This window comes from Hirundo rustica, unplaced genomic scaffold (genome assembly GCF_015227805.2).
Source record: "Hirundo rustica isolate bHirRus1 unplaced genomic scaffold, bHirRus1.pri.v3 scaffold_61_arrow_ctg1_1, whole genome shotgun sequence".
Lineage (NCBI taxonomy): Eukaryota > Metazoa > Chordata > Aves > Passeriformes > Hirundinidae > Hirundo > Hirundo rustica.
Genome location: NW_026690661.1, coordinates 122286 through 189801, shown reverse-complemented (window position 1 = coordinate 189801; position 67516 = coordinate 122286). Strand labels below are relative to the sequence as shown.

Sequence of the window (67516 nt, the reverse complement as noted above, 5' to 3'; positions counted from 1 at the left end):
GCCTACAGCTCTTGCCACTGCCTTGAGCAAAAAGAAGGGCTAGACCTCAGGGGAAAGATGGAATCATCTCCCTTTGCAATACAGGCTTGCCATTCCCTACCCATACAATCGCCAGGCAAATGGGGGGCCGGGGGGAGAGATAAGTGACATCTCTTTCACTTCCTCACGGGCACAGAGGGTTTCTCCTCTGCATCTCTGTTCAAGCATCTCATAAGACAAACAGCACATAGTCAACCACAAATAGCCTCAACTCAAATGCACACACAAATAGAAACCATCATGTCCCCAAATGCACATCTTGCCCAGGACTGAAAGGAATCATGAAAACAGGCAGTGTGTTTGGAGCTCAAAAAAAGAAGGAAACAACCCACTCTTTAACAAATCCTCTGCCTTTATTAATACTCTCCTGACTCCATGGTGTTTCTTCGGGAGGGTCACTTTGTCCTTTTCTCTCTCAGAGAAAGACTAAAGTGGAAAACTTTCATACCACCAACACCATGGGAAAGCTGCCTAAAGTCTTCCCAGAGCAGCTCACAGGATTAGAGGTTCAAGGCAGCACAAAGAAAAGTCAGGCAGAAATAGCGCACGTCACACCAACCAAGCGGTCAAAACTCACAAAAGCAAGATCATCAAGGCCTCTTTGGCCCACACCTCCATGGCCATCACACAAGTTCAGCCTAAATAGTACCCTGAGCTGTTAGCAGGGGCCGAGCAAAAAAATCTCAAGCTCTTTGGAGCAGGGTGAGAAAATAGGTGCTGCAAAGCAGCCACCTCTCCTTACCATGCCCCCCACCCGAGAGCAGATAGAATCCAGCCCGGCCTCAGGGCAGCATCCCCCCTAGAAGGGGAGGCAGAGACCAGCAGGCCCAGCTCAAACTACCTATGCGTCTCTGCGGCCAAAGGAAAAAAAAAAGGCCACCTACAAGAAAGGAAAAACTGTTATAGGCAGAGCTTAAATTGCAACAAATGGGGATTTTTAGAAAAGTGAACAGAATAAGTGCTTGAAATAGCTGAAAGTAGATAGGGAAGCTTTGTGCACGCTCAACACAAGCCACGTACGAGATAGCTCAGATTCACTAACTCCTTGCTTGTCAGCTTTATGTTGATGGAGCTAGGCCTGTCACGAAAACCAAAATGGGATCAAGAGCACAGAACATAGATGCAGACTTCCTGCTCAAAGGACCCCCTCAATACACAAAACTCTTAAGTGCTGACATGGGTCACAAATGCATTGAAAAGGCAGAAAGGTCAGGACAAGGAAGATTCATCTTCCTCATTTTGGGGGACACCTTCCCCAAAGAGACCCACTACTCATTTTAGGAAACAAAGTACACATGCTTCGGAACCTTTTTTTCAAAGGAAAATACAAAATGAATAATGGAAGGGACGGGGAGGAAGATGCATTTGCATCTGGGGTGTTCAACAGGTCTGTAAGTACAAGGCTTTGATATAACCTGTGAATGTCAATGTGCATAGGATGGGAATAGTCTGTGTACTGCCTGCCTGGCCATCATAAACGTACACTTGCTAACTTTTCTATAAGGAAAAACTAAAGGAGAGTAACCCCTAACAACTGTCTTGCAAAGCCAGTTAGGGATGGAGGCTTCATAGCCCAAAAACAAAACCAAAAAGCAGTGACAAAAACCCCACACCAGGAGGGAGACAGAGAGTGTGGAGGCCTTTTCAAAACAAAAGAGTGGATTGCACAGAAATGCCTCCGGTGCAAAAGTACAGGCACCTACTGGTGAAAAGTGGATCACTGCACCCATGGGCTACAAACTTTCCCTACAACAAAAGGAACAGCACAAGTAGCAATAAGGAATAGGATGACAACACATCACCCCCCAGTACAGGTTCGTAAAAAAGAGGGGTTCACACTGTGGCCCCCATGGCATCACAGAACGACAGCATCTTAGCATAAAAGCTTTAGGGATCCCCTGGCAGTGACGTGCACCCTGGCACACTTAAAGTTCAGGGGGACAGCAGAGGATGAATAAAAACACTCAAATGTATGAAAAAAAGGAAGGACAAAAAGAGCAAGGAATGGGCTTCAGGGTCTGCCCCCCAACCCTATTGACAATCAAGGTGTGACAGAGGTCCAACATAGAGGGCTTCACCATAGGAAATGATGTTGGGACTCCCCTCTTTACGAAACCCACACAGCACTGGGAATGGAGTGCAAGCACAGGCAGGGACACAACATCAATACACAAATGCAAAAACAAGAGCAGACCTTAAGACGTTCTCTGACTCAAACCTCACCCTTAGATACACACATCCACCTCAGCCAACCAGGAGACAGCGTTGGACTTCAGGCTTGACGGGTTACCCTATCAACATCTACATTCACAAGTCCGTCCAAGGTCTTGCAAACAACTCACACCACAGTGCGAACTCCACAACAGGGCTGGAGACACAGGACCACACTCAGAGGGCCATGACCACCCCCAGGTCACCTGTCAGGCTCACACACTGCCGCACCCACACACACTTACTCCAAACACATGACCACTCAGGATACAGACACCCTTCAAGGAACTGTCAAAAAGCAACCAAACACACCTCAAGGACACGGAAAAAAAAATACAAAGGGAGGACCACTTTGCTGCTGGGAGGTGAAATACAGATTCATAACAAGTTAAAACCATTTTCAGGAGTTGGACTAGAAGGAAAAGGCACATGGATTGGGTAAAAAGAATGGTCAAGTCGTTGGCACACTTTTGGAATGGGGGGGTTCACTGTATACAAGTGGAGGGAACACAAGGGAGTTGACAAGGACCATGACCTAAAGCAAGAAAGGAGTTGCAGCACTTGTTTGGGCTGGGTGGGTGGGGTACTAGACACTAGACACCTTGGACTGAATATTGTTTTAAGACCAGACAGTGGTCATGTCGTGGTAGGGACAGCAGGGGGCAGCAAAGCTTTAAAAAAGGAAAGGACAAATGCGGGAATGGCCCATGCTTACCCCTTCTGGACACAGAAAACGAATTTCAACTCCATGCACGTGTTAATCAGAGTCCTTGCCAAGGAATTTTAGTACAACAGCAGGAGGGGAACAAAAAAGGCCTGCTGCTTGTTTTTACAAAGCCTTAGACCCCCATGGGCAGGGGTTGGACCCATGCTCTGCAAAACTCCAGCTGCACCTCTGAAGGAGGCTGAGGCTCAAAAGCCGACAACACAGGGTGAGCTGACAAACTTTCATGACACCTGAATACGTTCTGAATAGAAAGAGCCTCTCAATGCCTGACCAGCGCTCCGTTCTTACAAAAGGAACGTGGAACAGGAGCATTTAGAATTAAAAATTTGAAATGGGGAGAGAGTTCAACCTGTTCAAAGTGCCCTGACGAGGAAGGGGGGCAGGCAGGGAGAAACCCAGGCCTGCATTCAGCAACTGCATCTCCACACCTGGGCTGGAAAAGAGGCAACACATACACCAGGGCCTGAGGGAGAAAAGCTGGGCATGGATGGCGCTTCAAAGGTGCTAGAAGGGAAACGATGGACAGCATCCTGTATCAGGAATGGAACGCAACAAAAGGAAGGCAGGGAGAAGGGGGAAGGGGACCATCTACCTTGTCAGCTCAGAGGGCACAAGGAGAGGCATTCCTCACAGCCTGTCTAGGACACCACAATCAGACAGGGAAATTTTTTTTTACTGACTCAAAGGAGGCAGATGGGGTGATCCAGGCATTCCGTAACTCTGGATCTCTCACCTACTGGACGTGCTGATGGATCTTAGCAAAAAGGCGAGCCATGACATATGGGAAATAAAAAGACACATACCCATCAGGAGACTCAGAAGAGGAAGCCGTAGGAAACCGACGGGCTGACAAGCTCCAAAAGACGCACGGTGGCCCAGAAGCTCTAACATTCATTCCCCCCTTCCTTCAAGGAATGGCATCACGGGCAGACAAACTCTCTTTTGCACCACAACAACTTGACACAATGAAAAAAAAAGTGGGGTTAGACACAGGAAAAACAACAGTCTTTGCTTTAAAAGGATGGTAAGCAGTAGATGCAGAAAGCTCTGGCCTTACACTTCCTAAAACAACCCCATCCAGGGACTCACTGGAGCTCCCCACAACACCCACAAGCCTCCCTCCAAATGCCTGCTGCTCTGCCTCTTTTCACCCTGCCAAAGCAAACGATGGAAGGGGGTTACACAGCTGCTAAAACCAAGAACACAGGGACAGGAACACTTGCCAGGAAACTAGAGGGAGGCCTTGGCCTACATGTGCCTTCTGGACGTGCTGGGTGCATTGTACCAAAAGGCTACCAGTGACAAAGTTAAAACACCTTCTGGTCCTAGCATGTCGGGCAACAGGGTGGCTGGAGGCAAGGCCAGACCTTTCAGCACCAAACAGATGAGGGATCAAAGTAGTTCTGCAACAAACAAGGCCTAGCTAGGGCATCATACAAGCCATACACAGAGATACGGGTACTCGTGGAAAGAGAAAAATGCTTCAAGGTCTTAGGACAGCTCTAGGGAAAAGACACAACCTGCCTAGCCCCTGACATCCCCAGAGTTCCAGCCAGGGGCACAGGAGGAATGGAGAAATCAAGAAACACCTTTGCAAGGGGGTTCTAGAAAGTAAGGGGCCATGCGTACGGCTCTTGCCCCTGGCTTCAGCAAGGATAAGGGCTACACCCAGGGGACAGATGGAATCATCTCCCTTGCAACAGAGGCTTGAAATTCCTTACCCTTACAATGGCCAGCCTAGGGGGGGAGAGACATGGGATGTCTCTTTCAAACCACAGCTAACCACCATACTGTCTCTTCTCAAATCTCTTCCACAGCAACCTCAGCTGCCACACGTGCTACCTTGGCACCTTGCTCTTCACCACCTCTGACCGCAACGTGGGGTCCTACTCAAGGAGCTGCAAAGAACCACCGCTCCTGTTCAAGTGCCCTGCACCTGTCCGAGTGTGGCGGACCGCGGAAATAGGCGTCGCCACGTCTGCACCCAGCACCCTCGGCGCCAGGCCTCAGAAGCCCCGCAGATTGGGACGCCTCTGCTGAAAGGACAAGGGTGGTAAGCTGTGACTGCCGCTCCGCAGGAGTGGGCGGCATGACAAAACCTTCAAAAACGTAGCCTTGAAAATCACAACACACCAACACCAATACTCCATTTAAAACCACCTCATCAACAGACAAACAAACACAAAAGAAAGAAAAAAATAAACTTTATCCCTTTTCACGCACCCCTTACAAACAAAGATAGGCAACACAAGGATTAAAAACCACCTCCAAACCACTCCACATAAAATACATAGAAAACATGAAAAAACCTGCAACAAACAGAACGGGCAAACCTCCAGCAGCCACCCAGGCTGGCCCCAATTCAAACATAAACACCTCCCAAAGGATGCACAAGGGTGAAAGACATACGGCCGTCCAACAAACCAAACAAAGAAAACCCTAGCGTATCATAGACAACAATCCAAGGACAAAGAGGGCAAAACCCGAACAAATGAAACGCATCCTACCTCAAACACCACATGCTCACCAGAATAAAAAAAATAAAACAATAAAAACTCTCATGCACCTCAAGCGACAGCCCATTGCACCTTGCTAAACCTTAGAAAACACTCTTTAAAACACAACACATCACCAAAAAATAAAAATTATATGTATATAATAATTTTTAAAAAATCACCAGCAAAACTCAATTCAGTAACAACCTGATCAACATGCAAACTAAGAAACATAACAATGAAGTAAATGAATAAATAAACCTTATCCCTTCTCACACACCACTTACAGTCAAAATAAAGAGACACAGCGACAACAAATGAACGACATCACACCACCTCAAACAAAAGAAAACAACACAATGTACCAAACTGAATAAAAGGGACCGCTCCATGAATAAAAACCTCTCACACCTCAAGTGACAGCCCTTTACGCTGTCATAAACCTTAGAAAACAGCCTTGACCAACACATGACACCACCAAAAAAAATTCAACACCAAAAACTCAAAACCAACCTGACCGACATGGAACTTAAGAAAGGCAACGGGACGTACGCAAATAAACCCTATCCTTTCTCACACGCTGCTTGCAAACAAAATAAAGCAACACCCTTACTAAAGAACACAAAAAAGAGAAAACTTCCCATTTAAAAAACATCACACTCCAGCAGCCAACAGGGATAGCCTCCCCCATGCAGCCCTAAAAAAGAGCTCCTAAAGCATCCATGCCAATAAAATACACACTGCAATCCAACAAAACAAAGAAATAAACCCATCTCCTATCACAAACAAGAATACTATTCTAAATATTAGAAAACACGGCCAAATAAATGACAGGACACAACCTCAAACCCAATAAAACAAACGCGACAGACTCAGCACAATAAAAGGGATCACCGAATAAAGAACCACCTCTCCTAGACATCAACACGTAGACCGTGCCACAGCAGTAAACCTTAGAAAATACGGCCCTTAAAAACAGAATACGCCACCAAAAAAAAAAATCCAACACCAAAACAACCACAAAACCCCGCCAAACAAAAATTCAACACCAAAAAACACAAAACCGACCTCATTCACATGGAACACAAGAAACATGACACGAAATAAATAAATAAATCCCATCTCACACAACATCTGAAACCACCTTAAAACCACTCGAGGGAAAAATTTAAACCTTTAGAAAAAAGCCATCTAACACAACACACAAGCCTCCACCAGCCAGCAACGCTGGCCCCACTAGAAACAAACAGCTAGCCAACAAATTCTCCACAAGGATAAAATTGACACTGCAATCCAACAAGCCAAAGAAACCCCTATCACATGATAAACAATACAATGACAAATAGGAGAAAACCCAAACAAATGAACAAACATCACGCTACCCCAAACCCAATAACACAAATGCTACATACTCACCACAAGAAAAATGATCCACGAACACCTCTCCCACACCTCAAGCGACAGCCTTCTGCAGCATAGTAAACCTCAGAAAACACATCCTCTAAAAAGAGAACACCCCACCAAAAAACCAGAAAGATACACCACCAAAACTCAACTCAAAACCAACCGGATCAACAGGAAACATAAGAAATGCAATATGAAATAAAGAAATAAATGAATAAGCCATCCCTTATCACACACCATCCACACAACATCATTTCAAAACCACCCTAACACCCCTCAACAAAACAAAAAAACAATTAAAAAAAAAAAAAAAACAAAAAACACCACCACACAAACACCCACAACACACTGCATCTAACAAAACACCCTAGCTTCCACCAGACAGCCACACTGGGGCCCTACCCCATCTCAATGCTCACATCCAAGAAACAAAAACAAAATCACAACAACACGTGCCAGACACCTATTCAAAATAAAACTGAAATACACTCCACCTCCAATACAAACACACCCACCCATCAAGTGATCCTCACTTTAGAAAAAAAAGAAAAAAAATTGGACACAAGAAACAACATCAAAACACAACATACACCACCAAACAAGATCCTAGGGAATAGAAACCTTTCCCATGCTGGACAAGCTGGCCTTTCCTGCCATTTCAGCCCTGCAAGGAAAGGAAGCAGCAACAATGGGCATGAGCCCCACCTGAAACCCATCCCATGGCAAAGGTAGGTACTCTCCTCTTCTATTTACTCCCTGAGAACAACAAAAAATAAACCAAAGCTCTCAAATGATGAAAAAAGACAGCCTGACATCTTTTTATACAGACAATAACACAAGAGGTCTTCCTTCTCTCCAGTGAAGCCACTTGGATCCTCAAAACCTCATGTTTCTTTCCAGGGGCATGGGGGAGGGAGGAATGACACAAAAATGCAAAGGAAAACACTCCCAAAAACCCACCCTTGCTGCTGCTGCCTGGCACAAAGGTTTGCTGCTTAGCACCTCCTGGAAGCCATGCTAGGTGTGCGTGCAAGTGCATCCAGGGGCTCCCCCAGAACACTGGATATCGTCTCACAGCTGTTCTGTGACACGTGCCGTGGACACCCAAAAAGCCCCTCTCCTCCGGCAGCTCCACGCCAAAGGGAGCGGCCCTGGCACCAGCCACCCCCTCATCACCCACACGCTTCTCACCTGCCTCTGCTCCGGACCACGGCTCTGACACCTCATCGTGCTGAGGCCTCACACCAGGCAGCTGGGAGGGCAGGGGCACAGGGGGCCTTGCTGCTCATGCCAGGGAAGCTCATTGCCTACATCTGACACACTGGGCCACCAGCCTTCCCTTGCTAGCCACAAGAACCCCGCTTCCCCTGCATGTGCCCGAGGCTGAAATGGGGAGGCCACCTCCAAAAGGACACGGGCCTCCGGTTTACAACCCCTAACATAACTCCTAACATTCCCCAAACGTCATTTCCCTTCAATTACAATTCTGCCTTTGCCATCATGAAGACCTTGTCTTTCTCTGCAAGTATTTCAAACATCCCTTCACCGTTCACGAGCTGGGTTGGTGTGCCTAGGGCTTAGTGGACAAGCCCAGGCTAAATCCAAACCCCTCCACAAGTCATGGGAAATACACAGACGCTTTACAAATACTCCCCTTCCTTAAACATCCCTGCAACACATGCGCACCCTCCTTTCTTGCCCACACCGTCTCCCTGCCACAATCCCACATCTCACACACCAACCAAACACAAATCCAATACAAGTGTTCGCTTCCAAAGGCAAATTCTTGACGCGTCAGCCAACATCTTTAGGGACTCGGGGACCCTGCCGCTTGTGAGCCCAAAGTGGATTTGAAAAGGGACTGCAAGGAGCAGCTGCTTGAGGGGCTCCCTGGGAAGCTCTCCTGATCGGGGGTGTGCAGCTTCTCTAGCCTGTTTCACTGCAGGGACAACGTGCTCATGGATGGCTGGGAGCTGTGGCATGTGGGACTATGGAGGTGTCTACAACGTGGGAAATGGAGACAGCGGAAGTTCTGCTGCAGCTGCACGGCACCTGTTCTGGGACGCTCACCATGGATCTCACAATGCCAAAGCCTTTTCCTAGCTGGGGTGGCGTGGGGGAACTTTTGGCTTCACACACTCTTCTACACATCACAGTGATGCTGGGCCTTGGTGCTTTTGGAGGGGGGAGACACCAGGCACTCTCGTGGAAAGCACACAGCCTTTCCTACCTTCATTCTTCCCCCTTTCATCTCTTCTGCTGTAGGTCTGTTTGGGACAGGACTGGAGCACTTGTGCTCCACAGACAGAGGCTGTTGCTAGCCGGGCACCTCTGGCCAGGGGGGATAGGGAGGCACCAGGGGGTTTTGCCATCATTTCAACTCCTGTGGAGGGAGGCCACTTAAAAACCCTTGCAGGGAAAGCTGCCTCGCCTTTCAAACCTGCTTACGTGATGCTAGTGTGGGATAGCGCTGGGGGCCTGGGCTGCATAGGACACGGAAAAGGACAGGTCACCTTCAACATACAAAAACACTGGACGGGAAGAACCGATAGATGCCCTCTGATGGAGGAACAGATTTCAAGAGGAAAATCTCCAGGGAACTGGCCAGCAAGTTGCCAAGACTTACTTATTGCACAAACACACCGTTTTTCACCAAGGTCTATCACTTAGGCAACATCAAGCTCTCCTTTTCAAAGCATGCACAACTCCTAACACCGGGCCACACGCATGCTGCAGAAAGGGAAGGGAAGCAGGCTTACAGGGCTGGCAAAAGCGGGCAGACGCCTCACTACCACATCCAACTGGAACGCCCAAATGCCCCCTACTAAGGGGGGCAGGGGAAGCAGACTTTATTGGCCCACCAGAAAGGGCCGCTCTTCATCTCTAAGACCTCGTGCACCAGGAAACACATTTCTGACAGATGAAATTTAAAACACAAACCATCGGCTGCTGAGACAAGTTCGGCATCTTGGCAGGAGATTGCTTAAAACGCACCGTCCTGGAGGCTTAGACTGGCACCACCGAGTCAGACTTCAGCGACAGCAACGGCTTCTGGCTAGCGCTCACGGCTCACCGGGCACACGTCACCTCCAACGTCGACATCCAGCTTCACCTCCTGAAAGGAAACACAAACAACAAGGCTGTCATAGACAAATCATGCACACCACCCTGGCAAATACATACACCCTACCGTCTCAAATAGTTCTCTCAGTTCTTCCTCCCTCACCAGTGCAGCCTTAGCCTTAAACATCGAACACCACGAACCACAAAAAAAAAAAAAAGCCCAAACCAAAAAAAAAAAAAAAAAAAAAAAAAAAAAAAAAAACAAAAAAAACACAACCAAAAACCCCACCAAACTCCGAGCGAATTGAACTCCCTCTTAGCAACAGGAAGCTTCCAGAGCTTAGCCGTTCTCTAAAAAACTAAAAAAAGACAGAGGAAACATAAAAACCAACAGCATCAAGTCAGGAGCAAAAGTAAAAAGCAGATTAAAACAGAGCTTTAAGAAATGAGTGGTTCTAGTCTTACTTAAGCCATGAAAAGAAACTCTACATTTAGATCATGCCTTTAAATCATAACAAAGAGAGGCATTTAAAAAAAGAATGGTTTTCATGGGTGTGTAGATTGAAGCAAAAGGGTTGGTCATAAACCAAGTCATAGCCTATAAAATGCTGAAACAGAAAAGAAAGAGGAGAAGACCCCTGCGACAGTAAAAAAGGAAAAAGACATCTCTGAACCTTAAAGTAAAAAATCCTTTCCTTTTAAGTGCTACATCTTTAAAAAGGAACACCCCGGCATGCAAGAGTCTAAAACCCATCACCCATAAGCACCTTAAACAACTGCTCCTAACAAAGTCACAAAAGCAAGTTTCTCCAAGCACTTGTTTTGACAACACTTGAAAACCCACAAAAAAACTCTGCTAAGTGAGCCGTAAAATCCACAACCCTAAAAAATACTCTTTCCCTAACAAATGAAGAAAAGACTAGGGTCAAACAATAAAACGGACTAAAAAGGACAAGTTTTGCCTCTTGATGTTAGTTTGGAAAAAAGTAAACGGTTTAGAAAAAAAGAAAAGAGGGGTATGAAAGTTTCATTCTGTTTTAGGGTTTTTTTCCAGCTTTTTTTTTTTTTCTATTTTTTTAGGGTATACTAATAAACTACTTGTTCATTTTAAACTGAAGCCTACTTGGTTTCTTATCCTAATCTCTCTCCCACAAAAAAAGGAAAGACCAAAACCAAAATTGAATACACGTAAAACCACTACATGAATTGCTCTTTCTGCCCGGTTTTAAATTAAAACTAGGACACCAACACAAAGGCCTTGCCACCGGAGGACCCTTGCCAATATGCAATCGACGTACATGCCCGGAGCAACAACCCGCTCTCATCAAACCCTATTCAAATATTCAATGGACCTTCACAGCCATCTCATGGCCTCAAAGACCACAATCGTCCCCCTTTTCAAATGATTCCACGCTGCAATGGACACAACCAGGGACAGGGGTTTGTTCCCCACCATTTACGATCAGCATCTTCCCATGCCCCGTCAAACAAGGTTCAAATTGTTCCTGCTTCTCAAGTAAACCTTCCAAAAAATAAAACTCAATTCAAAAACCAAAAGAAGGCAAAGAGATATTGGCAACGCCAACAGCAACGCCCTCATTTGCAACACAAAACAGACAAAAGACTGCCTTCCAACCGACCGGGGCTGGGCGCCCACCGGGGACCGCTCCGGCACCGCCCCGACCACCAGCACGAGCACCCGATAAGCACTCCAGGACAAAGGGACACGACACAGCCATTTTTATCTCTGACCACAAACTCTTTCCTCAAGTCCACAGAAATCAAAACTGGCTGCGTCAAAAGCCCCAGGGAGCGAAAAACGAGCCTGACAAGGCACAAAAAAAACCCCACTGCTCCATCCCTCACACCAAGCACAATAAAATCAAGCCTCGGCAAGAAAATACCACTAAAAGCCAAGCGCACGGCTTGCTTTCCTGCAGCCCGCCCTGGGAAAAACCTGCCTACCCCTACATCTGAAAGACAACAGGGTGCAACAGCCAACACACAAGGGAATAGGGTCTAAAGAAATCTCAGAGCAAAAAAAAAAAAAAATAGATATATATATACACACACACATTAATAAATTCAACACCAAAACTCAATTCAAAACTGAAAACATCGACCTGGAACCTAAGGAATGCAGGATTAAAAAAGAAATAAACCCGATCCCTTAGCATACAACATCAACAAACAAAACAAAACCACACGTTCCTTCAAAACCACCTGAAAACCGCTCGACACAAAAAAAAATTGGAAAAATTTAAAAAAAAGGCAGCGAACAAACACCCCAGCCTCCGCCACACAGCCAGGCTGCTCCCCGTGAAATCCTAAAGCTCCCAAAAGATTCCACAACGAGAAAATACACACTGCAATCCAACAAACCGAACAAAGAAACCCCCAGCCTACAAGAAATGAGGATACAATTCGAAAGATCACAAAATCCGAACAAATCAATGACATCACGCCACCTCAAACCCACCAAAAACAAACGCCACACACTCACCACCATCAAAGCCGCTACTGAATAAAGAAAAACCTCTCCACGTACCTCAAGCAACAGGCACTTACACGGCGGCAAATCGGACAAAACAACCTTGCCGAAACGGCGCCTCTTTCGAAAAATTCCGAACGCCACTCCTCCACCAGACAGGAGGGACGGGGGAGCCGAGCACTTTACACCCTCGGTCACGACTCGCTCCGCCCTGCCCTTTCAGTCCCGGGGACACCACGCCACCGAACACACGGGCGCTGCCCGGCCGGCCCCGGCTCCCCTGCCCCCCGCAAAGGGACCGCGACTCCCGGGGGCAGAGCCGCCCCCCCCCCCCCCACACACACAGCGCCGGGGAACCGACGAGCCATGAGTACATACTGAGCATTCAGCGCCGGCTTGCCGCACTTCCTACGCACCGCGGCAAAGAGAAAACCACCCCCCACCACCCTTCCCAGCGCCGGGAAACCCGCCCGAAACGAGCCATGGGCACCACGTACCGAAGGCGCCGGCCCTACCCCGCTTCCTTCTCGCCAACACCACGCCAACACGAGCCACGCACCACCACGCCACCAGCCCCCAAAGGCATCCTCACTGCTGGCACCAGACCCGCCCCCCGCCTCTCCCCCTCCTTTTCCCGGTGTGAGAAAACCTGCCCCTGCGCCATGTGGCCGGGGCCACCCGTAGTTCCTGCCGCATATTCACCCCCGCGCCGCCGCGCTTTATCGCTAGAATGGCAACTAGAGAACCACCCCCCCCCCAACCTTTCCCAGCACGGGAAAACCCGCCCGCCTGCCACGCGGTATGGCCAACCCGCACTCCCTACCGCGCTTAACCTCTACCACGGCACCGCCAACACCGGGCCACCGCAAACACCTATGCTCTCCAGAGCAGAGCTCGCCTCCCGCCATACCACGGGGCTCGGCTCCTTCCCCAACACCCGCCCCCCTCCCCCGCCCTGCACCTCCACGCTCGGGGAGCCCTGCCGCTGCCTGGTCTCTGTGCCCGGAACGCACGCGGCTGCCAGGACACGCACGGACCTCTGTACCCTGGCTCGCACCGCCGCGCCTCCAGAATAACGAAACGAAAACACGCCCTCCCCACGAACCCACGCTCACTCACCCGCGATGCTGCTGCTGCCTCACACAAAGCTCTGGACCTTCGGGCCGCGCCTGCTGCCCACTCCAGCCCGGCCGCGGAGCCTCTTCAGGGGCTGAGACCACCCGGGAGCCGCTCGCCTTGAAAAAGGCACCCTGTGCTCCGAAGGCTCAACAACACCCTCAGTGATCGCTCTTTTAAGAGAGTTGCAGGGGCAACTGAGCCACGAGGCTCTCCGGGCGCCTGCAGGCACGGCTGCTCCATCGGCTGGGCGCTGCTGCTTCTCCACGGCGAGGTCTCTTCAGGCGGCGCACACCGCTGCGCGCTCTGGAACCCACACCCGACTGACCTCCCACACTCCCTTTTCACAGCGAACGAGGTGGCGGGCTTTGACTCTCGGACCAATGGGGTGAATGAATTTCAAAACGACCAATCGGAGCAAGGATCCAAAACGGACCAATGGGGAAACGGGAAAACGACCAACCGCGGAATGCCCCGAGCTCACAGCCCGGACTCGGGGACGGGCACAGAACGGAGGCAAAAAAGAACGGGCCCAAAAATACCCGCCCAAAAATCCTCCAAAAGAAATGCCCCAAAAGACCCCCAAGCGCAACTACCACAATCCTGCCACTCGCCACATTCAAACCAAAAAAGCCTCCATGCCAGGCTATATTTTAAATGTTAGTCTTTATTATGTTTATATTTATCATTATCGTTTCTGTTTTATATCTGTACCTATGTATATTATAGATATCATAATACACACAGTATGTCATAATAGAGATTGTATTTATTTATATTGATGATATTATTTTTCATATTTTACAAAGGATCCTGGAAGACCCGCACGCCCAGGGCATCACGGCACACGCAGCACCCCGAGCTCACTCCCGCTCCCGGCGCCGCTGCCGACGTCACACCGCGCCCGTGACAGCACGTGCTGGAATGACGTCATCGCGCGGCGCGGGGAGGCGGCAGCAATGGCGGCGGCGGGAGGAGGAGGAGCGGCGGTGGCGGCCCCGCCGCGGGGTATCCGCGCCTGGCTGCGGAGCGCGTTCCGCTTCGCCACCGACCGCAACGACTTCCGCGGGTCCGAACCAGGACGGGGATCGGGATGGGGTCGGGATCGAGGCCGGGACCGGAATAGCGGTCAGAGTTGGGATTGGCATATGGGAATCGGGATCAGGAGCCCAGTATCTGTCCCCGGCCGGGATCAGGAGCAGCGTGTCCGGCAGGAGCGGCGATTGTCCCTCAGTCCCTTGTGTCCCGTTCGGACTCCTCAGTCCACGGAGCACATTTTGGGGCTGAAGCGTGTCCAGGGAAGGGAGCGGAGCTGGGGAAGGGGCTGGAGAGTCCTGAGGGAGCTGAGAATGGACTGGAGAATACTGAGGGAGCTGGGGAAGGGGCTGGAGAGTCCTGAGGGAGCTGGGAATGGACTGGAGAATACTGAGGGAGCTGGGGAAGGGGCTCAGCCTGGAGAAAAGGAGGCTCAGGGGGAATTCCTGGCTCTGCACAACTCCCTGACAGGAGGGGACAGCCGGGGGATCTCATCCCAGGGCACAGGGACAGGAGCAGAGGGAACGGCCTCAGGCTGTGCCACGGGAGGCTCAGCTTGGACAGCAGCAGGAATTTCCTCATGGAAAGGGCGCTCAGGCCTGGGAAGTGCCCAGGGAGGTTTGGAGTGCCCAGGGCTGGAGGTGTCACCTGGAGGTAGCACTGAGTGCTCAGGGTGGGGAGAAAGTGGGGATCAGGCCCAGCTTGGGCTCGGATGAACTTTCCTAAAGTCTTTTCTGACCTCAATGCTTTTGGGATTTTACGATTGCGGGAACCTGCTGGTGAACCTGGGGCCGTTTGCCGCCAGGGTCTGGGTGTCTCGGAACTTAAGGGACGTCGACCCGATGGCCCCGCAGCCCGTCCCGTAGCAGGTATGGGCTGGGGGCAGTGAGGGCTGGGAGGCTCCCTGGGGGTGGGATCAGGTGGAAGGGACCCCCAGGAATTAAATCCAACCCCTGGCCCTGCACAGACACCCCAGAATCCCACCCTGTGCGTCCCTGGAGCGCTGTCCAAACGCTCCTGAAGCTCTGGGGCTGTGTCCATTCCCTGGGGAGCCTAGGCAGTGTCTGAACCCTCTGGGGGAAAGAGCCTTTCCCAATCTCCATCCGAAATCTCCCAAATGCAGCCCGCCCTTGGCTGCTGTCCCTGCCACCTGAGGCCTCAGGGCTGAACAACCCCCCCCCCAAACTCACCCTGACCCCCTCAGGACAGCACTGTCACCCTGTGAGTGACACAAATCAGGGGCGAGCCCACCCCAAAACCCACAGAAGCCCCTCTTTACACAGATTTTAAAGCAGAACCACCTCCCCTGATTATGCTGAATCCCTGTCCCAGGAAGGAGTCGGAGCCACCAGGAGGAGAGCTCGCCCTCCCACTGGGATCGGACCTGTGGGGCTGCTCAGATCCCCCCTGGAGCTGGTCAGATCACCCCTGTCCTGCCTGGAGCACTGACAGGGACAAAAGGGAGCTTAGTTTCCCATCCATCCGTTCCATCCTTCGGGAATTGTTTCCTCAAGGATGTGCACGGAATTTCCTCCTGTGCCCTCTACCCCCAGATGTTTATTAAAATTTATGGAATAACAACATAGCCCACTGAAATTTTGTTTCTTTCTTTGGTTTGGTGTTTGTTTGGTTTTTATTTTAATAAGAAACTTCGGCTTACAAAAAGCAAGGCATAAAAAGCGTAAAGATATTTTAAAAACCCTCCAAAAACATAAAAACATGATTTCTATTTCACACCTGAGACCCAGAGGGATGAGCTCGACCCTGAGACCCATCAGCTGCTCCTGTGAGGGAAAATCCAGATTGGGATGAAACTCCAGGCACAGAGCTTCCTGGGAAAAGTCTGCAGAAAGCTGCGACAGGTGAAGGAATGATGGCCAAGGTGGGAGGAGAAGCTTTTGGGTGTTGCACAGCATTGAGTGCCCTGGGCTGGGGCCGGCACAGCCCGGGGCTGGGGCCACCGTGGGTGGGCGTTACTCACCGCTTGTGAGTTACTCACAGATTGCATAGGGGCCACTGGGAGCTAGAGGTTGCACCCCGGCTGCTCTGAGGTGCTGCGGAGGAGCAGCAGCAGCTCCCGGTCCCAGGCAGTGCCACTGGGGTTCCTGGGCTTGGGAATTCACATTATTTGGGTCTTTTCCCTGGGGTTGGAGTTGGAGACATTGTGGGAGCAGCTGCCCTCAGGCTTAGGGACACCCTCCCTCAAAAACCCCATAAAAACCTTCCAAAAGGCTCTTTTCCAAAGGTGCTGTTGGAACGTGCTATAAAAAACCTGCAGCTCTGTGTAAAGTGGGGATAATTCCAATTCTGCAGACATGGTTTCTGTGGGAAAAGGGGATTAATTAGGATGTTCCAAGCACTTTGCAGTTCATCTCAGGTTTGATTTGGTCCCACTAATCCCCCCCAGCCCAGGGTCAGCCTGGGGCCAGGCCCTGCAGAGGATCCAGGCGTGATTTGGGGGAGTTGGAACAAACCTGGATGAATGAAAAGCTGCTGAGGAGCCAGGAAAAGTCAGGAATTCCATAATATCCCAAGCTGGAAGGGACCCACAAGGATCGGCCCTGGGTGAATCCCCCCTGGCTCCTCCTCGGACCCTCAAGGTCCTTCCTTTGTAGCCCTTAATTAATTAATTGGATTCTCTAGTCACTTGCTGCTGTCCTTCAGAAGGACACGCTAGGTCTGCACTGGCAGTGACATCAGGAATGAGCTTGGAGCAGAAACTTGATCTCACTTAAAACTGCTGAAAAATCCAGAAAATTCTGGTTTAAAGCTGCTGGGGAAAATCCAGAAAAAGCTGATACAGACCTGCTGAAAGAACTTCAGAAATATCTGATTTAGAACTGCTGAAAAAAAACTCCAGAAAAATGAAGTGGAATCCACCCAAACTCCAGCCTGGCTCCTCTGTCCAAAGGAATCACATCCCTCCTGTCTGCCAGGGGATTCCACAATGAGGGAAAACGCCTTCCCTTCCCTGCCAGGAATCTGGAATTTAGTCTGTGATTTACTTTTTTAAGTGATGGAGAACAGCCTTAACTATGCCCGCAGGAGTGGGAAAATCCTGCCCATCCTGCATGGAAAAGCAGATTTTTAAGCAAGTGTTTTCCTGGGAATTCATCCTCGTTCCCTCCCTGGATGGGAAGCTGGGGAGTCAGTTTGTGAGCAGCCCCCAAAATCAATAATAATCATTAATAGTACATGGAATTCATGTGGAATTCATTCTGACACCCCCCCAAAATCAATTAATAAATCACTCACTGTATATGCAATGAATGCGGATTTTTATGACTTCAACGGATGAATTTAGCAGATTCTAGGATGCTCCACAATCCAGCTGCAATAAATGGAATATTGGTTTGACAAGACACCAAAAATCCATGGAACTGTTGCCCAAGAATCTGCCAGGCTGAGAGAACCCATGCAAACACTGCCAGGATAATGGAAAGTGGGGGGTTGTTCCCCATTTCTAAGCCAGGAATTAACATCAGCTTAGGGACAGAAGGTGCTTCCCATCCCAAAAAAACCCACTGGAATTTTTTCTCCTTGCTCTGACACATTTCCAGGCCAGGCCTGGCATGAGAGGCTTGGATGGCATTAAAAAAAACAAAACAAAACAAAAACAAATAACCAAAAACAAACAAACAAAAAAAACCCCCACAAACAAAAAACCCCCACCACCTTAAAATTCCAATTTTACCTGTCCTGCACCCTGGGAACAGGTGTTGGAATTATTACAAATCCAAGGATTTCAAACATGGACTCGGCTTCTGGAATTGCGGGGGAATTCCATCTACACGGGCAGGGAATGTGACTGCTGCTGGCACTTGGAAACCCACACAAATCAGGGGAATTAATCCCCAATTTCCCAAAATGTCTCTCCCGTGGGAAATATTATTGGATGCCAAGCACCAAACGTAAGGAACTGGGCCAAAGTGGAGCTGTTCGGGCAGGTAAAGCTGATTGCTCTCTTCCTCCTGCCATTGATGGGCTTTGTTTCAGGTGGGGTTTCCCTTTGCCGTTAATAATTTTTCTTTTAGGTGGGGTCTCCCTCTGCCACTGATGGCTTTTGTTTTAGGTCAAGTCTCCTTCTGCCATTGATGATTTTTATTTCAGGTGGGGTCTCCCATTGATATTTTTTGTTTTAGGTGCAGTATTTCTGAGCCAGATTTTTCCTCTTACCACCTTTAAAATCCTCGGTTCCACCAAGAACATCCCCCCCTCCCACACCCAGTCTAACTACTTTAGACACCTGTTCTAAGATTTTGAGCTTATTCAACAGGTAAAGAGCCAATAAGGGCACTGAATTCTCTCCATATCCCATCTTCACCAAATCTTTCATCAGCTTACTGACTTCTCCTTCCAAGCTGCCTGCAAACTTGAGTAAAACCCAATGAAATTAAGGATTAATATGCACAATATATTCAGTTGTGGCAGAAAACCCCTGTTTGAGGGAGTTCCACAAATCTGATGGCTCAAAAGTCACACAGCTGCTTTTAGCAGCAATGGAGGGAAGTTAAAGGCACACTTTTGGCCACTATTTCCCCAAAAAATTCAGGGCCCAGTGCCTCACCTGAAGCGTTTAAGGTGCAGCCGAAGGACCTGAGGTAGTCTGTAGATCAGCAACTGCTTTTTAGCTTCACTCAGAACAAGAGGTTTCGGAGAAGATTTTCACCGTTTGCCTGCCAAAAACAAAAACAAAACAAAACAAAACAAAACAAAACAAAACAAAACAAAACAAAACAAAACAAAAAAAAACAACAAGGCAAAGATTATTAGGATCCCCAAAAAGAAAAACCAGCACAACAGGGTGAACTCTTTGTTTCTTCCCAGCACGGGGATGGCCACAGGAATAAACATTTCTGCATTCCTCCAGAACTTCTGTGGGATCCAAATTCTCCCTTCCCCTCATCACACAAACATCTGTCACCTCTGAGCTGTTCCTTCTGGAAAAAACACCACAAATATTGAGCCAAAGATATCCTGGGCTGCAGCAGTTCTAGCAGGTGAATCCCAGCCCACAAATATTCCGTATTTTATTCTCTCTGCTGCGCTGAAGAGCATTAAAAAAAACGCTCCCAGCAACAGCAAAGCTGGAAAAGAGGAAGAATTCCTCCCTACTCTTCCCAGGGATTCTTCTTCCCAGGAAAGGCTGGAGCAGAAGGGGACAGGTGGCTGTAAGACCTCCCAATTAGGACTGTAGCTGTTAATTACATTTGTGCCCCTCTCCTGCAACAGCTAGGACAGCAGTGCCCTGACTGCTCCTGGCACTTGGGGCCTTTTCCATGACTCTTTCCAGCTGGAAAATGCTTCCTGAGCCATTCAGGATTCCTTAAAAGTCATTTAGAATTCCTCAAAAGCCACTTAAGAATTCCTCGGCCTTTAGAATTCCTTAAAAGCCATTCGGAATTCCTTAAAAGTAGTTTAAAACCCCCGAGCCATCTAGAATTCCTTGAAGGCCATTCAGAACTTCTGAGCCTATCAGTATTCGTTGAAAGCCATTCAGAATTCCTTAGAAGTAATTCAGAATTCCTTAAAAGAAAAGCCACTTAAGAATTCCTGAGCCTTTTACAATCCCATAAAAGCCTTTTAGAATTCCTTGAAAGTCATTTAAAATCCCTGAGCCATGTAAGTGCCCAAACTGACATGGCAGGGCCAAAAAAATGACACGGCAGGCACAGGCAAAAATGGCACATCAGAGACAAACAGTGACCTGTGAGAGCCCAAAAATGGCATGTCAGTGCCCAAAAATGACATTTTAGAGCCCAAAAATGACATGACACAGCCAAGAACTGACACATCAGAGCCCAACCAGAGCCCAAAGGAGAAAAAGCCACCATCAGGACGTGTCCCCTGAGTGTCCACTCCTCTGAGTGCCCGCTCCCCCGAATGCTCTCTACCCCGAGTGCTCTCTCCCCCCCGAGTGCCCACTCCTCGGAGTGCCCACTCCCCCCGAGTGCCCACTCCCCGGAGTGCCCACTCCCCGGAGTGCACACTCCCCGGAGTGCCCACTCCCCGGAGTGCACACTCCCCGGAGTGCACACTCCCCGGAGTGGACACTCCCCGGAGTGGACACTCCCCGGAGTGCACACTCCCCCGAGTGGACACTCCCCCGAGTGGACACTCCCCCGAGTGGACACTCCCCCGAGTGGACACTCCCCGGAGTGCACACTCCCCCGAGTGGACACTCCCCCGAGTGGACACTCCCCCGAGTGGACACTCCCCCGAGTGGACACTCCCCGGAGTGGACACTCCCCGGAGTGCACACTCCCCGGAGTGCACACTCCCCGGAGTGCACACTCCCCGGAGTGCACACTCCCCGGAGTGGACACTCCCCGGAGTGCGCACTCCGGGGAGCGGGGAGTGCGCACTCCCCGGAGTGCGCACTCCCCGGAGTGGGCACTCCCCGGAGTGGACACTCCCCGGAGTGCGCACTGCCCGGAGTGCGCACTGCCCGGAGTGCGCACTCCCCGCCGTGCCCTGGCTCGCACCGCCGCGCCTCTGGAATAACGAAACGAAAACACGCCCTCCCCACGAACCCACGATCACTCACCCGCGGTGCTGCTGCTGCCTCACACAAAGCTCTGGACCTTCGGCCCACACTCCCTTTTCACAGCGAACGAGGTGGCGGGCTTTGACTCTCGGACCAATGGGGTGAATGAATTTCAAAACGACCAATCGGAGCAAGGATCCAAAACGGACCAATGGGGAAACGGGAAAACGACCAACCGCGGAATGCCCCGAGCTCACAGCCCGGACTCGGGGACAGGCACGGAACAAAGGTAAAAAAGAACGGGCCCAAAAATACCCGCCCAAAAATCCTCCAAAAGAAATGCCCCAAAAGATCCCCAAGCGCAACTACCACAACCCTGCCACTCGCCAAATTCAAACCAAAAAAGCCTTCATGCTAGGCTATATTTTAAATTTTAGTATTTATTATGTTTATATTTATCATTATCGTTTCTGTTTTATATCTATACCTATGTATATTATGGATATCATAATACACACAGCATGTCATAATAGAGATTGTATTTATTTATATTGCTGATATTATTTTTCATATTTTACATTGCTATTTTTATTAATTATACTTTCCTATTTTTGTATTGATTTTTAAAATTTTCTGTTTGTTTATATGGTAAACGATGTTTCAAACTATACAAATTCATTAACCTGACACATCAGAACTACAATCAATTAGAATTAAGTCAGCCTGCTTTTCTAAAGGGTAAAGATTTCATTCTCATTAAAATCATATTGGCAGATTTTCTCTTTCTTTGGTTTTTTTCGGGGGGGGTGTTTGTGTGGAGGGGTTTTTTTGTTAGAGTGCTTTTTTTTGTGGTTTGGTTTGGGGTGTTTCGGGGTTTTTTTGTTTGGGTTTTTTTGTTGTTGTTTTTTTGGTGGTTTTTTGGGGTTTGGGGTTTGTTTTTTTGTTGTTTTTTGTTTGTGGTTTTTTTGTTTTTTGGTTTTTTTTGGTTTTTTGCTTGCTTTGTTTTGGATTTCTTTCTTACGAAACAATGAGGTTTGGAGAGTTACAGAATAAAAAATACACTTTCTTTTATTGGTGCCTCTGAAATACACCCAGACATCAAGTGATTGCTGCTAACACTGTACGTGGGTAGAATGAGACCTGTTAGGGGATAAAAAGGAAAAAAACGGCACCGTGGCACTTACAGCTTTCTCCCTTCGGGTTCTTCAATGGAGCAGAAAGTACAGAGGCTTTGCTCTCTCTCGATTATATCCAGGCCTTCGGTGGGTGGCCACGGCTGTCATTTTCCAACTTCTTTGTTGCCAACAGCCAAACTGCCACATACTTGGGGTAAAAAAAGGTAAGGAAAAAGATAAAGAAAAAACGAAAACATGAATAATAAAAAAAAAGAAATAAAATAAAACAATTTAAAATGAAAGTTATTAAACAGTAAAAAAATAATATATTCATATAGATATATAAAATAAAAATTAAAAAAATAAAAAGGAAAATTAAAATTAAATAGTATTTTACAATTAAAAGGAATTAAAAAGAAAAAATAATAAAAACAAAAGTAAATATATAAATAAATAAAATTAAATTATAAAGATTGAAGAAATAAAAGAGAAAACCTTTTTAAAATACAAACAAAGAAATCACATTAATAAATAAAACTCAATAAAATAAAAGAGAATTAAAAAATTGCTAATGTCAAAACATAAAATAAATAATAATATAAAAATACATGCACCTCTCCCCTCCTGCCACTGCCTAACACAGCTGGTGTAGTACCCTGTACTACTCAGGGTCACTGAGCTCCTGCCCCGCCTCAGTCAGTAGCCTGGGGAACACCGAATTGGAGGGAAACACCCAAAAAAACCACCTCAGAACACTCAAATGTTCAGCAAATCCCCCGAACCTCCCCCGGAAACCTCCCCCCGCCTGAAACCCCAAATTTCCATTCTTAGTCCCCCCAATCCCCGCTTTGGAATTGCCCAAACCCCTCTCACGTGCCCAAAAATTTCCACTCTAGCCCCACATTCCCCTCTTAAAGCTCCGAAATTCCCCCCCAAACTCCCCCTCGATTCCCCAAAATCCCCTCGGGAACCCCCAAGTGCTCTCCCGGACCCTCCCAATTCCCTCCTGAACCCCCACATTTCCACCCCCAAAGCCTCCGGACACGTGGATGGCGATGGGCGCTGCTGACCCAGGCGATCACACATGGAAAATCTCCTCGCTGCAACGGCGCTGGAGCCGCTCTGCGTCCAGCAGGTACTTGAGCTTCAAGTGTGGCCCATCTGCGGGACAGCAGCCCCCGAGGCGCCGCACGGATTTGCCGAAGAGGCGGCACAGGCGCTTGCGGGTCACAAAGTCGTGCTGCTGGATCTGCACCCGAAGCGGCCCCGGCAGGCACGACTTGTAGCTGCATGGAGACGGAGATGCGCGTGCCCGGGGGTGGCGGTGTGTCTCTGGGGATGTCAGGCTGTCCCCGGGGGTCCCAAGCCATCGGCAGCAGTGTCAGGCTGTCCCTGGGGTTGTTGGGGTGTTCCCAGGGATGTCAGGGTATCCCCGGGGGTGTCAGGGTGTCCCCAGGGGTGTGATGGCCTGGAGCAAACGGTGACCTCGAGGTGATGACCTGGAGGTGACAGTGCCCTTGTGGTGACGCTGTAGGGGACAGTGACCTTGCAGTGACACCTGGAAGGGGACACTTCCTCCATGGCCACACCTTGGAATGGCCGCTGCCCCCGTGGTGACACCCTGGAGAGGACAGTGACACATCAGAGGCCACATCTCCAACACAGCAGCTCTGTGCCCACCTCAGAACTGTCCCTCTGCTCCAACCTCCCCCACGGGGTTTTGGGGCAAGAGCGCGGAAATCCCCAAACCCTGGCCAGGGCCTGGGCAGGACAAAGTGGCCTCGGTGCCAGGGAATGAGGAAGCGGGGCCAGCCCCACGCCCCGTGCCACGTATCCCACCGGGAGCCACCGGTCTTGCCCCGCTACCGCCGCTCCCACGGCTCGGCGGCCGTGCGGCAGCGAAGGGGTTATGGTCGCGGCCGCCCGCAGCTCCATCCTCCCCACCGAGCCTCCCTCCCTGACACCCTGAGCCCTGAAAGTTCCTCCCAACTGCCCGGAGCAGCTCGGGGCACAGCTGGGCCCCTCAACACCTCCCAAGGACGCGGCGGGGACCGCTCGCAGGGAACCCCCGGGCCCGGCACAGCCGGTCCGTCCCGCTCTGCCAGCTAACAACAGCTTAGCTCATTCTGGGTAAAGGTTTCTTTCCCTCGGGTTTGTTGTTTTTTCCCCTCGGCTGGAGATAAATTTGGCTCCGCCAGAGGCTCTGCCCCTCCTTGTTCGTGCTGCTTTGGGGAGGGGTTGCTCCCTCCCTTCTCCCTCCTGGCCAGGTCTCTTCGGGTGCCGACGCCTCTCTGGAGCTGGTGGCCGGAGCAGTGGGAGCGCGGAGGGATCGGGGCAATCCCTCCTACCAAATTCTGGCAGTTCCCGGTCTGACCCTTCGCTTTGCCCATCACCCCTTGCCCGGGAAGGGCACCGAGGGCACGGGGTGAGGCACAAAACCCCCGCTCCCCACTCCTGCCTTCCCTCGCTGCTCCCATTCCAAGGAATTTTCTCTTCCTCCAGTCTCTCCACCGAGCCCCAGCCTAACCCCTCGCCAAGTCCCCACGTCCCACCCTGCAGCAGGTTCCCGTTTTTGGGAGGGATCTTCCCCACCCTGAAGCCACCATGCCAGCTCCTCAGGGACCCCCGGCCGTGCAGGACCTCACCTTCAGCCTATGGGATTACGGAGTCTTCGCGCTGATGCTGCTGATCTCCACGGGCATCGGGCTCTTCCACGGGCTGGCCAAAGGCGGCCAGAAGACCTCTGAGGATTTTTTCACGGGTGGCCGGCGGATGTCGGCACTGCCCGTGGGGCTGTCGCTGTCGGCCAGCTTCATGTCGGCCATCCAGGTGCTGGGGGTGCCAGCCGAGGCGTTCCGATATGGAGCCAAATTCCTCTGGATGTGCCTGGCGCAGCTCATCAACAGCGCACTCACCGCACAGCTTTTCCTGCCCGTCTTCTACCGCCTGGGGCTCACCAGCACCTACGAGGTGGGCACGGAGGGGACACGGTTGGGACGTGGATGGTGGGGGGGTCTGGTCAGGCCAGTGGAGACCTCCGCTAACGGGTCCGGGGTCAGTATGGTGAGGTGAGAGCCCCCCGAGCCCTGTGGGGTGCGGACCCCGCTCCCCCTGTTCTGAATGTTCTGAGGGTCAGTTAGTGTTCCCCCAACCCCGCCGGGTGTGGACATTGCTCCCTCTGTCCCGGGTGTTGAGGGGGTCAATGATTCCTCATCACCCTGCTCCCCCTGCCCTGGGTGTTGTGGGGGGTCACTGAGTCCCCCTCCAGCCCCATGGGACACCACTAGCCCTGTCCTGGGGTGCTGGGGGGGTCACTGAGTCCCCCCAACCCCGCAAGGTGTGGACCCCTCTCACCCCTGTCCCGGGTGTTGAGGGGGTCACTCCAAGCTCTTCCCATCCCTGTCCTGTGTATTGGGAACACTCCCACCCCTTCTCACCCCCTGCCTTGGGGTTGTGGCGGTTACTCCCATCCCCTCCCACCCACCAGGGTCACCCCGACATGCTCTTTGCCCTTGTCGCAGTACCTGGAGCGGCGCTTCAGCAGGAGTGTGCGGCTGTGCGGGACCGTGCAGTACGTGGTGGCCACGGTGCGTATGCAACGAGCTTGGCAACAGCGCGGGGACAACGGCGGGGAGTCGGAGTGGCCGCGCTGCCCTCAGAGTCCACGGGAAGCGCCCTCAATGTTTTGCCTGGCTCGGAGCGAGCGGAGCGCGGCGGGAACGCTGTTTGCGGGGCAAACTGCGATGTTTTCCCGGCTCCGTCCCCGCGGTGTCACTGCCCAGAGCTTGTGGTGTCACCTGCGATGGGACAGGGCGGTGACCCCCACTCCTATTTCTGCAGATGCTCTACACCGGGATCGTTATCTACGCGCCCTCCCTGATCCTAAACCAAGGTGTGGCGGTGCGGGGGGGCCGCTCCCCTGCCCTGTCCCACCCCCCCAGGTGACAATCCCCCCCACCTCAGCACCTTCCCTTCTCCTCCAGTCACCGGGCTGGATATTTGGGCATCCCTGCTGTCCACGGGGGTCATCTGCACCTTCTACACCACCATCGTGAGTGTGGGAGGACCCCTCCCCTCCTGTCCCGAGGGTCTGAGGTGTCACTGTGTCCCCCTACAGCCCTGCAAGACTATCAGGGTGTCCTGTGGGAGGTCTGGGGGGTCCCCGGTGCTCAGCCCCACTCACTGTGGCACAGGGCAGCATGGGGCTGGGGGTCTCCGGGGGTCCCTGGTGCTCAGCCCCGCTTGCTGTGGCGCAGGGTGGGATGAAGGCTGTCATCTGGACCGACGTGTTCCAGGTGTTTGTGATGCTCTCGGGTTTTGTCGCCATCACCATCCGCGGGGTACTGCTGGTGGGGGGTCCCGCCGAGGTGCTGAGCATCGCCGCCAATGGCTCCAGGCTCAACTTTGCAGAGTGAGGACCACCCCCCAGCCCTGCAGGACCCCTCCCACCAGTCCCGGGCTCCTGGGGGGTCACTGTGTCCCCTCCAAGCTCCGCGGGGTGTGGGCGCTTCTAAGCCCCTGGCCTGGGTGTTCAGGGATCACTCCCATCCCCTCTCCCCCTGTTGTGGGTTCACTCCCATCCCATCTGCCCCTGTGCTGGGTTTTGGGGTCACTCCTATCCTGTGCCCCCCAGTTTCAGCCTGGACCCGCGAAGTCGTTACACGGTGTGGACGTTCGTGATGGGTGGCACGCTGCTGTGGCTCTCCATGTATGGCGTCAACCAGGCCCAGGTGCAGCGCTACGTGGCCTGCAGGAGCGAGCGGGAAGCCAAGATGTGAGTGCTGGATCCCGGGGATTGGCTAGATCCCAGGAATTGGCTAAATCCCACTCTGGATCCTGGGGATTGTCCAGGGCTGCTTGGGATCCCAAGAATCTGCTGGATCCTGGGAACTGGCTGGATCCTGCTCAGGATCCCAGGGATCGGCTGGATCCTGGGGTGGATCCTGGGGTGTCCAGATCCCACTCTGGATCCCAGGAATTGTCTGGATCCTGCTGTGGATCCAGGGCATCAGCTGGATCCCGGGAATTGGCCGAATCCCGCTCTGGGGGCTTACAGGGTGGAGGGGATGCTCTGGGTGCAGCTTTGTCCCCTGCCTGTGCAGCCATAGTGCTCTGCAAGGACCTGGCACAGCCTCTTTTTGGACCCCAAACTGACCTGACAGCACTAAACATACCCTGCAAGGACCTTGAACCCCTTTGTGGAACCCTGTATAACACCTCAGCCCCTGCCAGGACCTGGCCTGGTGTCCGTGCCCCTGCCAGGACCCCTGACGGCACGGCTCCTGCAGGGCTCTACTGGTCAATCAGGCGGGGCTGTTCTGCATTGTGGCCAGTGCCGTGGCCTGCGGGCTCATCATGTTCGCGCTCTATGGCCACTGTGACCCGCTGCTGGCCGGAGCCATTGCCGCACCTGACCAGGTGAGACCCCACAGTGGGGGTTTGGGGTCCCACAGGGTCAGAGGGGGTTTAAGGGTCCTTTTTCTTTCCCTTTTCCCTTTTTTCTGTTTCCTTTCCATCCCTTCCAGGACTCCCTGAAGGCACATAAGGGGTTTTGGGGTCCCATGGGATCTTGATCCCTCCAGGATCCCACAAGGCAGTGGGGTCAGAGAGGGTTTTGGGGTTCTGTTCCCTTCCAGGACCTCCCAGGCAGCAGGGTCACATTGGGGATTGGGGTCTCTTGGGGTCAAGAGGGGGTTTTGGGGTCCCTTGGGGTCCTGCCCCCTTCCAGGACTCTCCGGAGTCACAGTGGGGGTTTTGGGATTCCTCAGGGTCTGGATACCTCCAGGACCCCCCAAGACAGTGGAGTTAGAGGGGGTTTTATGGTCCTCTAGGGTTTTATCCCCTTCTAGCATCTTGGGGGGGGATTTAGGGAATTTGGGGTTTAGGGTGGGAGTTGGGGGGGGTGGTCCCAGGGTGTTTTGGGCTCCCCTGGTATCCTGTCCCCTCCAGGACCCCTGAAGCCATGCGATGGGAGTTCGGGGGGGTTCTCAGGGGGTTTTGGGGTTCCTTGGTGTCCTATCCCCTTCCAAGACCCCTGAGGCAGTGTGATGGGAGTTTGGGGGGTTTCCAGGAGGTTTTGGGGTCCCTGGGTTCTTACCCCCCCCTCCAGGACCCTCGAGGCAATGTGATAGGGTTTTGGGTGGTCCCAGGTGTTTTTGGGGTGTCCCTGGTGGTCCTGCCACCTCACCTGGTGTCCCCGCAGTACATGCCTTACCTAGTGCTGGACATCTTCAAGAGCAGCCCGGGGGTTCCTGGGCTGTTCCTGGCTTGTGCCTACAGCGGCACCCTCAGGTGAGGGGGGCACCCTCGGGGGGGGGGGCCCACACCCACCCCAGGGACCCCTGGTAGGGGGTGACACCCTTGTGACATCACATTGTTGTTCCTATCCCAGTTGGCTATGACATCACACTCCTGTCCTGTCCCTGCTGGCTGTGATGTCACACACCTCGTCCCTGTGTGTTGTGATGTCATACCAATGTCCCCATTCCCTGTGATGTCACACCACTTTCTCTGTCCCTTATGATGTCACACCCCGTCCCCATTCCCCATGATAATCACACCGCTGTCCCCAGACCCTGTCCCCATTCCCCATGCTGTCACACAGCTATCCCCATACCATGGTCCCCCATTCCCTGTGATGTCACACCCCTGTTCCCAGTGCCGTCACTCTGCTGTCCCCATGCCCCGCTGTCCCCCTGGGGCTGAGGGTAGTGTTGTCCCCTGGTCCCCAGCACGGCTTCCACCTCCATCAACGCCATGGCTGCTGTCACCGTTGAGGACTTGGTGAGGCCACAGCTGCCGGCGCTGTCCCCGAAGCGGCTGACGCTGATCTCCAAGGGGCTCTGTGAGTGCCACCGGCCTGTGGCCACCCCATAGGGACATGTTATCTCCAAGGGGATGTGTCACCTCCATGGGGACGTGTCACCCCCACAGGGATGTGTCACCCCAACCTTGGATGTGTCACCTCATCCTCGGATGTGTCACCCCCACAGAGATCTGTCACCCCCACAGGGATGTGTTACCTATATGGGGATGTGTCGCTGTAGGACATGAAAGAAAGTCAAAAGACTCCAAGTATTTCAGAAGGCTTTATTGTCTAATTCTTACTACCTTTTATAAGGTGTTCTGATAGACTTAACATGATCGGTGACTAGGAACAACACCTCTCTAATCCCACTGGTGAAACTAGAGAAACAGCAGAACACCACCTGGAGAAAGATTGTTTTGAAAAAGGATAGTTGTTTTGAGAAGAGGCTTTCTTGAGAACTTTTCCCTCGGGAAACAGTTAGCAGTGCTAGCAGGCTAAAATCTCTTGAGACTCTGAAATATCAGGCCCACAGGGATGTGTCACCCCCAGAGAGATGTGTCACCCCAACCTGGGATGTGCCAGGCTCTCCCATCCCATCCCATCCCATCCCATCCCATCCCATCCCATCCCATCCCATCCCATCCCATCCCATCCCATCCCATCCCATCCCATCCCATCCCATCCCTGCCTTGCCTATCCCATAAATCCCATATTCCCACAGCTCTCACCTACGGCACCTCATGCATCACTGTGGCTGCTCTGTCCTCACTGCTGGGAGGGGGTGTCCTGCAGGTGAGAGATCCCTGAGACCCCCAATCCTCTCCCTCAGCTTCTACTGCCTCCAAAAAACCCCAAAACCACCCCAAACACCGCCCCCCCCCCCCCCCCCCCCGCCCAGTGATGTCAGTGCCCATCCAAGCAGGGACACTGCGGGGACACAGTGGGGACATGGCCACGCTCTGGTGGCACCCAGAGAGGCCTCAAGGATTGAGGAGTTTGGGGCAGAGCCAGGCACCCCCTGGAGCCCTCCCAGACCCCAAAACCTCCCCGAGACATCAAACCCCCCTGATACACCAAATCCCCCCTTAAACCCCGCCCCCCCCCCCCCCCACCCCGTGCTGTCAGAGCCCATCCAAGCAAGGACACAGTGGGGACAGAGTGGGGACACAGCCACGCTCTGGTGACACCTGGAGAGCCGTCAAGAATGGAGGAGTTTGGGGCACTGCCAGGCACCCCCTGGAGCTCTTACAGACCCCAAATCACCTCCTAAAAAGCCCCCAAATCCCCCATGGCTATCAGTGCCCATGTGAGCGGGGAAATAGCCACACTCTGGTGACACCTGGAGAGCGCTCAAGGAGGGGGTTTGGTGCAGTGCCAGGCACCCCCTGGAGCTCTCCCAGACCCCAAATCTGCCGAGACCCCAAATCTCCACAGGGCTCCTTCACAGTGATGGGGGTGATCAGCGGGCCCCTGCTGGGCGCCTTCGTGCTGGGAATGTTCGTGCCCCGCTGCGGGACCGCCGTGAGTGCAGGCTTGGCGTTGGGTTTGGGGGTTTGGAGTTCCAGTTTGGGGGTTGGGGGATTTTGGGGTTTTGGGGAATTGGTGTTTTGGGGGTGGCAGTTGGGGTTTGGGGGATTTGGGGCATTTTTGAATGGGAAGGATTTTGGGGTTGGGGTCTTGGTGGAAGAACATTTTGGGAATGGGAGGATTTTGGGTGGGGGTGTTCTGCCATTCATCGGGGCCACGGGGATATTTGGGATTTTTGGGGGGGGGGGGGGGCTGCAGCCCCCCCAGGGCCTGCTTACCCCCCAGCCCATGTCCCTGTTCCTGTCCCCATCCCCTTCCCTGTCCCCATCCCTATTCCTGTCCATGTTCTCTGTCCCTATCACTGTCCAATCCCTTGTCCCCTGTCCCCGTCTCTGTCCTGTCACAGGGGGTGCTGGGTGGCCTGGCCGTGGGGCTGGCACTGTCCCTGTGGGTGGCCATAGGTGCCACCCTGTACCCACCCAGCGCAGCCACCATGGGGGTGCTGCCCTCCTCGAGCACACTGTGCCCACCCCGCAATGTCACCAACGCCACCAGCGGCACCGCCCTGCCCACGCTGCCACCGGAGCCGCTGCGGTGAGAAGGGCTGGGGACAGCACGGGGGTTGCCCTGTCCCCTGGGGTGGCACAGCCCTGTCACTGTCCCTTGGGGTGGTACAAACCTGTCCCTATCCCCCGGAGTGGCACAGCCCTGTCCCTGACCCCTGGTGTGGAACAGTCCTGTCACTGTCCCCTGGGGTCGCACATCCCTGTCCCCTGAGGTGGCACACCTCTGTCCTTGTTCTCTGTGATGTCACATCGTTGTCCCTGCTGGCTGCAACGTCACACCACTGTCCCTGTCCCCTGTGATGTCACACCCGTGTCCTTGTTCACTGTGACATTATACCACTTTCCCTGCTGGCTGTGACATCACACTGCTGTTCCTGTCCCTTATGATGTCACACTGCTTCCTTTGTCCCTTATGATGTCACACGCCAGTCCCCATTCCCTGTGATGTCACACCCCTGTCCCTGCTGACTGTGACACCATATCAATGTCCCTGTTGCCTGTAATGTCACACGCTGTGCCCTCCCAGCCCATCCATCCTGGGTGAGTTCTACTCTGTGTCCTACCTGTACTACGGCGCCTTGGGGACACTGGGCACCATGGGGACAGGGGCCCTGCTCAGCCTGCTGCCAGGTGAGGCCCTGTCACCTGTCACCCTGCCACTTCCCTCCTGTCACCTGTCACCCTGTCCCTGTCATCCTGCCACCCCCTCCCTGTCACTCCTCCTTGTCACCCTTCTCTGTGACCCCATTCCTGTCACCCCCTCTGCCACCCTTCCTTGTCACCCCTTCCTGTCACCCCCTCCCTATCACCCTGTCACCCTGTACTTGTCACCCTGTCCCTGTCACCCCCTCACTGTCACCCTGTCACCCTGTGCCTGTCACACATCCCTGTCATCCTGTCCCTGCCACTCCTCCTGGTCACCGTGCCCTGTCACCCTGTGCCTGTCACCCTGCCCGTGTCACTCCCTATCACCATGTCCCCTCCCAGCAGGGCCAGCCCAGGAGAGCCACCGTCCCCAGGGTGTGCTGTGGTGGGACATCATCAGGGCCACGACCTTGGATATCCCCAAGGGTGACAACAGCCCCGGGGATGAGGACAAGGCCCGAGTGACCCAGGTGCTGCTGGAGAAGCCAGACGGGGAGGGCACAGCCCCATGTGACCCCCCCAGGGGTGGCACTGTCACCGAGACCGACGTCTAGGGGACAGTGTGGGGACACAAAGAATAGCGTGAGGACACAAGGACAGCGTGGAGACACGGGGACAGCGGGGTGGGGACATGGTGCTGGCCCCAATAAAGGAGCTGCTGGTCCTGGATGGAGCCTGTCCTTGGGGGTAACAGGGAGGGGACAAGGCTGCTGTCCCTCAGGTGATGTGGCTGGAATGGTGGGGGGGGGGTCATTGGCAGGTGTGGGGAAAATTTGGAAAACAAGACCTGCTCTGGTGAGACACGCCCACACTGGTGACAATAGCCATGCCCGGCCAAGCTCCACTCACCCAGGTGACCACACGAACTCCCGCGGGCGACAAAAGGCCCCGCCCCTTTAAGCCTCGGCCACCCATCTGACAGCGGTCCCGCCCTTTCAAGCCCTGCTGTATGGCGCATTGGCCGCGCCCATCCCTCAGGAGCCGCTCTGGGCGCGGCCATCTTTGAGCTGGGCAGAGCCGCCGGCGGCAGCGGGCCTTGCGCGGGTTCCTCGCGGATTTTTTTCCACGGCGCTGCTATCGCCGCCTTGAATGGGGGGTCTCCGCCCGTTCTGCCGCTCCTTCTGCTGCTCCGACGCCGCTGCTGCAAAGAACGAGCAAAGCCGTGCCAGGCCATGCCCTCAGCAAACATGGCACCACCATGGGGGAGGTGACGGCTCGCGGTGATGACGCATAAAGCGCGCGACAGGCAGGGCGGTGGGGCCCGGTAGGAGCGGGGCCGGTTCGGGGCTGAGGGACCGGGACGGGCCTGGGACGGGAGTGAGGGGAAAGCGCCGGCACCGGAGGGAGCGGGGACACTGGGGAAAGCCGGCGGGTGACGGGGCGGGGAGGCCTGGGAGGGTGAGCCAGGCCTGGGTGTCTCTTTTTGTTCCCCCCGCCCCCTTCCCCTCAGGTGAGGCCCTGCCCGGATCCCACTCCTTGGGAAGGTTCGGAGGTGGGGAAAAGGGATTTTGGGAAGGGTCAAAGTGCAGGAAAAATTTTAGGAAGGGTCCAAGTGCAGGAAAAGGGGATTTCAGGCATGGTAAAAAGTGCAGGAAAAAGGGATTTTTAGAAGAACTAAGTGCAGGAAAGGGGATTTTAGGAAGGGTAAAAGTGCGAGCAAAAGGATTTTAGGAAGGGTAAAAATGCCAGAAAAGGATTTTAGAAGGGGTCAAAATGCAAGAAAAGGGATTTTATGACAGCTCCGAGGATGTTCCAGGCAGGAGAAAGGATGTAATCCATCTCAGGCTGGGAAAAGCTTGGGAATGGAGCAGCCCCACTCTGCCATTTTTAATTTCATTAAGAATTATGTGCCATTAAAAGTGGAGATTCAACCCCAGAGTTCCCACAGCTGCAATTTTTTTCCCCCTCGTGTTTGGTGATTTTAAAGCCCCCGTTTGCCTTGGATTTGGCTTTTCCCACCCTGGATAACAATCTCAGCCCATTTTGTGGGCTGTTTATCCAAATTAAAGGCATTTCTCACCTCCCTCTGGATCCCCCTGGATTGGGATAGAGGTGCCTCAATCCTGTTTTTTCCTGACTCCTGAGGGGCTTTTTTTGGACATCCAGGTGCCTTTTCCATGAGGTGGGAGGCTGGAATTTGGCCTGGAGGGAGCAGATTCCTTTGGGATCAGCCAGAATCTGGAAACTGAGGAAATCTGAGGAATTTATCACAGGTTTATCCCAATCTGAGGTTGGAATGAATTGTGGGGGAAGGATCCCAGGTTTTTACCCTGCTACAGTGTTCAGTTTTAGGGACTTTTTCCCCCCTCCCAAATCTCCAAACTCCAGGGGGAAGGGGCTGGACAGTTCCTGAGGGATATGAGAAGAGGCTGGAGAGTTCCTGAGGGAGCTGGGAAAGGGCTGGAGGATTCCTGAGAGAACCTGGGAAAGGAAATCTTGGGAAAGTTTGGAATCCCTATCGCTGTCGATTTCCAGGACTGCAAACTCCAAGCTCTGACCTCGGACACCATTAAAAAAAAAAAAAAAAAAAAAAAAAAAAAAAAAAAAAAAAAAAAAAAAACAAACCACCAACCAACCAAAAAACCCCATTTAAAAAACCCAAACCAAACCCTCTCCAGATCCATGAAAACCCTGTGTCCTGAGCCAAATGTTCCCTGTTTTCCAGAGGGTTTGAGGGATGCCCAAGAAATTCCAGGGGGAGAACAGCAAGTCGGCGGCGGCGCGTGCCCGCAGGGCCGAGGCCAAGGCGGCGGCAGAGGCGCGGCGGCAGCAGGAGCTGGAGGATGAGCTCTGGAAGGACGAGGACAAACACGTCCTGAGGAAGGAGCAGAGGAAGGTGGGAATGCCCCAAAATCCTGGAGAGGGAAAACTCTGGGAATGAGAGGAGAAAGAACTGAAGGAAATGAGGGAGAGGAACAGCCTTGGAATGAGGAAGAAAGAGCCCTGGGAATGAGAGGAAAAGCGATCCTGGGAATGAGGGAGAGGAGGAAAAGCCTGGGAATGAGAGGAAGGAAAAACTCTGGGAATGAGAGAAAAAAAATAAAAACTCTGGGGGTGAGGGAGAGGAGGGAAGACCTTGGGAATAGGGGAGAGGAGCAGCCTTGGGATGGGTGAAGGAAGGGCCCTGAGAATGAGAGGAAAAACAATCCTGGGATTGAGGGAGAGGAGGAGAAACTCTGGGAGATGGAGGAGAGGAGTAAAAAGCCTGGGAATGAGAGGAGGAATATCCATCCATCCATCCATGGATCCATCCATGGCTCCCAAGCCTGTGGCAATGATGGATCTCCCCTCCCAACCTCCCTCCATTAAAATGGGAAAACTTCCTGGGATTGTCTTGGCACTCCAGAGGGTGACGTCCCTGGGAATTCTCAAATTCCTGGGGCTGGTTTGACCCCTCTGGAATTTTGGGAACTGAGGGGATCCGTGTGCCACTCCCAGGAGGAGCGGGAGAAGCGGCGCCTGGAGCAGGTGGAACGCCGGAAGGAGCTGCAGCGGCTGCTGGAGGAGGAGGATTCCAAACTCAAAGGAAAAACTCCCAAGCAGGGAAATCCCGGGAAAATCACCCGGGCCCAGATTGAGGAGAATGTCCGCAAGGAGCAGCAGCAGAAGGAAAATGCGGATGCAGGTTTGGGAATCCCCTGGGAATTGTGAGGGCAGGGAGCTGCTGATTTTCCAGGGGAAACCTTGAAAAAGGCTGCAGGCGGCTTGGAATTCCCGTTCCCTGGAATTGTCCCCCCCAAAAAACCCTGGAGAAGGAGAAATCCCACCTGGAATTGGTCTTTTCCAGATTTTTGAAGGAAAATAAGAATTTTACAGAGGAAAAGGGGAGTTTTTTAGAGGAAAAAATGTGAGTTTTCCAGAGGGAAAATGGAGGTTTTTAGAGGGAAATTGACCTTTCCAGAGGGAAACCCAGGTTTTTTAGGGTAAAATCAGAGTTGTCCATAGGGAAAACTGAGGTTCTTGGGGGAAAAAAACCTGAGTTTTCCAGAGGGAAAATTCCAGAGGAAAAAACAGATGTTTTTACAGGGAAATTTAGATTTTTTTAAGAGGGAAAAATGGCTTTTCCAGAGGGAGGGAAAACCTGGAGTTTTTTAAGGGATATCTAAGTTTTCCCACAGGAACCCCTCCCTCTGACAGCATTCCTGCTTTTCCCAGCAGTGGAGAAGGAGAAATCCCACCTGGAATTGCCTCTGGAGGAGAACCTGAACCGGCGCGTGCCCGAGGAGGGCGCGGTGGAGGCACGCAGCATCGAGGACGCCATCGCAGCCCTCAGGTGTGACCTCAAACCCTTCCTGCTGGGGTTCCCCACGGATGAGCCCCAAAACCCTGCCGGGGGGCTGGGAATCCCCAGGATCCAGAGAGGAGGGGATTGGGATGGGGGAATCCCGTGGGGTTGGGGTATCCATGGTGCTGTTTCCTTTGGAATTGGGCCATCCCCTCAGGACCATGTCCATCCCTGTCCCCATCCCTGTCCCCAAGCCTTGGGCACCGTGTCCATCCCTGTCCCCCATCTCCTGGGCACCGTATCCATGCCCTGGGCAACGTGTCCACTCCGTCTCTCCCTCCCTCCCAGCGTCTCCCAGCCCCTGGAGCGTCACCCCGAGCGCCGGCTCCGCGCCGCCTTCGCTGCCTTCGAGGAGCTGCAGCTGCCACGCCTCAAGCGGGACAATCCCAACATGCGGCTGAGCCAGCTCCGGCAGCTGCTCAAGAAGGAGTGGATGAAATCCCCGGAAAACCCCATGAACCAGCGGCACAAGGCCTACAACAGCCACAAATAGGACTGGTGCCCTCCCGGACTGGGATTCTCCCCACGGAAAATTATTCCCGTGTGGGTTTTGCATTTTTTTTCCTCCCTCTCTCCATGGATTTTGGGCCAGCTCGAGGTCAGACTGATGGCACCTCCTCCTTCCCAAAATCCCCTGGAAAAAGCAGCTCCTGGGATGTCCTTGGCATTCCCTCCTTAGAATTCTGGAGCCACCATGGCCAAAACGCTCCCGGATGTGACCCCGATGAGGTTCCAGACCCTGGGTCTCCCTTGGGTGTCCCTGCTGCCATTTCCTTTGGGATTAGGATATCCCTGAAGTCCCTGGTCCCATTTCCTGTGGGATTGGTCTGTCCCTGAAATCTCTGCTCCTATTTCCTTTGGGATTCAGATATCCCTACTCCCATTTCCTTTGGGATTGGGGCCATTCACTTTGTAATTGGGCTGTCCCTGAAATCCCTGGTCCCATTCCCTTGGGATATTCTTGGTCCTGTTTCCTTTGGGATTGAGTTATCCCTGCTCCCATTTCCTTTGGGACTGGCATAACCCTGCTCCCATTCCCTTTGCATTGTGGCTGTTCCCTTTGGGACTGGGATATCCCTGAAATCCCCAGTGCCATTCCTTTTGGGACTGGGGCTATCCTTGGTCCTATTTCCTTTGGGATTTGGGGCAGAAGCATTGGGAAGAGGGAAAATCCCTCAGGGAGGAATGGGAAAAGCCTTTCCTGCACTGGACAGCAGTGCCAGGCAGCTCCAGGTGACGTTCCCTGGAAAAAGCAGCTCCCACGCTGTCCCTGGTAGAATTCTGGAGCCACCACGTGGAGAACACTCCCTCAGTGTCCCCAAAGATTCCAGGCCAAGATCGCTGCTCCAGTCTCTGGATTTTGGGAGTAGGAGGGTTGGGAAGAGGGGAAATCATCCGTCAGAAAGGAATGGGAGAAGCCATCCCTCAGCCTGATTCCCACTATTCCTGAGGGGGGTCAGCAGTGCCAGGTGGCTCCAGGTGACATTCCCGCCATCCCCTGGAATGCTGGAGCACCAAATCTGCCCGGAGAAGGAAAAATCCTGCTTTTCCCAACGCTTTTCCCATTTCCTGACCCTGGACTGAGGAGCCTCAGGAAGGGGAGGTGCCCGGGGCTCCCTGTGGGAAGACTGGGTCAGATCCCTGAGCTGCCTGGGGAATGCTCGAATCCTCAGGAATGCAAATCCTGGATTTTCCTCTCTTTTCCCTGTCCTTTGGGAATGAAATTCCTTTCCAGCAATCGGCCTGGAGGTGCCTCCGGGCTTCTCCAAATCCCGTGGGATTCATCCAGGTTCATCCTTGTCCCTCTTTTTGGGGCTGCCCTCCCTGGGCTGGGCTCTGTTCCTGCATCCCAGAATTCCCAAATCCAGCCAGGGAGGAATGACAACCCCCAACCCACTCCACCCCTTTCTGTGAGTTTAGTGTGTTTGAATCCAATTAAAAATTAAGAAAAAAAAAAAAATCCAGTTAAATTGGGGAAGGAATAATTTGGGAAGGGCTTTGGGGAGATGCTTTTCCTGCCTTGCTCAGTTTTATGCCTGAAAATGTAGATGATCCTGCTGGAATTGGAGGGGGAATTCCTGCTTGGATTTGGGAGGATTCCCTCCCTTTGGGACCCCCTCGGGTTGTTCCTGAGGGGGGAATCCCCCCATTCCCGCTGCTCCTGGAATGAGGAACCCACTGGAGTGTCCCCCCATCCTGGGAATTCCCCTTCCCGAATTCCTGGGGTATTCCCTCCCTGTCCCTCCACCCCTCCCAGGGCCCTTTGTGCAGCACAGCCCCCTAGGCCCTTCCCATTCCCCATTCCCCTTCCCTTCCCCATTCCCCTTCCCATGCCCATCTCCATCCCTACTCCCACCCCATTCCTAATCCCATCCCCATCCTCATTCCCGCCCATCCCATTCCCAATTCCCTTCCCTCTCCCAATCCCATTCCTATTCCCATTCCCCTGCCCAGTTCCCTTGCCACTCCCATCCTAGTTCCTACCCCATTGCCGTTCCCATTCCCTTCTCAATTCCCATCCCCATTCCTGGTGTCCGCTCACCGGTGGCGCTGCCTACCCCCCCCAAATTCTCCCCATGGGATCGAGGGGACCCTAAAACATTCCTGGGTCGTCCCCCCCCGCTTCAGGGGACTTGGGGGAATCCCTTCATTAAAGGGGGGATCTGGGGGAATCCAAAATTCCAAAATCCATTGTAGACCGGGGGGGGGGGCGGGGGGAGGAGGGTGTCCCGGTGTTCCCTCCCCCATCAGCAAAGCGGCTCCCGGGGGGGGGAGGGGCGGAGAAGGGAGCGGATTCCCCGCCCCTCCCCCCTCGGGGTTCCCCTCCCCCCCGTTTCCATCATGGGGGGATGGGGACGTTGCCGTGGTAACGAGCGGGAAGAGGCGGGGGGACATGCGGGGGTGGCGATCACGTGGGATCGGCCCGCTCAGCCGCAAGGGGCTGGCACCGGGAACCCCCCCAAAAATCCCAAATGCCCCAATTCGGCCATCCCCCCGAAATGGGCATCTCCCCCCTCCCCGGCCAACCCCAAACCCGGCTTTCGCCCCCGCACCGGGAATCCTGACCCGCCCCTGCACCGGGTACTCCCCCACACACCGGGAATCCCCCTTCCCCCCGCGCCGGGAATCCTGGCCCCGCACCGTGCCCCCCCTCCCCCCCCCCCCACCGGGTATCCCTCCACGACCCCCCCTCAGCACACCCGCCCCCCACCCGGCACCGAGCGGGGATTGCGGGGATGGGGGCGGGAACGGACACATGGACAGACGGACACACTGACAGGGTCACGGGGACCCACACGCGTGTATAACACGCGTGACACCCCTTTGCACACCCAGTGGTGATCACACCTCTACGTGCACTCTCGCCCTGCACAACCCCCTGTGCGCTCTGCCTTCCGCATCCCTTACACACCACACCTCCAACGCCCTGTTCACACCCCCCGCTGACACCACACTGCGCGCACACACCTTGCACACCGTTTTCACACCCCAGTTCACACCCCCGTGCACGCCCCGCCTCCACACCCCTGTTCACACCCATTGCACGGCACAACTGACACCTCCTTGCACACCTCACCTTGCATACCCCCGTTCACACCCCAGTTAACACCCCTGTGCACACACGTCCACACCCCCGTTTCACACCCAAATCACACCCCCTTGCACACCCCAATTCACAACCCTCGCCCCCCACCTCGCCCCCTCCTCGTGCTTTGTTCCTCACTCCCCGCCCACCCCCCTGTGCCAGCCCCACTGCTCACACTCACACCCCCCCCTCCTTGCACGCCCGTATGCCCCACGTCCCCAGAAAGGACACCCCATCCCCGCACGCGTGTGACACACGCACAACCCGGGGGTCAGCCCGCGCCCCCTCCCCACCGCCACCACCCCCGAGGGGGGTGACACCGAGAGGATTGAGGGGGACACGCCCGTGTGCAAGGCCACCCCGGGGGGGCTGCCCCGGTGTCACCGGGGGGGAGTCACGGGTGGGGTTTCCCACGGAGGTGGAGACCCGCGGGTGGGCGACGCGCGGCGCGGGAGGAGAACGGTCAGGCGGCTGAAATTATCTGCAACGGCGGCCGGGAAGCCCCGGGAAGCACCGGGAGGCTCCCGGGAAGCCCCCGAGGAGGCGGCGGGGCGGGTGCTCGGCGGCTGCGCGCGTGGACCGGCATCGCAACGGCGCCGCATCTCCGCCCGCAGCCCCCGCGGCCGCCGCCGCCTGCGCGCTGGGGAAACCGAGGCACGGCCAGGCCGGGAGGGGCTCGGCGGCACCGCGGAGCCGCTGTCCGAGCTCGCCCCTGGCCCCCCGCTGTGCCGCCGGGAGCCGCCGGGATCCCGGGCTCAGAGCCGCGCGTGTCGCCGCCGCCGGGCCATGGTCAGCGCCGACAGCGCCCGAGGGCAGCGGAGGCCGGGGGCTGGCGGCAGGTGGGTGAATTTTGGAAATGGGGAGGGTGAGAACACCCCCCTGAGCTCCGGGGGCGGAGGTGGGGGGTGGGGGGTGTGCCGGTGATGGGGAACCCCGCGGCTGGCGGGAATCCCGCATTCCCGGGAATCCCCTGGCTCGGGGGGATCCCCCCGCTCGCAGCCCGGGGGCGTTCGAAAGGGATGGGGGCGCCATGGCGGGGTTTTCCCGGGAGTTGCCCGGTGTTCCGGGGCCTGTTCCGCCTCCCCCGGTGCGGAGGGGAGGGGGCCTCGTTGGGGCAAGGGTCGGGGGGGGCGTGGGAGGAGCCCCTGGTGGTGACAATGGGGACGCCCTGGGAGTGACAGCGCCCGGCTAAAAATATCCCGGGTTGCCACCCACCGCCAGCGCCGCGGCCTCAAGGTCACCGCCCTGCCGGGGGGGACGAGGGGGCGTGGGGCGGGGAAGCCCCCGGCCTCCCCCTCCCCTTCTCTTCCCTCCCTCCGCAAGCTGTCGTTGTCGCCAGTGTCGCTCCGCCGAGCCCGCAGCCGGCCGCGCTCGCCGCCCCCGCGGCCCCCGGCACATGTCCCCGCCGCCCCCCAGGGACCCCCGCGCCCCCCGACGCTCCCCGTAGTACGGGGCCGTGGCAAGTGAGCGGGCGAGGGGGTGGCAGAGGCGGGGGGGACACCCCGGGAGTGGTGTCCCCCGGTGTGGGGACAGCGGGGACTCCCTCGCTGAGGGTGTGGGGACGGCAGGGATGTCCTGCCTGGAGGACACGGGCGTGTGGACAGGGAGGGGACAGTGGGGACTCCCTCCTTGAGGGGTGTGGGGACAGCAGGGACTCCCTCCAGCGGGGGTGTCCTGTCTGTGGGGTGACACGGGTGAGTACAGCGGGGACTCCCTCCCTTCGGAGGTGGGGACAATGGGGATCTCCTGCCTTTGGGGGAGGGTGTGAAGACATCAGAGACGCCCTCCCTGTGGTGGTTGTGGTGTGGGGACATCACAGTGGTGTGGGGACACCAGGCACGCCCTCCCTGAGGGGTTCGGCTGCTTGGGGCACCCCCAGCTGATGGAGTCAGGGCATTTGGGGATCTCCTCATCCTTAGGGACAAAGCAGCTGCTATCACCAAAGGCGTGGATGCAGTTGAGGACTTGGTGGCACCCAGGGTGGCACGCCGTTTTGGTGGCCAGCTGCTGGGGTGGCCTGGGTGCCACAGCAAGGTGACACTGATGGCAAAGGGCAGTGACACCCATGGCACAGCCAGGTGACACCTGACTCAGCACCCACCAAAACCAGGGGGATCCCATGCCACAAACACGGCGGTGACACCACGGTGGCACGTCCCGCAGCCACCACTGCCAAGCCCGGGGTGGCGCCGCAGGCTCCGGGCTGGCTCTGGCACCGCGTGGCCCTCGCGGCCACAACGTGCGGGGCGCAGCCACTCGGCCGGGGACCTTAGGGACACACAGGGACCTTCCCACCCCTCGCCACCTTCCCGGTGACCTTGGCGCGCCCCTGGGGGACCCCGAGCTAGGTGGCACCTTGAGGACCCCTTCTCATCCGTGGGGACCCGGCACTGCAGTGGGGGACGCCCCTGCAAAGGCGTGTGCGAGCTTTTGGGGGGACACCCGTGGCCGAGGGCTCTGTGGCGGTGCCGGGGGCGGCGGGCAGGGCCGTGACTCCCCGGGTGGCCCGGGGGGGGGGGGGGCCGCGGTGGCCCGGCGGGGGCAGCCAGGCGGAGCGGCTTTGTCCTTTCGGTAGAGTGGAGCGCGTGGGGGAGGCGCGGGGAGAGCCCGGCGCAGCGGCTTTGTCTGGGGACGCCGGCGCGGTGGTGGCCGAGAGGGGGGGGGGAGTTTGGGGGGGCCGGACTCCCCCTCTGCAACCCCCGGGACCCCTCCCAGCCCAGCCCCACGCAGGTAGAGTATCCCCCGGGCCGCGCGTCCCCTCCCCTGGAGGGCGGAATGTCCCCAAATTGCGTTGGGGGGTGTCTTGGAGCGGGAGGTGGAGGCAACAACCCGGGGGACATGCGGGCTGTGGCGGTTCAGCGTCGAGCGGCGGTTCCCGGTGGGGCTCTGGGGAGAGATTTTCTCGGGGAGACCCCGGCGCCAGGCGGGGATTCCCCGGCGCAGCTGCGGGGGCGCGGAGTTTCGGGTGTCCCCGCGGATGCGGCACCTCCCGTGCCACCCCCCACACTCTGGGGGACACACGAACACCCCCACGGGTGGCACCCGAGCCTGCCTTGGGGAACCCCCGCAGCACGGGGTGCTGCCCCTCTGCCTTAGTGGGGGGTGGCACGGGAGGTCCCGGATGTCGCGGCTGTTGCCACCCCCGGGGGTCCCCCCGTGACACGGCTGCGCTGGGCCACCCCTCTATTTTGGGGAAGCCCCGTGGCCTCGTCCAGCTGCCTCTCAGCCGGTTCTGCTCCCCCAGGTCACACCGAGCCCCCCTGCCCTTCCCTGACCTCGGGGGTGGGGTGGGGGGGGGGGGGGGGGACAGCGGCGGTGCCACCCCCGGCCCGCCCCGCGGTCACCGGCGGGGACCGGGGGCTCCTGCGGGCACCGCCAGCTGCTCCCCAGCCTGGGACATATGGCCGGGACTTGGCAGGGACTGCGGCCACCGCGGCGGATTTTTGGGCATGGATTGAGGGGGGGGATCTGCCGGGGTCTGACGCACTCGGTGCCCTCTCGGGCCAGCCCCGCGCCGCGGTGGCCACCGGCGGGGGAGCCCCCGTGACCCCGGGTGCGGTCACCGCGCTGTCCCCGCAGCCCCGAGCCACCTTCAGTGTGCACAAAGCCCAGCAGCGGGGCTGTCCCCGCGGTGTCACCAGCCTGGCTGCCCCCCCAGATTCCTGCCCCACCCTGAGGCGATGCCCAGGCAGGAATTAGCGAGCGGGGATAAATTAATCACCGCGGGAGCCTCCGGGCCGCTCTATTTTTGGCCGCGCCCTTCCCTCCTCTGCAGTTGCTCCGAGCCGCACAGGGAGGGCTGGGTCCCCTTGTCACCCCACTGCCACCTCGTTGTCACCCCAGACAATGCTGCCGTCCCCCAGCCGTGTCCCTGCTCCCGGAGGTGCTGTCTTGGCCGGTGTCACCCTCAGTGTCACCTTTGCTGTCGCGCCAGCATGGTGGCATGGCCAGCTCTGCATTGTCCCCGTGTAGGGGGGACACCGTGCCAGCCGTGGGTGTCCTGCTGCCGTGTCGCTTCCCTGAGCAGGGACACTGGTGGCCCTGGCTCAAGGACATGTGGTGACAGTGGACATGCCATGTCCCCATCCCTGCCATGGGGCTGATGGGGACACTCAGGATATCCCTGTGCATCCCTCTGGGGACAGGGACAGGGGACAAGGACAGTGACAGGGGTAGGGGACAGAGACAGGACAGGGACAGGGGACAGGGGACACGGACAGGGACAGGAGACAAGGACAGGAGTGCTTCCCGGGCTGTGGGCATTCCCAGCGGGTCCGTCCCTGTGAGTGCTCGGGCAGGGGAGGACAGACCAGGGCCCTTCTGCGCCGCCATCCAGAGGAGCGAAACCTCCCCGGAGCGGCGCCAATGAAATATTTACTGTCCCCAGCCTCGGGTGACCTCACCCACCCCCATCTGGGGTGACAAAAAAAGAAAAAACCCCACAAAAAAACCCCAAAATAAAACAACAAACAAACAAACAAACAAACTCAACAATAAAAAACCCAACAAAACCAAAAACAAAAACAAAAAAACCCCAAAAAACAAAAAACAAACAAACAAAAAACCCCCACAAAACCAAAAACCTCACCACTTTTCCGGCCTGTGGGGCCTGGCATAGCCTCAGGGGATGGGGGAGAAATATTTCCCCTCGATCCCTGCCCGCTGCGGCTTTTTCCTCCCCCAGCCGAATATTAAAAAGAAATCGGAGCCCATTTTCCTGCGATAAATTTGGCAGAATGGAGAGAAAATGATCCTGGCTCTGGAGGGGAGCCAGGTCCCGGGCTGCACACGGGGAGCAGCTGGGCGCTGGAGCCCGGCCATGCTCCGCAGCTCCTGGGGAAACCGGGAGCAGCTCCGCGGGGGTGGGAATGGGGGGGTCCCCAGGCGCTGCAGTCCCCCCAGGGACTGCGGGGCTGCTGGTGGCACCGATGGCTGTCCCTGTGCTGGTGGCCGCAGCCATCGTGGTGTGCCGGAGGTCCCAAACAGCGAGAGGTGCTGCAGGGATGGAGGGGCTGCGTGTGAGGGGGTGTGGGGGTTGTGGGGTCTGGGGGGTTTGGGCGGTTTGGAGGGTGTTGTGTAAGGGGGGTTTGTGTGGGGCAGCGCCTCGTGGAATGGGGTTGGCGCAATAAGGGCCCCCTGTGCAGCGGAGTTTTCATGTGACTCAGCCTCCCGTGCAATGGGGTTTTAATGTGATACAGGGCCCAGTGCAATGGGATTTCAATGTGCAGCCCCTCTCGCAATGGGGTTTTTGTACAGCGCAGCCCCTCATGAGTTTGGGTTGTTGGCGCAATAGGTCCCCATGTGCAATGAGGATTTTAGTGTGGTACAACCTCATTCAATGGGATTTTTTGTACAGTGCAGTTCCTCGTGCAGTGGGGTTTTTGTATGGTGCAGCCCCTCATGCAGTGGGGTTTCCAGTGTGGTGCAGCCCCTCCTGAAACGGGGTTGTTGGTGCAATAGGACCCCTCATGCGATGGGGTTTTATTGTGTCACAGCCCCTGTGCCAAGGGAACATTGGTGTGACATAGCCCTGTGTGCAGTGGGGACATCGGTGTCACAGCCCCTCGTGCCTGGCACTTGCAGGTCCCAGGAACAGGGTGGCCACTGGGGGTGTCACTGCCAGGGCAGAATCCTGATGAGCTGTGGCAGCTCTGGGGGGTCCCTGCTGTGTCATGAGGGGGCTTTGGGGACCCCCTGACCCCCTGTGTCCCCCGGCCAGGCGTGGAGGGAAGCCCATGGCCCCCGGACCCCCGGACCACCCCTGTACCTGGCCCCGGCCCTGCAGCCCCTGACGCCTCCGGGACCCCCCCGGCCGGCCCCGGGGAGCTCCAGCAGGTACGGGGAGGCACCCAGGGGCTGGGGTGTTTTGAAGATGTTTTGGGGTGGTTTTGGGCGTGTTTTGGGGTTCACTGGGGGTGTTTTGGGGTGCACTGCGGGAGTTTTGGGGTGGTTTGGGGATGTTTTGGGGGCGATGTGTGGGGGGCTGTACTGGGGTGAGTGGGGGGACATGAGGGGCTGATGAATTTTGGGGCACAGCGAAGCCGAAGGGCGGTGAGAGGGTCGCGGGGGGTCCTAACGGGCTGTGATGGTCGGGGGGGGCGATTTTGGGGGGCGGGGGGGGGAGGGGGCCACGGAGTGGGCGTGACCGAAGGCGTGGCGCGCCGCTCGTCAGCGAGGGCGAGGGCAGCGCGGACGAATCAGATTGCCGGATGCGCTAAGACCACGCCCACAGCCACACCCCCCGGCGCTCCGGTGCCGCCGCCGCGCGCCCCCGGGACCGGCTCGGGCTGCGGCGGCGGCGGCGGCGGCGGCGGCGGCGGCGGCGGCGGCGGGACCCGGCCCGGCCCGGCCCGGCCGCCAGGCCCCGGGCACGGCAGGTACCGGGCAGGGCCCGGCACAACCGAGGACCGGGGGAACCGCGCCCCCGGAGCCCCCCCGGCAGCCCCGGGCACGGCGGTACCGGGCACGGCGCGTTGGGCAGCTCGGGCGCGGCGGGGACGCGCAGCTGAGGCTCGGCACCGGAGATGTCCCGCGGCTGCGGGGAGGGGACAGGGGACAGAGCGGGGGGGGTGGCAGCGTCCTGGAGGGCGGGTACGCGGCGTGGGGGCGAGGGGGGTGGCGGGACATGGTTCCGTGGGCAGGACGCGGACGCGGCCCCGCGGCCGGGACGCGTCCGTGTCCCCTCGGCCAGGACGAGTACCTCTGGTCACGGCGTGTCCCCCGCCACGGACAGGACGTGTCCCCACGGGCAGGACGTGTCGCTGTGGTCACTGCGTGTCCCCAACGGGCAGGACATGTCCCCGCGGACACGGCACGTCCCCACCGCCGTCGCGGCCACCACCACCGCACCGGGGAGCATCACCCCAATCCGTGCGACACCGCGGCTCCCTGTGTCCCCTGTCCACAGCCACCCACCCTGTCCCTTGCGGTGTGTCCCGCAGGTCGCCCCCGCGCCGCTGAGCCATGAGGGATCGCCCGGCGCTGTCGCCAGCAGAGCCATGAGCAGCTGTCGCTACAATGGCGGGGTGACACGGCCCCGGGGCCCCCCGAGCTCCTCCGCCGGCACCCCGCAGCCGCCGGACGGGGAGACTCAACCGCTGCGCTCCTGCCACCCGAGCCCGGGCCTCCAGGTGGTTGTGTCCCGACCGGAGCATCCCGGAGGGGCGAATCCCGGCCCCGCCGCGGCTCCTCCGGGGCAGGAGGCGGCGGAGGAGCGGACGGGAGAACCGCGGAGGAACCAGAACATCGGCTACAAGCTGGGCCACCGGCGAGCCCTCTTCGAGAAGCGCAAGCGGCTCAGCGATTACGCCCTGATCTTCGGCATGTTCGGCATCGTGGTGATGGTCACAGAGACGGAGCTGTCCTGGGGGGTCTACACCAAGGTCGGGGGTGTGGACAGAGAGGGGTGGGGGGCTCCAGGGTCCGGCTGGGCTCACGGTGCCTCCGTGCCCTCCTCGCAGGAGTCATCGTATTCGTTCGCACTGAAATGCCTTATCAGCCTCTCCACCCTCATCCTGCTGGGACTCATCGTCATGTACCATGCCAGGGAGATCCAGGTGAGGGGGGTTTAGGGCAAATTCGGGGGGCGGGGGGGGGAACTCCGAATTTGGTCCTCTCCGGGAAGTAAATACAAGCGGCCCCTTCACCAGTTGGTCTGAAGAAAAAAAAAACAACAAACTCCTTAAAATGAAAAAGTCTCCTTGGAGAAAAGTGGGAAAAGCTATTTATTTTATATAAATATATATATATATATATAAATGGTATATTAAACTATAACAAAGTGCCCCCAAGCATTAAAAAATGAATAATATGAAATAATAAGACCTCTCATTGTTCTGAAGAGAGGTGGCAAAATTGACAAAGTCCTTGCTGTGTGTGTAGCTTGGCTCACCCAGTCTCTTACCAGTTTCTTATCAGTCATTCCAGTGCCAGAAAATGCCATCCTGGGCCCCAGTGGGCCACAGGTGTGAGATCTGGATGTTACGGGTTTTTCAGTGCAGAGCAGGGTTAAACAGTCCCAAGAAAAAGGAGAAAAAACAGTCCAGGGAGCTTCTCTGTCTCGGCTAGTTAAAAACTAACTAAAAACTAACTGACTAAAAGACAGGAGATCTCTGTCCCGCTATCTGTCCATGCTGCAGACAACACAGTCCAGGAGCAGGATATGGAGGAGTCAGAGCAGTTTCTCTTTCCCCCCTTTGCTCTCAGAACCAATCTGAAAGGCATAGAACTCAATGTACAGCACAAACAGAACAGAAATTGGTGGTACAAACATCACAAAGTCACCCTAGGACAGGGAGTCACCTGTCCCATGACAAGGGGGGGGCTGTGTCATCATCCTGTCACCTCGCCGCACGCACGTCACCAGCTGTGTCCCCCCCTCGCCCCCGTGCCAGCTGTTCATGGTGGACAACGGCGCGGACGACTGGCGCATCGCCATGACCTACGAGCGCATCTTCTTCATCGCGCTGGAGCTGGTGGTGTGTGCCATCCACCCCATCCCCGGGCAGTACCTGTTCACCTGGACGGCGCGCCTGGCCTTCACCTACGCCGCCTCGGTGGCCGACGCCGACGTGGACGTCATCCTGTCCATCCCCATGTTCCTGCGGCTCTACCTGATCGGCCGCGTCATGCTGCTGCACAGCAAGCTCTTCACCGACGCCTCGTCGCGCAGCATCGGTGCTCTCAACAAGATCAACTTCAACACGCGCTTCGTCATGAAGACGCTGATGACCATCTGCCCCGGCACGGTGCTGCTGGTGTTCAGCATCTCCTCCTGGATCATCGCTGCCTGGACCGTGCGCGTCTGCGAGAGGTGCGGGGAAGGGGAGCGAGGAGGAGGAGGAGGGGGCAGCGAGCGCTGTCACACAGAGGGGATGAGGGTTGGGAGGGACAGAAGAGGAGAAATTGAGGGTCTTGCAGAGGGAACCCAAGAGGTAGAGCTGACAAGGTGACCAAAGATTTGGGGTCACACAGAGGGGTCTGAGGAGCTGCAGGTCCCACAGAGGGAAAAAAAACCATGCGTCCCACAGAGGGGTCGGAAGAGCTGGAGTGCCAAGGGGAGCAAAGATTTGGAGTCCCACAGAGGGGTCTGAGGCAGTGGGGGTCACACAGAGGGGACAAGGATTGGGGATCCCAAAGAGGAGAGCAGAGTTCTGGGGTCTCACAGAGAAGTCTGAAGAGTTGGGGGTATCACAGAGGGGACAAAAACGGGATTTCACAGAGGAGACCGAAGGGTTGGAGCTGACAAGGGGACAAAAATTGGGGGTCCCACAAAGGGGACAAAGATTGGGGGTCTCAAAGAGCAGAAATTGGGGGGGTCTCACAGAGGAGACCGAAGAGGTGGAGCTGCCGAGGGGACCAAAGATTTGGGGTCCTGCAATGGAGGCCAAAAATTGGGGGTCCCACAGAGGGGTCTGAGGACCTGGGGGTCTAAAGAGGGGTCCAAAAATTTGGGGTCCCACTGAGGGGTCCGAGCCTGTGCCATTCCCTCCTCCAGGACGTGCCCGCGCTCCTCAGCTGCTCCCCGGGGCTGTCCGGGATGTCCCCAAGGGGTGCCCGGGATGTCCCCACCGTGTCCCCTACCCCTGCTGGCCCCAAGCCCCCCAGCCCCGCCCAGGGGTCGTGCATTAACCGCTGTTGTTTTCCCTCCCTGCCCGCTCTGCTGCTTGCAGGGACAAACTGTGAGTGACTGCAGGGACCGTCCCTCGCCCCCCAGGCTTCTGCTCCCCCAAAATTCCCAGAATTTAGGATGAGCTGCGGCCGCGGGAGGGCGGGGAGGAGGACATGGAAAGGGGCCAGAAGCCCTTTTCCTCTTGGAACCTCAGCAGCTGCTCCCTGTCCCCTTCCCCATGTCCCTCATGTCCCCATGGCTTGGGGACTTCCGTGGTGGCTTTTGGGGGGAACTTTTGGAGAGGCCCCACGAGGAGCTGGGAATCTCCAAAGGGGTTTTTTTGTGCTGTTTTTTGTTTTGTTTTGTTTTTTGTTTTGGTTTTGTTTCCTGGACTCCCACTTTTCGTGTTTCCCGCACATTTTGGGTTCCTGCGGGGAGTGGAGAGGGAATCCCGGGTTGGGAATGCAGGTCCCAGGAAATGTCACAGTGGCTGTCACCTCCCTGCTCACCCTGGGCTGTCCCCACCCTGTCCCTGCCGTGCCTCTCGGTGCCGGGTGAGGTTCCAAGCCCAAAGCGGGTCATGAAGCAGCAATCCTAAATTCCTGACGCTTGAGATCCCACACCCCGGCCCTGACTTGTTCCTGTGTCCCCATTTCCCCTTTCCCAAACTATTTCCCCCTTTCCCACCCCATTTCCCTTTTCCCAGTCCCATTTTCCCTTTTCCCATCCCATTTACCTGCATGTCCCTGTCCTCCTGCCCAGCTTGGCCGCTGCTCCGTGTCCCCCGGCCGGGTTTGTCCCCACCCTCGGGGGCAGGGGGGTGGTGGCACCACCGTGTTTGTGACATGGGAACCTCACAGTGTCCCCCAGTGCCCTCCCGGTGTCACCCACGATGGCCTTTTGGGGGTGCACGGTGACACTGGTGTCCTGCGCTTTTGGGGACAGCGGTGCCACCTCCATGCCTGTCCCCTCATTGTCCCCCAGCCCCATTCCTGAGGGGACACAGCCTGGCCATGGGATGTCCCTATGGTGTCCCCGACTCCATCTTGGGGACAACGCCCCAAATCCACTGCGATGGGCACCAAACGGGGTGATTTCAATGACGTGGTGCCCTGGGAGCCATGGGTGCTGTGGGTGACACCGGTGACACTGCCCTGCGCAGGTACCATGACAAGCAGGAGGTGACCAGCAACTTTTTGGGGGCCATGTGGCTGATCTCCATCACCTTCCTGTCCATCGGCTACGGGGACATGGTGCCACACACCTACTGCGGCAAGGGCGTGTGCCTGCTCACCGGCATCATGGTGAGCGCGGGGACACCGGCACGGGGACATCAGTGTGGGGACATTGGCATGGGGACATTGGTGTGGGGATACCGGTGAGGGGACACGGCTGCTGTCCCCAGATCCCTTCCTTTGGCAGGGATGTTTGGCGCCTCCTGTGGATTTGTTACAACACAAATGCAGTGGGAAAAGTCAAGTTGTTTTAGTGGATTTTTGTAATATTTACTAAAAAAATTAAATTGTAATTATACATATAAATATATTATAAATATATTTATAAAACCAATTTTATAGCGGGTTTATGTCAAATAGCTTTAAAAGACAAAGCACACTGGGAATGTTTTTATGATTTCTTCTCTTCCTGGTTAATATATAATTAAATTTAAAAAAAGCAGAATATGAATGAATTACAGGAATAAACAAATATCACACATCAAATATTGTATGGGGGAAAGGGATTATTTTGAATTACAGATTGAGGGGGAATCTGGGAATTTAGGATTCCTGTCTGGTTCTTGCATTTTTTTTAAAATCCAAATTTATCAAAAATGTGAATTAAAGCACGGAACCCACACTGTCCCCGCTGTACCCGCAGGGCGCCGGCTGCACCGCGCTGGTGGTGGCCGTGGTGGCCAGGAAGCTGGAGCTGACCAAAGCTGAGAAACACGTCCACAACTTCATGATGGACACGCAGCTCACCAAGCGGGTGAGACGTTGAACATTATCCCCCCAAAAAAACCCAAAAAATTCCCATTAGAACTGGAAAAAAACACATTAAAACTGGGAAAAGACCCATTAAAACCCACTAAAACTGGGGAAAATGCCAATAAAATTGGGGAAACCCCATTAAAACTGGGAAATGCCCCAAAACTGGGGAAAACCCCATTACAAAACTGGGAAAACCCAAAAAACTGGGGAAAAAAATCAATTAAAACCCTGAAGAATTCCATTAAGACCATGAAGAACTCCCTTAAAATTGGAACTAAAACTCATTAAAACCAGGAGAAACCCCTTTAACACCAGAAAAAAAACTGGGAAAACCCCTATGAAAACTGGGAAAACCCCCATGAAACTGGGAAAAAATGGGAAAAACCCTCTTAGAACTGGGGAAAAAAGCCATTAAAACCAGGAAAAAAGGGGAAAAGCTGATTCCAATGGGCATCCATGGATAATTCCCGGGATCTGGTGGTTCCCAGGTGAAGAACGCCGCTGCCAACGTGCTCAGGGAAACGTGGCTCATCTACAAACACACCAAGCTGGTGAAGAAGATCGACCACGCCAAAGTTCGGACCCACCAGCGTAAGTTCCTCCAAGCCATCCATCAGTAAGTGCCACCGCTTTTCCTGCTTCCTACAGCCACCCTGTGGCCACCACCATGTCCCCAGAGTGTGTCCCCTCCCGTGTGGGTGACAGGTGGCGTTTGTCACCCTTGTGGGGCATGTCTCTGCTGGCACGCTGTGCTGGGCTTGTCACCTGGTGTTGGTGTCTGTCGTATTCTTGTCCCCTGTCCTTGTTCCCATTCTTGTCTCCTGTTCTTGTCCCGCTCTTGGCCCTTGTCCTCTGTCTCATTCTTGTCCCCTGTCCTTGTTTCCTGTCCCTCATCCCCACTGTCCCTCTCCCCTGTCCTTGTCCTCTATCTGCTGTCCCCATCCCCTATTCCATCCCTGTGCCCTTCTGCCATTCCTTGTCCCCCACCACTGCTGTTCCTGTCCCTGTCCCTGTCCCCTCTCCCACCCCGGGGTGTCCCTGTCTGTCCCCTTCCCATCCTGTGACCATCACCCCGTCCCTCACCCCTGGGGGGCACCAGAACCGTGGGGTGCTCCCCCCGGGCACCTCCATCCTTGGGGTGGGCTGTGGGCCGTGAAAGGGTGGCCCGGCTGGGACAGGTGGGGTCATTTTTGGGGTCACTCCGGGGTGGGGGCGGTGACGCTGCTCCGCTGTCCCCTCGGAATTAACCCTTTGTTCTGTCTCTGTTCCGCCCCGTCCCTGCAGAGCTCAGAAGTAAGTGCCCCCCTCCCTAACCCCCCACCCTCCCCAAAGCTTTGCATGGGCTCTGCTGCCAAATTTTGGGGTGTGGGCGGGGGGAACGACACCCCAAACCTCGCTGGGACTCCTGGTTTGGGGTGCGGGGGCTGTGCTTGCTGGGATGGGCTGCACGTTTTGGGGGTGAGAGGTTGCATGGGCAGGGTTTGGGGGTTTGGGAGGGGGGTGACAGCGCTCCCAGGGGTGTCCCCAACCCCCTGATGTCCTCTCAGGCTGAGGAGTGTGAAGATGGAGCAGCGCAAACTCAACGACCAGGCCAACACCTTGGTAGACCTGGCCAAGGTGAGCCCAACCGCTGAGACCCTACAACCCCCTAATTTTTATGGGGTCACACCCGTTCTAATCCCCCCAAATCGCCTCCCCCAGACTCAAAACGTGATGTACGACATGGTGTCGGAGCTGCAGGAGCGCCACGAGGAGCTGGAGAAGCGGCTGGGAGCGCTGGAGGGAAAGCTGGAGGCGCTGGGGCTGAGCCTGCTGGCGCTGCCCGGGCTGGTCAGCCAGGCCCTGGGCCAGCAGCGCGACCAGCGGGACCTGCTGGGACCCTGGGCCCCCCGCCTGTGCCCCGCCACCGCCCCCTGCACCCCCAGCCGGGACCCCCCCCGGGCCGCCCCCGACAGCCCCCGGCCCACCTCGGACAGCGGCTGAGCGGGGCAGTGTCCCCATGTCACCTCGTGTCACCTCGTGTCACCTCGGAGATCTGAGGGGTGCTGGGGACACCCATGCGTCACCTTCTGTCACCCTCTCACCCCTCTGGACTGTGGAAAATGGGGTGAGGGGGTCGTGCGAGACACCCTGGGGAAACCTCCGTGTCACCTTTTGTCACCTCAGAGAACAGCTGAGAGGTCGTGGGGCCCCCCAGGGGTCACCGTCTGTCACCCCCGTGTCCCCTTCTGTCACCTGCGATAGCGGGTGAGGGTGTGGGGGTGTCACAGACCCCTTGACGTCCCCCCAGGCCCCATGGCCACGGTTTTGGGGTGTCAGTGACCCCTCTGTTCCCCCCCACCCCTATCACCGCAGTTTAGGGGTTCGGGGGGGTCCCGGGGGGGCCCTGTTAATGTCTGGCCATCGTGTGGCCGTTCCCAGTAGCTTTGTTCTGGAAAGCTCTGTATAAAACTTCCTGTGTTCACTGTGCTGGAGCCCCCAAAATCCCCGGGGGGACCCCCAAAACCCCCCAGAAACTGCCCCCCCCCCCAAACAGTGGGAACCTCCAGGATCGATTTTTTGGGGAGGGGGGTGGCAGGAGTTGGGGGGACAAGGGACAGAGGGGACAAACTGGGAGCCCTGAGCGATTTTTTTTGAGGGGGAGGTGGGTCTCAAATTTGGGGACAGGGTAAGGGAGTATTCAGAGAGGGGGGCTTTTGGTGACCCCCAAAGTGTGTGTAGGGGGGTGTAGTTATTTTATTTTATTTTGTTTTGTTTTGTTTTGTTTTGTTTTTTTCTTTTATTTTGTTTTATATTTTTGGGGGGAGTGTCTCCACCCCTTTGGCTCTGCCCCAAAAGTGACCTCGGTGATGTCACCATCACCTCCCTGTGCCTCAGTTTCCCCCAGTTGGAAAGTGGGGTGGGTTTTTTTGGGGGGGGGGCACACCCCTGGATGCAATACTGAGCCCATCCCCCCCCGAGGGGGTCAGGACCCTTCCCCACAGCGCTGGAGCCCCCCGGGTCTGGTTCTGATCCCCCCGTGCTGTGGCGGGGTCACGGGAGGCTTTGGGGGGAGGGTTTGGGGATTTGGGGGGATTTGGGGGGGCGGCTGGGGGGTCTGAGGCACGAATTAAAGGAGCCTGAACTGAACGCGTCGCTCTCTGCTTGGCCTGGGGGGTGTGGGGGGAATTTTTTGGGTCATTTTGAAGAATTTTTATTTCTTTTCCCCAGAGAACTTCTTGTGGGTGACAAAACCCCGCGGGAGGATGCGGATTTCGGGGGACCCCAAACCCCTTTTGGGGGTCCCCAGCTCCAGGAGGGTTGGGGACACTCCAGGGAAGGGGGGTGGGGGGGTGGTGGCCCCAAGGCGGCCCCGTGCGACAATCCGGGGGCGGCGCGAGGCTGTCAATGATTAACGCACGGTGGCTGGCGGTGGCAGCGCTGCCTGGTGGCACCGCCGGTGGCACTGGTGGCACTGGTGGCACTGCTGGAGCAGCCAGGCGACATCGCGCTGTGCCCCGGGGCTCGCCTTTGTCCCCTCCCCATGCGACGCGCAGGTAACGGCGGTGGTGGCGGGCACAGGACACAGGCCATTGTCCCCAAGGGCTGGCACGGGGACAGGAGGGGACACTGAGCGTCACCAGTGGGTGCTGCCCACTCATCCCAGTCCAAACTGGAAGGTCGCGGGGTGAAGGGGGACACGGACGACTGGGACGCGGTGGTGACATCGCGAGGGACACTGTGGCCTCGCGGTGCCACCAAGGAGGGATGGCTGCAGGTGGGGAAACTGAGGCACAGTGACACTGTGACTTCTGTGTCCCCTCCAGGGGTGGCCTTGGAGCGCCAGGAGCCCCCCGCGTGTCGGGCTGTCGCCAGGAGCGGTGACATCCCCGCGAAGTCGTCTCCATTCCGTCCCTCGGCGAGGCGACAACGCCACCTCAGCGCTGCCCCTCGTGTCGTGACGTCGCCGCCGGGCCGTGGCAGGCGTGTCACCTTCGAGGACGAGCTGGTGACAACGCGGGGGACGCTCTGACCTGCCAGGGCGAGGGACAAGGCGGGAGATGGCGCAGTGTCCCCAGAAGTGTCACCGTGGCCAGGAACTGTGTCCCCAAAAGTGTCACAGTGGCCAGACGATCCATCCCAATCCCGGCAGGATCCATCTCGGTGGGATTGCCGACATTCCCGATCCTGGAGGGATCCATCCCAATCCCGGTGGGATCATTCACAATCCCAGCTAGAGCATTCCCAGCACGATCCATCTTGATACCGGCTGGATCCATCCCGATCTCGACAGGATCATTCCTGACATTCCCGATCTTGGCTGGATCCATCCCAACATCCCCAATCCCTGCTGGATCATTCCCGGCTGCATCCATCTCAATCCCAGCAGGATCCACTGTCCGGATCATTTGTGATCCTGGTTGGATCCATCCCAATCCCAGCTGGATCATTCCCAGTTGGATCAATTCCTGATCCCAGCAGGATCATTCATCACATTCCTGGTCCCAGCTGCATCATTCCCAGCTGGATCCATCCTGATCCCGGTTAGATCAGTTCCTGGTTGGATCATTCCTATTCCTGCCTGGATCCATTCCCAATCCCGGCTGCAGAAGCTTCGTCCTTGCGGCGCCTCCGGGTGTGGATCCGATCGAGTCACCCCCGGTGCCACCGGAGCCCGCGTGGGGCTGCAACAAACAGGGACAATCTGAGACAGATGGGGACAGTTGGGGACAACTGGGGAGAATCGGGGAAAATTGGGAACAATCAGGGACAATTGGAGCCACCCCGAGGCCCTCACCCCCCATTTTGGGGTTTTTGGGGACCTCCTGCCCCTTTTTGTCCCCCTGGATGTGTCACCTGTCCCCTCCCCCCCAGGCATTGGGGACCCCCCTGGTGCAGGGCACGAGCGGCGTTCATTGAAAAATCAATTAATTCAGTGATGACATTTTGTAATTAAATCAAACCAAAACTACACCGAATTAACGGAAGCTTTTGTGGGGCCTCCAAATTTTTGGGGGGAGGTGTCCAAGGTTTTTTACTTGGAGTCTTCAAGAATTTTTTGGGAATCCTCCAATATTTTTTGTGCATCTCCAAGGTTTTTTTTGTGGAATTCTCCAATTTTTTTTTTTTGAGGGGGGGCTCTTCACGCCCACCTTGGCACCACCCACAGCGCCCAGGGGGGCGACAGGGACGCACCTGGATCTGCCACCCCCGCCTTGGGGACCCTCCTGTCCCCAGTTTCACCTCTCCCCCCCTACCCCAAAGTTCCTCCGGTCGTTCCCTTCCCCCATTTTTAACCCCTCCGTGCCCGGGGGCGGCTCCGGTGGTGCCCCCCCCCGCCCTCCCCGGGGGCGGGTCCCGGGGCCGGTCCCGCCGCCGCCTCCGCCGCTCCCGGCTGCCATTTTAAAGGTGAACAAAGCGGCGGAAGAGGCGGCAGGTGAGCGGCTCGGCGGGCACGGGAACCCCCGGCACCGGCACCGGCACCGGCACCGGCAGCGCGGGGTGAGGGCGGGACCGGAGCGGGAGGGAGAACCGGGGGTCTCCGCTCCTCGTTGTGAACGGGGGGGTTGGTCCGGCCCCAGCGGCACCGGGAGCCCGGCCGGGGCTCTGTGCGGTACTGCGGTGCGGACCGGGACCGGGACCGGGACCGGGATCGGCATTCCTGAGCGGTACCGGGACCGGATTCCAAAGGCGGGAGTTCCTTACACCGGGTCCGTGCCGGTACCGGGATTCCAGAGCGGTACCGGATCCCCACCTGCGCCCGGGTCTCCGCCGGTACCGGATTCTAAAGCGGTACCGGGCCCCTACCGAGTCCACACCAGTACCGGTACCGGATGCCAGAACAATACCGGGGTTCCCACCGGGTCCGCACTGGTCCCGGGCTCCCCGAAATCCCTCCCGTGCTCCCCGAACCGGTCCCGGTCCCGGAGCCTTCCCCGGGCCCCGCGGCTCCTCCCGGCGGCGTCTCGGGGCTCCCCGGTGGGGTCAAACCGCGGGATCCAACCGGGACTGGAGGATTTGGGGTTGAGGAAAACCAGGACCGGGTCGGATTTGGGAAAAACAGGAAAGGTTTGGGATTTGGGAAGGTGCCTTTGGGGGTCCCACCGAGCCCCGGTACTGCCCGCCTTGGGTTTCCCGCACGGATCCGGTTTTTCTCACCGTGATCCGGGTTGTTTTTTTTGAGGTCCCCACATTGAGTTTTGATGACTTTTGAGACCTTTCCCCCCAAAATTTTCTAGCCTGGATTTGCCGCTTTACTCGCAGCTCTGCCTCAACTTGCCCCTCCTTAACGATATATTTTATTTTATTTTATTTTATTTTATTTTATTTTATTTTATTTTATTTTATTTTATTTATTGTTTTGTTTTACCTTATTTTTGATTTTTAAATTTTATTTATTTATTTTAATTTCCTTTTTTTTTTTTTTTAATTATGTGTTTTCGTTGCGATCATTTTGATTTTTAATCCTCCCGATCAGCTTAGGGCGGCGCCCTCGGGGCCAGCGCGGGGGCCCCTCTTGGCCGCTTTTCCCAAGGGAGAATTCCAACAATTCCCGGTTCGTTCCCTGCCGGCTCCGGGGTGCTGGGAGGGGACAGGGAGGTGACACCCAGAGCCCGGCGTGGCTGGGGTGGTGCTGGCCGGTGAGTCACCGTGCCTCAGTTTCCCCACGCAAAAACTGCCGCGACTCCGGCTGCAGGCGGGGACACCGTGCCTCAGTTTCCTTGTGAAATTGCGGTGACTCCGACTCTGGGTGCCGACTCCGTGCCTCAGTTTCCCTCTCTGCCTCAGTTTCCCTGTGAAACCGAGGTGACTCTGACTCCAGGCAGTGACTCCGTGCCTCAGTTTTCCCACGGAACTGTGGCGACTCTGACTCCGTGCCTCAGTTTCCCCACATAAAACCCGCCGCCACTCCTCCTCCGGGCTGCGACTCCGTGCCTCAGTTTCCCCACAGAACCAGTGGCTCCACCTGGGTGGCGGCGGTGACGAAGTGACCAAAGTCCTTCCTCCGCCGCCGCCTCCGGGTGACGGCGCCTCCCACCAGCCGTGTCCCCCGTGTCCCCCGCAGGGATGCTCACCAAGAAACCCTACGACAGCCCCTCCGCCGCCTACGGGCCGCCAACGGGCGAATTTGGCTACGACTTCTCCGCCCGCTCGCCGCCGCCGGGCTCGTACTACATCGAGGACGCGCCCCAACATTTTTACAAGTGGTCGTCGCCGCCCGGCCTGGTGCGCATCCTGGAGGTCGCGGTCATCCTGCTGTGCATCGCCGTCTTCGCCTGCGTGGCCTCCACGCTGGCCTGGGACTACGGCTACGGCTACGGCATTTACGGCAACGCTCTGGGAGGCTTCTACGGCTCCGGTTATTATGGCAGCGGCCTCAACTACGGCTATGGCTACGGTGGCTACTACGGCGGGGTGACCAACCCGCGGGCGGCCAACGGTTTCATGATGGCCGCGGCCGTGCTCTGCTTCCTGGCCCAGCTGGGGCTGCTGGTGGCCAGCCTGAGCAGGTCCGGCGCGTCGCGCTCGCGCCGGTTCTACCTGGTGGTCATCGTGGCCTGCGCCGCGCTGGCCCTGCTCGTGCTGGTGGCCACCATCGTCTACGTGGTGGGGGTGAACCCGCAGGCGCAGATGAGCGGGGGCTACTACTACAGCCCGCTGCTGGCCATGTGCAGCCAGGTGTACAGCGGCGGCGCGGTGCTCAACCAGTACCTGTACCACTACTGCACCGTGGACCCGCAGGAGGTGAGGGGGGACTCCCGGGAAATGAGGCAGGGACCCCCGCAAGGAGAGGGAGGGATCCCAAGGAAAAGAGGGAGGGATCGAGGGAGAGAAGCCCAAAGGGTGAGGGAGGGAGCCCCCAGGAGCGTTTGGATCTCGAGGATTTGGGGGAAGGGGAGCAGTTCCTGCCCGGCCCCCGGGGCTTTTCCCGATGAATTTTTGGGATTTGGTGGCGCGGGCTTTGTGGGATGAGCTGGGACTGTGGGAAAACCAGGATGAACCAGGGAGGAGCTGGGATGGGCGGGATTTATAGGATGAGTTGGGACTGTGGAAAGAGCCAGGACAATCCGGGAATGTAGGGAAATCGGGACAATCCAGGGAGAGAAGAGCCGGGACATTCCCGGGCTGCAGGAAATCCCGGGATAATCTCTCCCGCCGCTCCCGGGAGTTTCGGGGAGGGGACGAGCCCCGGCTCCCAGTTTCGGGAACTTTGCACTCCCGGTTGTAAAAACCTTGGAGCGGAGTCGGACTGGGGAAAAACGGGGAAAGGTTTGGGATTTGGGAAGGACTGTGAAGGTTTGGGATTCAGGAATCAACCACGCCCCCTCGCTCCCCTCCCTCGGCTCTGCCCCGTGCCAGCCTCGAATCGCAGCGATCCCAAATCATTCCCGGGATCCCGATCCCTGAATCGGGAGCGGCGGGGCTCGATCCCAAACCATTCCCGTTCCCCGATCCCGTTCCCGACCCCAATCCCGTTCCCGGTCCCGCTCCCGGTCCGTCCCTGCCGGGGCCGCTTCCCCCGGGGTTGGAATGCGGCGCTTCCAGCCCGGCCGGACGGGCCTGGGAGCGCCCGGGACTGACCCGGGAGTGACCCGGGATGGGCCCGGGGGTGGCACCGGGACCCCCCAAATCCTGCCGGGCCTTCCCAAACCCCTAACCTTACCAAATCCCCCCTGTCCTTCCCGATCCCAAATTTTCCCATCCCCATGGGAACATCAACCCCTCCATTTCAAATCCTTCCTGAAGCCCCGAAATCTCTGGGATCCCTGAGGGGCCCCATCCCCAGGGAAAGTCTGGGACTCGGGATTTGGGAATGTTTGGGATTTGGGAAGGAAGGGAAAGTTTTGGGATTTGGGAAGCTTTGGGACTTGGGAAACACTAAGAATCTTTGGGACGGGGCCCATCCAACACTGCGGGAATTTCAGGGATGAAAATCCCAATTCCCTCTGATCCGTCGGGATCCCGGGAATTCCCAAATCCCAAAAATTTCCCCCCAGGCCGTTGCCATCGTCTGTGGGTTCCTGATCGTGCTCCTGCTGTGCCTCATCTGCCTCTTCGCCCACAAAACTCGCAGCAAGATCTGGAAATACGGAAAACACAACATTTACTGGGACAAAATCCCGGCCGGCCCCGAGGGGCCTGACGTGGAGGAGTGGGTGAGCCCTGGGAGGTTTGGGATTTTGGGAATGCTGGGAATGGGATCCGGGGGATCCTTCCCGGCCCTTTTTCAGTGGGGTTGGAAATTCCCAGATTTGGGATGGGAGTACAGAGAGGGGTTTGGGGGATTTGGGGACACCAGGAGGGGACTTTGGAAGGATCTGGGGATGCCAGGATTGTGCAGGGACCCCAAGAGGTTTTGGAGACACCAGAAGGAATTTGGGGACTTCATGTGGGGAATTCAGGAGGGAATTTGGGGACACTCAGGGGGATAGGGGGGTTGGGGACTTCAGGGAGGGTTTGGGGACTTTGCGGGCAGGTTTAGGGACCCAGGAGAGCCTGGGGACACTGCCAGGGGACACTGCCAGGTGACACTGCCAGGTGACACTGCCAGGTGACACTTCGGTGGCCCCGCGTGGTTTCGGTCTGGCCAATGATTAACCGGGAGGTGGCACCGGGAAAACCCGGAACTGCCAAGGCCAGGAGCTGCTGGCACCTGGATGGAGACCCTGGGGACATCCCGGTGTCCCTAGCATGGCCTGGGATGTGTCACCTCCTGGGCTGGCCTGGGGAGGGGTGGGAATGTCACCGTGGGAGAGTGGCTTTGGGGACACTCCTGTCCCTGTCCCCACTTCTCTGTGTGTCCCCCATGTCCCCACCCCGTCCCCGTGTCCCCACGTCTCTGCCTTTGTGTGTCCCCTGTGTCCCCAATCCTCTTTCTGTGTCTCCCCACCCTTGTCCCCTGTCCCCTATTGACTGTCCCCCTGTCCCCTGTCCCGTGTCCCCATCCCTGTCCCGTGTCCCCATCCCTGTCCCGTGTCCCCATCCCTGTCCCTGTTCCCCTGTCCCTTGTCCCCCTGGCTGTCCCCATGTCCCCGCTCCCAATCCTGATTTCCCCTCGGGCCTCACTCCCTTTGTTGAGTTTTTATTTCATTTCATTTTTATTTATTTTGATTTCTTTTCGATTTCTTTTTGATCCCCTTTGTCTTTATTTGCTCCAAGTCCCTCCCTGGCCGAGCATTTCCCGTCCCTTTGGGGACACTGCCACCCCCTCCCGCTGCCACCAGTGGATGCCACCCACTTTCGGGCTGTCACCCCCTTTTGGGGACACCACGCTTTATGGGGCCACCCCAAACGCCACCAGGGCTTGGGGACACAGCTGGCGGCCCCCGGGAGGGGACAGGGACGGAAGTGGCGCGTCCGGCCGGATGTCCCCAAGGCCACCAAGGCGGCGGGAAGCGGCGTCCGGCACAAACAAAGGGCCGGAAGGAAGGGGACAGGGGACAGGCGGATGTCCCTTGTGCCTCTGTGGGGCCAGCCCAAATCCTTGGGGGCGTCACCCTGAGGGTGTCAGCACCCCCGAGCTCTGTCCCTCTGCCCCTCTGCCCCTTTGTCCCTCTGTCCCTTTGTCCCTGTCGGTGTCTCTCCATGGGGATTTGGGGTTGGGGGGGTTTCTGGGTTGGGGGGGTTTGGAGTTTTTGGTGTTTCTGGATTTTGGGGTTCTTGGGGTTTTTGGTGATGTCCCTGGAAGATTTGGGAGATCCCAGGAGGAGCTGGGGGACTCCAAGTGGGAAAACAACCCCTGGTTTCCATGGATTTCCTGTGGGATTTCTCAGGGAATTCTTGGAGAATTTTCAAGGAATTCTCAGGGAATTTTCAGGGTTTTCTTGGTGAATTTTCAGGGACTTCTTGGGTAGTTTTAAGGGAATTTTTGGGGGTTTCTTGGGCAACTTTTGGGCAACTTTCAGGCAATTTTGGGGCATTTCTTGGTGACTTTTCGAGGATTTCTCAGGGAATTTTCAGGCATTTCTCTGTGAATTTCCAGGGAATTCTCAGGGAATTTTCAGACAATTTTCAGGGGAATTTCTCCTTTACCCCAGCCAGGAATTTTTGGGAGTTTCTCCCCCCACCCCCAAAATCCCAAATCCCGACCCTTTTCCAGGTGAAGAACGTCTCGGGCGGCACCAGCGTTCCCGACGAGGCCGCCACCGTCGCGTACTCGGAGAAGGGAGAGACCCCCGGCCCCGCGCCGCCCTACAGCCCCCCCTCGTACTGCGACCCCCCCCAGAATGGCTGGAAAAGGTGGGGAGGGGCCGGGAAAGGATTTGGAGAGTCGGGAGAGGGGTGGGAAAGGTGGGGAGGGGTCGGAAAATGGATCGGAGGGGTGGGGAAGGGTTTGAGGGGTCGGCAAAGGAGGAAATCCCCGTGACCACCCCCGCGGCCCTGCCAAAGCTGTGTCCCTGTGTCCGATGTCCCCAATGTCCCTGTGTCCCTTCAGTGGCTCCTAGGACCGGCCCCCCTCAAGACCCCCATGCCAAACCCATGTCCCCATGTCCCCATGTCTGATTTCTGATGTCCCCGTGTCCCCTCAGTGACCCCCCCGAGGATGTCCCCACCCCCTCTGAGGACCAGGGCCGTGCCCACGCCCCCTCCAAGCCCCCCGCCCGCCGGGGCCGCCGGGGCCGGCGCCAGCCCGAGCCCGAGGACTCGCAGCTCTCATCCCAGTACTCCCAGTGCTCCCAGTACGACACCGACCACACCACGGCCGCGGAGTCCGGCGATGAGCGCGACCACGAGCAGTGGCACAGGTGACACCGGGGGACACCTCGGGGTGACATCGATGGGTGGGGATGGCACCCGGCGTCACCGTGTACCCCGATGGGGGGACACCTTGGGGACACCTTGGAGACATCGGGGGCGTTGGCACTCAGTCTGTACCCCCCAATTGGGACACCTCGGGGACACCTTAGGGACATCAGGGGAGGTGGCACCCATTCTGACCGTGCCCCTCGGGCAGGCTGTAACCCCCGATCAGGGGACACCTTGGGGACACTGCGGGGGTGGCACCCAGGCTGTATTCCCCGATCAGGGGACCTTGGTGACCCGCGGGTGACCCCGGGTGGCCCTCGGTGGCCTGTCGCGGGTGACCCTGGGTGGCCCTCGGTGGCCTGTCCCACAGGCTGTTCCCGCCGGTGCGCTCGGCGGCCGAGCGGCAGCGCTACAAGGAGGAGTTCGGGGCGGAGCTGCGGCGCTACAAGGAGCTGTGTGCGCACCTGGACGGCGTCAGCCGGCGCCTGGCAGAGCTGGGCACGCAGCTGGACCGGCTGCCCGAGGACAGCGCCCAGTACCAGGTGCGTGCCCGGGCCCTCCCTGCTCGGACATCTTCATTTTTCCCCCCACGTTTTTCCTCCTTTTTTCCCGTTCCTTTCACTCTTTTTTGCCCCTTTCCCTTCTTTCCCCCCCACCCTTTCCCCCTTTTCACCCCTTTTTCTCTGTTTTTTCACCCTTTCCCCCAATTTTTTCTCAGTTTCCTCCCATTCCCCTGCTATTGTCCCTCCTGTCCCCTCCTGTCCCCTCTTGTCCTCCTTTCCCTCCACTTTTCTCTCCCAGTTTCCCCCATTGTTCCCTCCCGGTTCCCCCTCCCACTCCCAATGTTCCCCCCAGTTGTCCCCTCCCTGTCCCCTCCCTGTCCCCTCCCTGTCCCCTCCTGTCCCTGTCACCCCTAACCCTGCTGTTCCCCCAGGCCCTGGCCGAGGAGTACAACCACCTCAAGGACCTGAAGCGGGTGAGTTTTGGGGTCCCTCCCTTTTTGGGGTCCCTCCCTCTTTGGGGCGAACATCCCCTAAAAACGTCTCCAAATCCTCTTCAGAGCCCGGAGTACCAGGACAAAAAACAGGAATCCAAAACCCTGCGGAATAAACTCTTCCACATCAAGAGGATGGTGAGCGACTACGACAAACTCCGGGGGTGACCCCGAAGCCACCACCCCTCAAAAAAAGGGACGTTTTTAAGGGGGGACACCCCCAAAATCCCCTCCTGACCCCCTACAAAGACTTTTGTGCCTTTTTTGGGGGGGGGTTTAAAGCCCCAAATTCCTCATTTTGAGCCTTCCCCTGAGGGTGTGCGGGGGCTGGTGGCAGCTGTCTGTGTGACCCTCCCCAGCCCCTAAAATGTCCCCAAAATGTCCCCCACACCCTCTGGGGACCCCTCCCAGTGCCTTGGTTGTAAATAGGGTTTTTAATGGGGTTTGCACCCCCCAGGCTGCCTTAAAAGGGGTTTTGGGACTCCCAAATTGGGGTTTGGGGGATTAAAAAAACCCTTTGGGGGTTAGTTTTTTTTGTTTTGTTTTGTTTTAGGGTGGGGGGACTCAAATCCCAAAATGTTTTATAGGGAACGGTGGGAGTTGTGTAATATTGTAATTGTTTTGTAATAAATGAAGTGTAATTTTTGATTTTAATTTGGGGTCGGGGTGAAGTGGGGAGGGTGAAATTCCCCAGAATTTGGGAGGGGACCCCCAAAAACCCCTCCCAGTTTCGGAGGGGAAATCCCAAATCCCTCCCAACTTGAAAGAAGGAAACCCCCAAATCCCCCCCAGATTTGGGAGGGGAACTCCAAATCCCTCAAGCTTGGGAAAAGAAACCCAAAATCCACCCAATTTTGGAAGAGGAACCCCAAATCCTGGCAAACCTTGGGTGAAAAATCCCAAATCTCTCCACTTTGGGAAGGAAATCCCAAATCTTGCCCCCAAAACCTTGGGAAAAGGAACCCCAGATTCCTCCAGGAAAACCCCAAATCCCCCCAAACTGTGGGAAGAGGAACCCAAAACTCCCAAATCCCACTGCTCCAGCTCTTCCCAGTGGAATTTATTCCCAGAAAAAAACAAATTGAAAAAGAGCCCCTGAAATCTCCTTTCCGCCCCCCCCCCCCAAAAAAAATCCCAGTTTTAGGATTTTTATGGAATGTTCCCTATTTTTGGGGTGGGTTTGATCTCCCCAATTTTTCCACTGGATCCCAAATCCAGACCCCTGGGATTTTAGGAAATGTCTTTAATTGGCATTAATTAACAGGTTTATATGGCGGAGCGAGGATTCCATCAGCCGGGAATCATCGCGGAATCCCGAAATCCCAAATCCTGAAATCCCAAAATCCCCAATCCTGTCGTGTTCCAGACCACTGGGGTTGTAGGAATGTCCTTAATTGCCATGAATTAATGAGTTTTATGGCCGAGCAAGAATTCCATCAGCCTGGAATCCCAAAATCCCAAATCCGGAAATCCCGGCTCTGTCCCCGTTCTCTGTGTGTCCCCTCCATCCTTGGGGACAATGCTGGGATCTCCAAACCTTTGGGGACAACCTTGGGACCTCTTTTGGGGACAGCCTCAGGACCCCAAAACTATTGGGGACAATGCTGGAACCCCACAAATTCTGGTGACGACGCCGGGACCACAAAAGTTTTTGGGACAACATTGGGACCTCTTTTGGGGACAACGCCAGGACCCAAAAAACTTTCGGGGACAACGCTGGGACCCCAAAACCTTTGGGGACAACATCAAGACCCCAAACGTTTTTGGGACAACATTGGGACCTCTTTTGGGGACAACGCCAGGACCCCAAACCTTTCTGGGACAACACCACAACCCTAAAACCTTTGGCGACAACCCCCCGACTCCTCCAGGCACCACCCCATTCCCGCGGGCCCGCGGGCCGCCGGCATTCCGGAGAATTCCCCCGATCCAACGTTCCTGGGGGGAGCCGCTCCGAATCGTCCGTCCCTGCCGTCCGGCCCCGGCCCTACTGTCCGGCCCCGTAGGGCCAGTTGAAGGTGCTGCCGGACAGCAGCATGTCCCGGATCAGGGTCTCGATGGGAGTTTTCCCGACGAGGCGCATGAAGAAGAGCTGGGAGATGAGGGAGGCGGGCACGGCGCGGAGCGCGGGCAGGCGGAGCAGCAGGCGGCCGAAGCGCTGCGGCTGCGACGGGTACTGGGATCGCACGTACTCCGTCAGCGCCACCTGCGCCTTCTCCTGCAGCGTCTCCACGTGCGACGGGTCCGACAGCCCGCAGGCGTCTGCGGAAGGAACGCGGGAAAAGCGGTTGGAGGGTGCCGGGATTTCGAGGGGGTGTCCCGAAATTCCACAGGGAATCTCTCAAAAATCTTTCCCTGCTCGTTTCCAAGACCCCAAACCCTTGAGAAAACCCGGGACGACCCCTTCCCACTCGTTCCCAATCCCCCAGCCCCTCAGTAAAACCCAGAAAAACCTTTCCCTACTCATTCCCACGCCCTTGGAAAACCCAACCCCTTCCCCTCCCCGCGCCAAAGCCCGCACCGGGCGTGAAGAGCGCGATGGCCTTGAGGCAGCTGTACTCGGCCGAATCCACCTGCAGCCGGTTGAGCTTCTCCACCTGCTCCTGGAAGACGCGGATCTGATCCATGAAGGCCACCACCCTGTCGGCCGACATGGGCGAGGCGTGGAAGCCGGCGGCCGCCAGCAGCGGCGCCATGTGCAGCGGCAGCGCCGACTGCGCCGCGTTCAGCACGAAGAGCTCGCTCCAGCTCAGCCGCAGCAGCGCCACTTGGTCGGAGACCGGGAGCTCCGGGAAGAAGGGAATGTTCCGGGCCCACTCGACGGTGCTGAAGAGCAGGCGGGCGGCCAGCTCGCAGATGTTGTCGATGCCCATGACGCTGCCCTGCTGCTGGGCGTAGTGCGAGCCGTAGCGCGCCGCCGGGTAGGGCTCGGCGCGGAGCAGCTGCGAGATGAGCTCCGACACCGGCTGCCCGTTGAAGAATTCCGAGGACGGGACGGGGTTGGGGCTGCTGCCGGAGTGGCTGGGGGGGATGCGGCCGCGCTGCACGGCTGCAGGGATCAGAGAAACGGGATTGGGATGGTGCCGGATCGCCATCGCGATCCCACACGGATCCTGCTGGATTTTCATCCCAACCCCATACAGATCCTGCTGGATTTTCATCCTAACCCCATACAGATCCTGCTGGATTTTCATCCTAACCGCACACGGATCCTGCTGGATTTTCATCCCAATCCCACATCCATCCCACTGGATTTTCATCCTGATCCTATATTGATCCTACTGGATTTTCATCCCAGTCCAAAACAAACAGATTTTCATCCCAACCCCATACAGATCCTGCTGGATTTTCATCCCGATCCCAGATGGATCCTGGTGTCCCATGGACAGCTTTGCCAGGTGTTTGGTCATGGAGAAAAGGGGATTTGGGATAGCAGGGAAAGGTCCAAAAATCATCCCAGATTTTTGAGATAAACCTGGGAATTTTTAGGGATAAACCCGGGAATTTTTAGGGATAAACCCGGGAATTTTTAGGGATAAACCTGGGAATTTTTAGGGATAAACCCGGGAATTTTTAGGGATAAACCTGGGAATG

General features: G+C 56.5%; 5 protein-coding genes and 1 long non-coding RNA gene across 15 annotated transcripts in view; 4 read left to right on the top strand and 2 right to left on the bottom strand.

Annotated features, from left to right (window-relative positions):
• Positions 1-16791: 16791 nt before the first annotated feature.
• LOC131378473 (uncharacterized) lies at positions 16792-19272 on the bottom strand. Its single transcript, XR_009207520.1, has 3 exons — positions 19149-19272; positions 17837-17912; positions 16792-16903 (listed from the first exon to the last, which is right to left on the bottom strand). It is a non-coding gene; the product is annotated as an uncharacterized LOC131378473 (long non-coding RNA).
• Positions 19273-24504: 5232 nt separating this feature from the next.
• Positions 24505-32337, top strand: SLC5A5 (solute carrier family 5 member 5). Its single transcript, XM_040054216.2, has 15 exons — positions 24505-24608; positions 24686-25153; positions 25705-25770; positions 26024-26075; positions 26167-26234; positions 26440-26594; positions 26817-26957; positions 27472-27601; positions 28386-28474; positions 28915-29027; positions 29713-29783; positions 30426-30512; positions 30925-31112; positions 31611-31714; positions 32075-32337. The coding sequence occupies exons 2-15, from the start codon at positions 24788-24790 to the stop codon at positions 32281-32283; spliced, it is 1839 nt and encodes a 612-aa protein (XP_039910150.1). The 5' UTR covers positions 24505-24608; positions 24686-24787; the 3' UTR covers positions 32284-32337.
• A 576-nt stretch (positions 32338-32913) lies between these two features.
• On the top strand, positions 32914-37984 carry CCDC124 (coiled-coil domain containing 124). Of its 7 annotated transcripts, none has more exons than XM_040054227.2 (5): positions 32914-32936; positions 34395-34565; positions 35168-35354; positions 35885-36002; positions 36303-37984. In XM_040054227.2, exons 2-5 carry the CDS (start codon positions 34407-34409, stop codon positions 36505-36507), a joined length of 669 nt encoding a protein of 222 aa, XP_039910161.1. In that variant the 5' UTR covers positions 32914-32936; positions 34395-34406; the 3' UTR covers positions 36508-37984. The 7 variants fall into 7 exon arrangements, with proteins under 7 accessions (XP_039910161.1, XP_039910162.1, XP_039910156.1 ...); XM_040054228.1 differs by lacking the exon at positions 32914-32936 and adding an exon at positions 32961-32993 and having other exon boundaries at positions 35888-36002; XM_040054222.1 differs by lacking the exon at positions 32914-32936 and adding an exon at positions 32961-32993.
• Positions 37985-41013: 3029 nt separating this feature from the next.
• Positions 41014-54228, top strand: KCNN1 (potassium calcium-activated channel subfamily N member 1). 3 transcript variants are annotated; one of them, XM_058424443.1, is made up of 10 exons: positions 41014-41063; positions 45320-45435; positions 46542-46982; positions 47061-47156; positions 47994-48412; positions 50373-50514; positions 51089-51199; positions 51690-51817; positions 52749-52818; positions 52903-54228. In XM_058424443.1, exons 3-10 carry the CDS (start codon positions 46599-46601, stop codon positions 53182-53184), a joined length of 1632 nt encoding a protein of 543 aa, XP_058280426.1. In that variant the 5' UTR covers positions 41014-41063; positions 45320-45435; positions 46542-46598; the 3' UTR covers positions 53185-54228. The 3 variants fall into 3 exon arrangements, with proteins under 3 accessions (XP_058280426.1, XP_058280427.1, XP_058280428.1); XM_058424444.1 differs by lacking the exon at positions 41014-41063 and having other exon boundaries at positions 45304-45435; XM_058424445.1 differs by lacking the exons at positions 41014-41063; positions 45320-45435 and adding an exon at positions 45944-45977.
• A 2318-nt stretch (positions 54229-56546) lies between these two features.
• Positions 56547-64552, top strand: OCLN (occludin). Of its 2 annotated transcripts, none has more exons than XM_040054217.1 (8): positions 56547-56617; positions 58247-58926; positions 60180-60338; positions 62282-62421; positions 62712-62927; positions 63299-63470; positions 63863-63904; positions 63989-64552. In XM_040054217.1, exons 2-8 carry the CDS (start codon positions 58249-58251, stop codon positions 64088-64090), a joined length of 1509 nt encoding a protein of 502 aa, XP_039910151.1. In that variant the 5' UTR covers positions 56547-56617; positions 58247-58248; the 3' UTR covers positions 64091-64552. The 2 variants fall into 2 exon arrangements, with proteins under 2 accessions (XP_039910151.1, XP_039910152.1); XM_040054218.2 differs by having other exon boundaries at positions 56598-56682.
• A 598-nt stretch (positions 64553-65150) lies between these two features.
• Positions 65151-67516, bottom strand: part of NR2F6 (nuclear receptor subfamily 2 group F member 6) — a 6741-nt gene continuing 4375 nt past the window's right edge. Inside the window, exons 4-5 of the mRNA XM_040054232.1 lie at positions 66444-66971; positions 65151-66184 (exon numbers count right to left, since the gene is read on the bottom strand). Of these exons, the coding sequence (XP_039910166.1) occupies positions 65910-66184; positions 66444-66971 (803 nt within the window). The 3' untranslated portion in view covers positions 65151-65909. The remainder of the gene's footprint in view (positions 66185-66443; positions 66972-67516) is intronic.

Bases quoted from the DNA above. Each gene is read 5' to 3' on its own strand.
- SLC5A5 (XM_040054216.2), top strand. From the start codon at position 24,788: ATGCCAGCTCCTCAGGGACCCCCGGCCGTGCAGGACCTCACCTTCAGC. The intron at 26,235-26,439 runs GTGAGTGTGGGA...GCTGTGGCGCAG, and splicing joins GCACCTTCTACACCACCATC to GGTGGGATGAAGGCTGTCAT. The intron at 29,784-30,425 runs GTGAGAGATCCC...AAATCTCCACAG, and splicing joins TGGGAGGGGGTGTCCTGCAG to GGCTCCTTCACAGTGATGGG.
- CCDC124 (XM_040054227.2), top strand. From the start codon at position 34,407: ATGCCCAAGAAATTCCAGGGGGAGAACAGCAAGTCGGCGGCGGCGCGT. The intron at 35,355-35,884 runs GTTTGGGAATCC...TGCTTTTCCCAG, and splicing joins GAAGGAAAATGCGGATGCAG to CAGTGGAGAAGGAGAAATCC. The intron at 36,003-36,302 runs GTGTGACCTCAA...CCTCCCTCCCAG, and splicing joins GACGCCATCGCAGCCCTCAG to CGTCTCCCAGCCCCTGGAGC.
- KCNN1 (XM_058424443.1), top strand. From the start codon at position 46,599: ATGAGCAGCTGTCGCTACAATGGCGGGGTGACACGGCCCCGGGGCCCC. The intron at 48,413-50,372 runs GTGCGGGGAAGG...TGCCCTGCGCAG, and splicing joins ACCGTGCGCGTCTGCGAGAG to GTACCATGACAAGCAGGAGG. The intron at 50,515-51,088 runs GTGAGCGCGGGG...CTGTACCCGCAG, and splicing joins GCCTGCTCACCGGCATCATG to GGCGCCGGCTGCACCGCGCT.
- OCLN (XM_040054217.1), top strand. From the start codon at position 58,249: ATGCTCACCAAGAAACCCTACGACAGCCCCTCCGCCGCCTACGGGCCG. The intron at 62,422-62,711 runs GTGGGGAGGGGC...GTGTCCCCTCAG, and splicing joins CCCCAGAATGGCTGGAAAAG to TGACCCCCCCGAGGATGTCC. The intron at 63,471-63,862 runs GTGCGTGCCCGG...CTGTTCCCCCAG, and splicing joins AGGACAGCGCCCAGTACCAG to GCCCTGGCCGAGGAGTACAA.